The following is a 72,089-nucleotide window of genomic DNA, read 5'->3' as shown; positions in this document are numbered from 1 at the left end:
GTGACATAAAATCTCTTAGCTTCGTCACTCCCAACTTTCATGCTTAGACATACTACAACACTCACACTAAAATCAACACATCTACACAATCTACTCAATTACACTTACGTCACGGTGTGCCAAAAACCGTTATTAACAAATAAAAATGTCCACCCAAATGGCACCCGGCATTCGAAAGATATACTATTCTAGTATCTCCTCTGAAAATTTGAAAATCTTTCATCGGGGGAAACTAAAGTTTTTGTGATTTGAAGATTTTGAGCCATTTCCATTGAATTTTCTTATATGAGTAAATATGCGCAAACGGTGTGCCTGAAATCACTATAAACAAAAAAAAAATATACACCATATTGACACCCGGCATTCGAAAGATATACTATTATAGCATCACCTCCGAAAATTTGAAAATATTTCATCGAGGGAAACGAAAGTTTTGACTGTTTTCCTCTATTTTCATAGAATTATCTCATATAAGGGAATATTGTCATACGGTGCTCTTCATATCATAAACAAATAATGACACTGCTCGACAAAATTTAAAAAAAATCGTGTTATGGGATGAGAAAAAAAGAACAGAGTTTTGAAACCCTAGAATTATCATAGTGAAAGAATTTTCGAAAAATATTGCTACGGGACTTCACAGTTTATGACCGAAGTTTGAATTAAGAACTTGGAACATTAGGGTTTCTAGTGTTCCAGCCCATATTCTTTTTTTTTTATCATCACATAACGCAAACTAGTGTTGAACGGTGTAATCAGTTTTACAAATTCCAAAAGTACAATATTCAAGCAACTTCTCTGAAAATTTAACAACATTTCATTGAGAGGAATGCAAATTACCATGGTTTAAGAATCTAAATTATATTCCATAGTTCTACTTGCTACTCGAATACAAATAAAAATGTGGCACTCGTTGATTTAAGAGTTTTCTAAGAGTTTGGCAGCCTTTTTTTTGTTTTTAAGCACGTGATATATTGGTATCTTGCTGGTAAATTTGAAAACGGTTCATGGTGAAACGAGAGTTAAAGTGAATTCACAGCCCACGGTTTTGGTATTCCTAGTAGGCTTTGTAAATCGTTGGTATAATGCTTAAGATATTGAAGCTCTTGAAGTAAACCTAAATGCTAATCGTTTTCCTATAGCCAGCTTTATACGTCATGTTACCAACGTGTTTTCCGTGAGTTTATAAGTATTTCATTTGAATGATCATCAGTAACAACGATTTTAAGCTTTGATTCTAATTTAATTGGGGATATGCATACTATCGCTTTGTCTATAAACACGTCAAAAACACCTATTGAGTTTTGTAACAGTATCGCAAAACATGTGATAAATAATCAAAATTCTAGATGAAGTACAAAAGATATATTCATTGCGAGGAATGATTAATGTGTGAAATTTAAAGAATATTCTATGAAGGTACTAACATTTTCAATATACTTTATCATATCTTATATTTTCAAACCACTGTAATTTGCGATTGTTTCAATGAAATGTTGTCAAAATTTCAGAGAAGTTGTTTGAATGTTGTATCTTTGAAATAAGGTTTGTGAAACTACAGTCAGTTTCTTTTACGCGGGGGATACGTACCGCGTAAGAAAAACTCAGTTCAAAATACGTAAAACCGCGTAAAAAAAGTCTCACCATTTCTCGACGAATCATGCAAAAATAAGACGATGATTTTTTTTTATATGGAGTTTTCATTTACGCGGCCGCGTAAGTGAAAACCGCGTAAAAAAGACCTGACTGTATATCAGTTGTTTGTGATTTGAAGAGCCAATGAAACACTCTATGACAATATTGTCATATACAGTCCTCCTATTAGACGCTGCCACCCCCTTTACGCCCACCACGTTTTCCAGGCTGTCTTCCAACCAATTTAGTTCATTTTTGTATGTGATGAGTCTATAATAAGCACAAACTGCACCGAAAAAATCAGCTGGATTGGATGCAAGACAGCTGAGAAATTGCGGTGGGCGTCAAGTGGGTGGCAGCGTCTAATAGGAGTCTCGACTGCATGAGCTAATTCTATGAAAATAGAGGAAAATCTTCAAACAGTCAAAACTTTCGCTTCCCTCGATGAAATATTTTCAAATTTTCGGAGGTGATGCTATAATAGTATATCTTTCGAATGCCGGGTGTCAATATGGTGTATATTTTTTTTGTTTATAGTGATTTCAGGCACACCGTTTGCGCATATTTACTCATATAAGAAAATTCAATGGAAATGGCTCAAAATCTTCAAATCACAAAAACTTAAGTTTCCCCCGATGAAAGATTTTCAAATTTTCAGAGGAGATACTAGAATAGTATATCTTTCGAATGCCGGGTGCCATTTGGGTGGACATTTTTATTTGTTAATAACGGTTTTTGGCACACCGTGACGTTATATAAATCTGCTCGCATCCCTCACTTATAGTAAATCCCAAATGAACCCATTTCAAATATCCAACTCCTTGATGTCAATGAGGGCGTCGATATCTCGCTGGCCTCTTTAAGTAGATGTCATCCTATCATGGCATCTTTTCCTAGCTTCATGACTGAAAAGATGGGCGGCATGGCCGGCAAATGAAGTTTTCATGTTTTTTTCTGCATCAGCCTCCATTTTTTATACCTCCAATTGGATAGCTGTTCAATCCCAAATAGCTTTTTATTATTAAGGGTATGCAGTATACCGAATGATTCCGCCAAATACACCTCGAAACGAAGTTCTGCCGAATTCCACGGAATTCACCAAAGCGAAATCTTTGATTTTGAATTTCGTTTCATTTCGCAAAATTCTAAAAATTTCGTCTCCTAAAAATAGATTTTGACGAAATTTAACGGAATTCCACGGAATGTCTAATAAATTTCGAAAACAAATAAATATGTGTAAATGTCCACAACATCTATCAAAGTCCTTGCTAATCTCAAGTTACAGAAAAGTGTTTAAAAAATCATCTCGAAAAGCGAGAGACAAACAACTCCCAGGTTCTATAATAAAGACAGAAAAAATGTCGAATATACTTCTTATCTTGGATCTACCATCAAGATCTTGCTCAATACGTATGCTTTCAACATTTGCGGTATGCGGGACCATACTTAATATTTTGGATAAATGTTCTGCTGAACCAAATGCAAACAACACGAGTTTAGTTTCTGTCTTCAGTTTAGATTCCCAACAGAAATTTTAAGCAGAGTAATGGAGAACATTAGGATAGGAAGATATAGAATTTGGGATACACCAGCAGATGTTTCCAGTGGAACTCTTGAATGAGTTCCACATCAAATCTGTGTGACGACGCGTTATACACGGTTAAACTCTTATTTCTTTCGCTGATAAGAAATCCGTAAAATTTCATGTTCATCTTTTTATTTTTCTTAGAGCTCTACTTAAATGAGAAAGTTTGGAGACACTGAAAAGAGTACTTTGGTGATATATGGATGAATTTAAGTTTAGTGGAAACCTAAATCATGTTTTTTTGAATTGTTAAATTTCTAAAATATCGACATAGATTTTCATAACTGACATTGTGGATTTCTCTCCATCGATCCTCTCTTTGTGTTATTACAGAACGTGTATTGAGTTTTCCAAAGATTTTTTGGTTGAAATACGAAGCAGAAGACTGCATCTTGCTATAGAAACAAGAAGAATAATGATTTTGTCTGTTTTGATCAAGTTATTAGCGAAAGAGAGAGTCGATGAAGAGAAATTGATCAAGTCAGTTAGGCCCTGATGAAAAATCAATGTCGATATGTTCATGTGAAGTCATCGATGTAGGAATTCATAGCGGAATTCTTGAAGTATTTCAAGTGGAAAGTATGTGATCGTAGGGATTCACACCGATATATTTTGACGAATTTCAAAAGTAAATTGAAATTGTCAAAAGGTCAGATGAGCATGACAAACTCTACCTGCGTTGTGTGCGCAGCCAACTTTTATACTATTTCGGTAAAAAGACGTTTGTTAGCTGGATTTTATCAGATTATCCACCAACATACTCTGGGCTGATGATATCAGGTGAGATTTTTTTTAAATACATAATTTCTGAAAAATCTGTTTTATTTTTTTTTTTCAACTGTTGTATCAATATGTTTAGCTCTAGGTTAGTTGGTTTTGGGACCCACAGACTCCAATCGACAGATCCGAAGGCAGAACTCACATTCTACAAATCTTTTGGGAGTGGTATTTGATCCCAGGTCCTCGGGGAAAAGGGCATGCACTTTAACCCTCACTCTAGGTCCGCCATATCTATCTGGTAGAGTTTTTGGCCTAATACCTCGAGATGGTTGTGTTTTATTTTTCGAACTTCAAGTTTGTCTATGCCTTCATATTTAGTGCGCATAAATTTCTTAAGTATTCGTTTCCATTTCCATATGAGTTTTACTGGGCATTTTCTGATACATTCAATCATCTACAATTTTTTTGGTTTAGATTTTAGGCTTTCTTCAGAAAGTACGCTATTCAACAAAGCTTGATTGGTAAACATCTGGCTGATGTTTCCATATCATTGCTTCAGGTTTTAATCGGCATTAGAGCATTTTACAGCATAGTCGCAATTATGTAACGCATTATTGGTTTGCTCTTATTAAGTCATTGGAACAATATTTTTAGGTTATTGGTGTAATTATTCAAATTTTCAATATAGGCCGCGAAATATTGAAAATATATAAATGGCGCTGGTAACAAAAGAAGCTAGGGTATGAGAGTCTTCATGGAAATGTAATTCACGCCACCACAAACACGCAGTATCAATTCGCTGGAGATGAACCAGCCTTGGGCTGAAAATCTCCCTAATAAAGCTAATAATAGTAAATCGGATTTCGTATCGATCTCGCGAAACATTTTTGAATTTCGTTTCGTTTCATACCGCATCAAATCAGAAATTTTATACCGTCAAGGCGCGAGTCACCGTGTGCCTTCGAATATTTTTTCATTATTTCCATCATCCGGGTTGAAAATATGAAACTAACTCAACTCTAAATTCAGTTGGCTTGCGTCGAAATAGGTCCGAACTTTTCTTCTCGAAAACAAAAACAACAAGGGAGTGGAGGCGCAATAAAATAATTCTGATTTTAGAAAAAGAACCTAAAAAGAGATTTATTTTACGAAATCCTGCCATGAATGCCTTTGGAGATTTCTCTTAAAATCCTTCAGGAATTCGTCAAATCATTCCTTTAAAAAATTCACACTTTTTTTGAATTTCTTCCAAAGTTTTCTAGAGATAAACCCGATAATTTATTTAAGAACTTTTTCATAAAACCTTCCTGGATTACTTACGATATTACTGAAGTCCTTCAGAAAATTCAGAAGAATTACTACCGGAAAGTCTTCCACGGTTTTTTTTCTGAAAGTTCTTTCGAAAGTCTTCGTAGACTCATCTACAAAAGATTACATGGGTTTTTTCAAAAAACCCTCCTATTTTTTTTTGGAAACTGTTTGAGAATTTATTTTGGAAATCATCCACGAATTGCTTTAGAAATGGTATCAGTAATTCTTTAAAAAGATCAAATGTTCCTCCATAAATGTCTCCAAGGATGTTAGTTTTTTGATCTTCCACAAACTCCTTTAGAAATTCTTCCAGGGGTTATTTTAAAAATTTCCCTCAGATTCCATCAAAAATTCTTTATGAGATTACTTCATAAATTTATCTAAGGATTCCAAGGAATCTTCTTTGAATTTCTTCCAACATCAATGCATCGATTCCTTCAGAAATAACTCCAGGAATTTGGTCTTAAAGCCTACCAAGGCTTCTTACAGGAACTCCTTTGGCGAAGTTTCCCAGAGTTCTTCCGGAAAGAGTAGAATTAGCTTTTAGTTAAAATACACTGTTCCGGGAGATAGACAAAACACTGATTCCTTTTAGCAGATCGCCATTTTTATTTCTTGCAGCAATACAGCTTGAAGCTGAAATATATTTTAGCCATTAGTATTAATTAACAAATTCAAGTTCTTATGAATTCATCTACTCACATTTTTCAGTGTTATGATTAGAAAAACAGTACAAATATGGTGAAAATAGATAAAAGATAAATATATTAACAGTATGCTTAATGGAGGTTCTTCCTCGGCGCACGACTTTTCCTGTTCTGCCTGTCGAGCGCAGTTTGTAAGGTTGTCAGACCCGACTTCCGCTGTGTGCTTGCGTTCGCTTCGGACTGACAGCGTTTTAACATTGGGCGTTCGTCGGCTCACTTGAAACCGTGTTGCCAGTTGCCGACATTGTCCCCCCGTAACACTGGTCTAAGTGCCAGTTTTACTTTCTTTAGCCACATCCAACACAGCCAATTTAGATACCGGTCTTCTCAGAAGACCCCTCGCAGTTTGAACCAGTGCCTGCCTGACTCGGCCATCCCCACTATGAATTACCTCTAGAACACGACCCCTTTCCCAGCGACCTCTAGTTGAACCATCCAACACGAAAACCAAATCTCCCTCAGTGACAGGCTTAACGTCTTCAAACCATTTTTCGCGTCTTGTCAGTGTTGGCAAATATTCTTTTAGCCAGCGTGCCCAGAAAACTTCTAACTTCCTTTGTATCTCGTTCCAGGACCCTTTCAATACTCCGGCTAGATTTTCCGGTTCTCTTCCAGGCTGTCGACTTCCCGTAGAGCTGCCCAACAAAAAATGGTTGGGGGTTAGAGCCTCACTTTCTTCTGAATCAAGTGGTAGATACGTAAGAGGCCTACGGGCCTACTATTAACTATCCATTCAGCTTCGACCACCATTGTTTGAAGTCCTTCGTCGTCCAACTTTGGGTCAGTGAACGCCGCTTGCATTGCCGATTTAACCGCACGTACCATTCTCTCCCAGGCACCGCCCATATGTGGGGCACCTGGGGGAATGAACAGCCACTTTGTCGCTGTAGAGGTAAAGCTGGCTGCCAAATCATCATTAATTCGCTGAAGTTGTTCTCGGAGCAGCCGCACGGGAAAAAATCCGCTGCTTGAAACCTGCTAAATGAGTCATGATTTAGCGTAAAATGTGTGTTTTCATGGTATAAATATACACCACAAAAAAATGGTCATACTTTCATGACACATGTTGCCGTAACGTCACCTTTGTAAGTTAAGTCATGATATCATGCCCATGAATACCAGAACTATTATCTAGATTCATAAAACCAGAAGCGGTATGCATAGAACTAGTAGTTGTCATTTATGGTTCCAGTTTTATTAGCGAAATTTGGTAAGTCGGTTCATATTATCATGAAGTACGTACTCAAACTATGAACTAAATTTATGAAAGCTTGAGCATTACTCATGGTGCAAGTATTTGTCATTTATGGTACTGGATCGATTTGCGAAAAATGGTAGTACTGGTCATGTTGTCATAAAGCATGTTCTAAATGTATTACCTAATGTTATAAAAACATAAGCAGTATGCATGATTCTAGTATTTGTAATTTATACTATCGGATTAATTGGTGCAAAGTGGCATTTAAGGTCATGTTATCGTGAAGCACGCACTCTGAAATCATGAACAAGGTTCCTGAATATTGAAGTAATTTTTATGATTCTGGTATTTGTCAATAATGATGCCCGTTTTATTAGCAAAATGCCGTACATATAGTCATGATACTATGAAGCATGCATGCTGTAATCATAATTCGCTTTCATGGAATCATAAGAAGTACTCATGATTATAATATTTCACCCTCATTCTTGTTTACAGATGTATCCACTTTCGATCGAATTTGATTAGTTCGTATCTTTCGCTCATTTGATTATGCTGACGTAAACGGCAATACACACGAAATACTTTCGAAAGCGGATTCGAACGTAAACAATACAGGCTCTCTTTCGCACGGCATCACGTTTTCTCTCTTGTCTCACTGCTTGCTCCTTACGAGGTTTGCTCGTTTGGCTGCACTTTTTGAGATTTCTTTTGTCTTGTTTGGCTGCAAAAAAAAACAAAGTCTATTCTTCATTACACCACGAAACCTAACCTCGAAATGTTTGACATTAGTCAGGTCATTTTGACAGATCACACACATGCAAGAAAGAGACGAACAATTTTCTTGCAGTTTGCCGACCTTTTCTTGCTCGTGTGAGATCTGTCAAAATGACCTGGCTCCATACTGTCAAATTTTCATTCATAGAATGAGCGATCAGTTGTTCTGAACCGTCTCGTAAAATGGTCCATAGACATAGGGGGCGTCCATAGATTACGTCATGCATTTAGCCAAAATATTGTGCTGGAATTGTGCGTGAGCTTGATTGTTCTGCTGCTGATGAAGCTGGCCGGAGTTTTGTGCCGGAATATGGAGTTTTTCCACTTTCAACTTCTGGAATGTAGTTCAATAATTATATAGTTTACTACTATTTAAGTAAGAACAATTCACTACACTTTTTCGAAAACCAAAAAAAATCTCACCGGAAAACACTGCCGCTCACAAAAGGCGCCTTGACAGAAGTGACAAAAATGGTGTAGGTGATTCTGCGCGAGGGTTTGCGTAACGCTTACAGTGCCCAAATTCGTTTGTTGTGATTCATGATTTTATGACTCTGCGTTATGTTTATACAACTCAGCGTCTGGTTGAGATGACTCAGCGTCATAGTTTTATGACTCAGAGCCATGCTACCATGACTCAGCTTTATGGTATTTAATTTATGAAAACGAGTTTAATTTTTTCATAACGCTTTTGACGGCCATGGCTTTTGTTGATGGAATCAGTTATTATTATTCATGATAATCGTTGTTAACGTCACGATATCATGACTTGTAGTTACAATATCATGAAGCGACAAGTTTTATGATTTCATAACATTTTAACCATGGATCCGGCAACGAATTTTTTCCCGTGCGTTCTGCTCACTGGAAATTTGTTCCATTGTCTGAGTATATTTCGCACGGAGCACCACGACGACTGATAAACCGGCGTACACACTTGATGCAAGATTCTGTTGACAAATCAAAGGCAACTTCCACATGGACTGCGCGCACCGTCAAACAAGTAAAAAGCGCAATCCAACGCTTGACTGCACTTCGTCCGATTTTAACCAAAATCGGTCCAAAAAAATCAAGTCCAACGTATGTGAACGATGCCAATCGAGCCATTGGGAGTGGAGCCATCCGAGGAACCTGTGGTTTTGATTTCTGCACCTTACACCATTGACAATTTCTCGCAACTTGTCTAGCAACCGTTCGAAGCTGGGAAATGTGGTAACGCTGCCGTAGTTCGTTTACCACAGTTTCTGTATTACCGTGCTGAAAATCGCCATGGCATGCCTCAATCAAAAGCTGAGTGGCTCGATGTTTCTTGTGCATTATCACTGGGAATTTGACATCAGCTGAAACAGAAGGAGCGGTGCCGATTCGTCCATCGATACGAAAAATACCATAATTGTCAAGGAACGGTGAAATGTTATATATCTTGCTATCCTTGGCAATCGGTTGAGGTTGCCGATCGGGATACAACTGGTTCTCCGTAAGAAAGATCATTTCATCGGGATATTCCTTCCATTGCACCATACGAATGATGGAACTTTCACCCCTCTGCAACTCCTGTTGAGGCGCCGCAGTTCCTCAAGCGGGAAGCTCTTGGATTCCTGGCGGGATGGAGTCTCGCAAGACCTGGGGTACCAGAAATCCTCCGTTGATACGGTTCGAAGGACCAAATGTTTGGGGCTCCGCAGTGCCTCAAACGGGGATTTTCTTCCTCGCAAGAAAGAAAAACACACAGAAAGTACTTTACACTAAAGCACTTTATTTCCTTACTAACTTTGCGTTGTCGAAGCCACGCAAACGCTTATACACTTCTACTTCGCGTTGTCGAAGCCACGCGAACGCTTGTACACTTCGATATTACACACTTCACTGTTGACCGTTTGCCGGGTCAATTCAAACTGTTTCGACATTCGGAGTTGCGATGCTGCTTATATAGTCCCTCAGAGTACTTCTGGAATGTTCTATAACTTTCTCGGATAGAACATTCAGGAACTTTCCTCCATTCTGGCTGCACTGCTCGAGCCAAGTCACTCACGGTCACTCACTCGCAGCATGCATGTGTTCGTCCAACTGGGTGCCGCCGCGATGACGCGCGCTCGCTCACAGCTGTCATCATCAACCATCATCGCAATCATCGTCGGTGGTGAGTGGTCCCGCGCTGTCGTCGTGTTTACATTTGTGGGAGCTGGAGTGGCGTTGTTCAGTCTTGTAGGGGAAAACGGGGCACCAAAGCGTTTATGGGAAAGTGGATCACTTTCGCCACCGGAGCGTCCGATGGGCGCGAACAACTCCGACTGACCTAGAGATTGAATGGTATGGCAATTTCCCTTCAATTTCACCAATACAACACTAATAAATTGTTTCCATATCAAAACGCTCATAAGAAACTTTTTAAAGTACCATTTTAACACTAAAGTGTGTTTACATGGGGCGGTTTTCTGCTCGTTCACTGCATTCACAGTGAAAAAACGAAAACTGCGCCAAGGTGATTTAAGCAATAAACTAAATGTAGTAACGTTTTTATTCTAACAAGAAGCAATTAAATTCACATATCAGGTATGTATTTTGCAACAAACAAAAAGGCACGGTAAATGGGTACCCTATAATCAATAGTCTCCATTCACCGTGCCCCATATTGTCTTATATACCTAGAAAAAAAAATGAAAATTTGAACATTCGTTTTTCTAATTAAATCTGGCAAGTTATTACTTGAAATGAATAAAAACGAAGAAAATTCACTTGGTTGGGTTGTTTAGATCATTTTTAAACAAAATAGAATAAAAATTCTGTCACGCGGTGAATGGTGACCTGCCACGAAATCAGGCGACCTTACTACCCTCTACTAATTGTACTGTATCACTAAATTTTGTGAAACATTTTCTGCTTTTGTGGATATTACTTTAATTTTAACCTCTAATGAAAGCAATTAACAGCGGCACCAACAATGTTTATAAGATTGGTGTCAAATGACAGCCCTTATTCGCCCCAAATCCTCTTAGATCCACGGTCACTGGTGACTTGACACTCAAGTATTTCGTTTCGTTTAGTTTCGTTTCGCCTTAAAGAAATCCCATACCGCATACTCTTATTTATTAGTAGAGTAATGCGGGGCAAAAGTTCGCAGTGGGTCTTTTTCTGAGCACGAGTTATGAACCCAAACAAATCTGTATGGGTTCGACACATAATCAGGTCAACTACTCGTCAATGAAAATTGGAGCGATTTCGTTATGGTTTGGCAGAGTTATGCGAAAAAATGAGTTTCTAGATGTTTTAATAAAATGTTTGTACCTTTTGGAATAAGAATTTGTAGTAACAGGAAGAAGAAGAATCTCATAACCTCTTAATGTCGGAGAATCGTTATTCCATAGTAGTTCGCCAGGTGCACTCGAATAAACAATAAACTACCAGTGCTTCTTGCAGAAAGCGACATTGTTAAAACCTCGACAGTGGGGCAAAAGTTCGCACTAGATTTCTGAGTCTAGTACATCAATATAATTACAGAATCTTTGAAGCAATGGTAATTTCATATAGAAACTACTATATATGCATAATATGTGTAGTATGCACCCTGAAATCGTTACGGCAGAGGGTTTGAACTTAGTTTTGTAAGAAGATTGATTGTAAAGCAAACATTATGTCCACCCATTTAAATCAATAAATGAAAAATGGCTAAAAAACATTTTTAAACATTTTCTCCGTCATCCTCGTCGTGTCTTTTCGTATGTTTCTCAAAGTCTTATGTTCATCTACTTTACCGAAGCCTTTCATAGCTTAGTTTGGAAATTCACAGTTATAATTCATCATCATACTGATGGAGATAAGATTCGATTACGGTCCCGTTCAACAGTTTTGCTGCATATTTGATTGTTTTTTCATGTATTTTGTGCAACACGTATCTCTATGATTACCCCATAATGTATTTTGACAACTTCAGTAACGCTGTAAAGGACAGCTCTTAGTTAATAGTTGTGGAAGTCTTCATAAAACACACTCTATACAAAAGCTGAACACCAGGTCGTATTCCAGTTGTGCCGTAATGCTAAGAACAGAAAGAAACAGGTTTCATAGCTAGAGTGAAAAAACGAACATGAATTAAAATACAATAAATGAACATCACACCAAATAAACTACCCTGTACAAGGTGCGAACTTTTGCCCCGCATAATGCGAACTTTTGCCCCCACTATGGGGCAAAAGTTCGCATTGGAGTACTTGTTTGAAAAATTGTATTACTAAAACTACAAAAGGAACACGAAAAAATCTAGTACTACGTTTTGAAGGCAGCATGATAGGCACCCATTTAACGAAGAAAACGGTATTGTTTTCTTTCCGTTCAATAGTTATTTTGTGAAGTCTGTTAGGTGCGAGCTTTTGCCCCGCATTACTCTAATGATATAAGAGTATTAAACGGTTGAAAATGCTTTGACATCCATGTGCACAACAGAAACATGTGCTCGATGAACAAATTGAGAGTTGAATTATGAAAAGAAATCCACGTAATCCGGTGAGACTCGAACTCACGATTCCCAATTCACTAGATGGGCGCTTCTATTCCTTCAAGGTACGGAGTCACTTGACTATCTCTGTCGCCAGTTGGCGTAGAACTGAATTCGATTTCACAGTCGCATATGGTTATGCTTCTTTTCACAATCCAAATCTCCTTCGGATGGGATTAGATGAACATCTAACACATACACTGTTGAGCACATGTATGTCAAAGCGGGAGAGGCTTGGTCAGTCAAAGCAAAATCAAGAAATTTAAAAGAGTATTAAAGTTTAAACATGAAAACTTTCAGTATGAAATCTACGATTTACTCCATCACCACGTAACGCAACGCAACGCAACACACTTTGTCATGTTTTCAACAGTCAAAATGTTTCGAAAATTTTCAAAATATATGCCGGGATTGGGATTGTTTTCTGTATGTCAAATTCTGTTGGGGTTTTTGTCCCGGAAGATCCCGAACAAGACTCTAATTCAGAGGTTCCCAAACTTTTTGCTACCACGGCGCCCTTTGACATTTTCAAAAATGTCGCGGCGCACTAGCAACTTTTTACACAGAACTTGTATCATTTTGATCTTTATTTTACAATACTCGGACGGCGTTAAGTCAGACTGGACTATGCATTTTTCAATGCAAGCACTTGGAATATCAAATCAAGTACGTTGTTTATCAAATATCAAATTCTAATGTAATTCTAATATAATGAATATTCTAATACATATAATGAAACATCTGCATCAGAACAACGCCGAAATGTTCCGAGTTGTTGAATTTTTTGCTTATCTTTGCCTGTCCAAAAAAATCGTCAAGTGTACTCTGATTCAACGCCAACCGAGCAGCTCAAAATTTCAAACAAATAGCATAAAGAACTTAAATATAATGTTCCCTTAGAATAAAAAAAATGGTTCTTAAAATGCATTTCTATTTTGAAATCAAAAATGCTTGAAGATTCACAAAACTTTACCAACAAAAAATAAATTTCGGGACGATTGCAATGCATAACTTCCGAATTTGTTAAATTAATTAGTTTGCCAAATTTGAAACAAAAATAAATATAAATATTGATTTTTTTCGAACCTTTGGTCATTGTCATTGGTCATTTTTACAATTTTCGTGCAAGAAGGGTAAAACTCAAAATAAAAGTTTTCAGAATCAAGCACGAAATTGACATACAATTTAACGCACACATGTTTTACGATAGTGTATCAGTAAGTGTCGTCACGAAGCGTTTGTGACAGGATGAAGACGGGAGATTTAAATAATAATTACAAATGGTCCTTGAAATATTTACTTTGTATTGCAAGCTATTGATAGAATCGAAACCAAAGCTGAATCATCAAAAGACAAAAAAAAAATAAACGAAGATATACAGAACCTCGGAAATATGAAAGTTCGATAAAGATTTCGGAGTTTCATATGGATATCAGAAATTACATTCGTGGAACATCCGAAGATTTTGAAATATTTTTATATAAAATTTTGACAGAGGAAAACCCTTTTTAGTGACTTTTTTAGAAGTCTTCATAAAGAAGAAAGATTTTGAAATAGAATTTAAAAAGGCTGTGAGGCGACATTAGTGTTACTAAACAAAAACAGGATAAAAGATGATTCGTGATTTGAATAGTAAAATTTGTTCTTTCTGTTTGGCTAAAAATCCTGCAGCGCACCTGAGAAATGTTCACGGCGCACCAGGGCGCCGTGGCGCACAGTTTGGGAAGCACTGCTCTAATTGAAAGGTACCTAGAAATTTGATGACAGAAAAAAAAAACAATAAAAAAGGCGTTGCTCCATGATAGGTTGTTCAAACTAGGCATGGGTAATTCACTCGCGAATCGACTCAAAGAATCGATTCGCGAAACCGAGTGAGTGAATCATGATTCTTTTCAAAAGAGTGACGGTTCACTTATGTTCATTATGATTCCAACGAGTTGCCGAAAAGAGTTAGCTTGACAGCGCTTTTAATGATGGTTCGACGCAGAACACCGCAATGTTTGCCAATTGATCATTTGTTCATTCTTATAATGTGTGGCCGGCTCGCATGAGGAATTCGATTCTTTGATTGAATGGAGGAAAATCTGTATATCCTGCATTTTACTAACGTCATGCTCAGGCGTATGTGTATACCGTCAGCCATGAAACCAGATTTTCTTGGAAACTAAGCAAGAATGTACGAAAAGTAGTCGGCTCACATTAAAAATCAACATTTTGTCCAAGTCTTGGGAATAAGTTACTGAATCGATCAAAAGAGTCGACTCTTTTTTGAGAGTGAATCGGAGGCGATTCACTCTCAAGATTGAATCAATTTTCCCATCTCTAGTTCAAACAATAAGAAATCCAGTCGCAGCTTTTAAATTTATTCACAATAAAACGGAGTCAAAGTCAAATAAAAGTAAATTAAATTCATAAGTTTCCCGAAGCTTTATATGTCATGAATACTGGTTGAACTTCACGCCTTAGTATTGACAGGTGTGTCGGTATCACATTTCACCCAGCAAGGGAATTAATTTGTATACATGCCTGGTGGAAAATAAATTTACTGGCACTGGTAGCATTCCCACAAACGACTGCACCAGCCACTCTCCAAACGAATCGTGCAGCAATTGCAATAATTGTAATATGCTGCTCGCTCCCATACATACGTTGGGTATCAGGTATCAGAAGGCCGGCTCCAGAGGCACGTTATCCTCTATTTGGGACATTTGTGCCATCGCCAAAATAATAGCCTATTTCATCATCTACCTGAGGGAAAAGGAAGGAAATAAGGATATGGATGGGGATAATGACAGGTAGGGAAGTAGGAAAAGTACCCTGGAAGAGGATACTAACGCATAAGCGTACCACAATGGGTTCAAACAGCGCCTTGAAAAGGGCACTGTAATAACGCATAAAGCGAAAGAGAGCCTATAGCTCTTTACCACAGCGGGTTAAGAACAACAGAATATCCTGAAGATTCAGGTTTCTGAAGTCAGTTTCACTTAATAAGTGTTTACCGAATACTCTGAAACGCAGTTGCGCGAAAATTGGACAGTTACATATCAAATGATACGAAGTTCCATAATCGGATTCACAGCTATCACATGCAAATGAATCAGCTTGCTGAATATTCGCCATGTGATAGCTGAGTCGGCAGTGGCCAGTCAATGCTTTGACCAGAATGCTGCAATTCTGCTTTGGCAGATTTGTTAGATACTTCGCCACCCTTGGAGATGGCTCAGTACAATACAATTTGGTTTGACGACATGACTCCAAACTATTCCAGTATTGTCTGTGTTGAGTGGCAGCCCAGGTGTGAATCTGAAGCTTTACCCAACACTTCGATTTCGGAATAGCTGGCTCAGGGCCAATGAGGTCATGTGATGCTCCAGTGCGAGCTAACTCATCAGCCAATTCATTTCCAGCGATGGAAGAATGGCCAGGTACCCATACAAGGTGAACAGCGTTTGCTGAATTCAGCTCTTCGATTTGAGTTCGACAAGCGATAACTACCTTCGAACTAGAGTTGGCCGAAGCAAGTGCTTTAATAGCAGCCTGGCTATCTGAACAGAAGTATATTACTTTACCCATTACGTGCTGCTGAAATGCTGATTGCACTCCGCACATAAGAGCAAAGATTTCGGCCTGAAAAACAGTGCAGTGTCTACCAAGTGAGTAAGACTGATACAGCCTTAGCTCATGAGAATAAACACCAGCACCTGCTCGACCTTCGAGAAGGGAGCCATCAGTGTAACATACGATGCCGTCTGAAATACTTCTTTCCAGATATCCAGATGTCCACTCTTCCCGAGAAGAGAATTTCATGGAAAATGTTCTATATGGAAAATTACAAGCAATTGTAAGATCACTTGGGGCAAGGACAATTTTGTCCCAATTCACCAAAATTGTAAACAACGAGGTGTGTGTTGATGTACGGTTAACAGGAGTTTCCTCTAGTAGACCGAGTACCCGTAGATGGTAAGTGCAAGAAAGTGCTTCTTGTTTGAGATGAATGTGTAGTGGAGCAACGTCAAAGAGAGCCTCAAGCGCTGCCGTGGGAGTTGAAGAGAACGCTCCAGACATCGCCATTAAGCACATCCTTTGGAGATGGCCTAATTTTGATTGAATCGTTCTCACTTCGCTCTTTTGCCACTACACAAGACATCCATAGGCCAATATTGGCCGAACAACAGTTGTGTAGATCCATTTGATATACTTAGGTTTCAGACCCCAAGTTGTACCAAAGGTTCGCCGGCATTGCCCGAAGGCCATACAAGCTTTCTCGATTCTGAACTCAATGTGAGGTGTCCAGGAAAGCTTGGAATCAAGAATGACTCCAACGTACTTTACCTGTTCAGTCACATCGATTTCAGAATCAAAGAGACGCAAAGGTCGAACGCCATTACGGTTTCGCCTTTCCGTAAAAAGAACAATAGATGTTTTACACGAATTAACCGAAAGGCCATATTGGCTAGGTAGTCGTCGGCAAAACCATAAGTAGGAAAACCGCTATTATTCCCGGGCAGAAGAAAATAACTAACGAAGATCAAATTTTGCTATTGAAAATGAATAGCAGAATGGCAAAATTTGTTATTGGTTTGTTGGGAATAAGAGCTAAAAGAACAAAATTAATAACTGACTTTGTTCCGGAAAATAACTCAATAATAACTAAAGTTATCTTTATAAGAACAAACCAAGGACAAAATATTTCAAAATGGAAAATAACTGAATAAGTTATTATCGAGTTATTAAGAACAAAGTAAGTACAAAATAAGTTATTTCAAAAGAGATCATCATAATTGTAAATTTTGATCTTATGAATGGAAAAAAATGTAGTGTAAGTTCAGAAATGTTTTGTCCTTGGTTTGATCTTATTATAACAATATTAGTTATTATTTACTTTTTTCTGGAACAAAGTGAGTAATTATTTTTTGTTCTTTTAACCCTTATTCCCAACAAACCAATAACAAGATTTGCTCTTCATCAAAATTCTATTTAAACTAAAATAAATACAAAATATCTCATCAATAACAAAACAAGTTATGATTGCGAAATATGCCTTTGGGATGATATTTTACTTAGGATGTTCAAAAGAACTTATTTTGTTATGATTGCATATTTTGTTATTTTTTAGTTATTTATTGTTATTCAATAATAACTCATAAATAACAAATTTTGCAATGATAACGTTTTTTGTTCTTTGCGAGTTATTTAGTGTTATTCATTAATAACATAAGAATGATAAAATGAGATATGATGGCAAAATTTGTTAATTTTATGTCCTTGGTTTGTTCTTTGCCTCTACCCGGGTTGAGTTGCCTCAATAGCGTATCTGCTACGAGATTCCACAAAAGCGGTGACAAGACTCCCCCTTGGGGACATCCACAAACACTCAATTTCTTAATCCCTGCTAGACGCAATGTCGAGAAGAGATATCGGTATTTGAGCATTTGATGAATCCAATTGGAAATCATTGGAGATATACCATGACTCTGTGCGGCTTCCAGTATGGCATCGAAAGGCACATTGCCAAAGGCACCCTCGATATCTAAGAAAACACCCAAACAAGATTGCTTTTGAGCGAATGCTTTCTCGATATCGTAAACAACCTTGTTTAAAAGAGTCACAGTGGACTTACCAGATTGGTAGGCATGTAGGTTCACATGAAGAGGCACGTTGGCCAGATGAACATCACGGATGTGATGATCCACAATGTGTTCTAAGCATTTCAGAAGAAAAAAGGTCAAACTGATAGGTCTGGAACTCTTTGCTTCTTCATACCGCGCACGACCCACTTTCGGAATAAACTTCACAGTAATATGCCGCCAGGATTTGGGAATATACCCTGTAGCAAAACTGCAAACAAGTAGTTGTTTCAAAACATGTTTGAAATGATCAAATCCCTTCTGAAGCAAAATAAGATAAATCCCATCTGCCCCAGGAGATTTGAAAGGAGCAAAGCTATTAAGTGCCAATTCAATCGATTCTATAGTAACAATACTCCGAGCCGAAGCCAGGGAATCGTAACTACAAGAAAGACATCAGGTTCATCCGAAGATGTAATATCCACACATCTAGGGAAGTGTATGCTGAATAAGCATCGCAGAACTTCCTCATCAGAGGAAGTCAGATCGCCATTTGGCAAACGAAGTTCGTTCACTCGGAAATCTTTAGATTTCGCAAGGATTTTATTTAACCGACTGACTTCACTCAAACTGGAAACATTTGTACAAAGGTGTTTCCAGCCGGATCGTTCAGCAGACCGGAGAGCTTTCCTGTAGACCTTGCGAGCCGACTTGAAAGCCTCCGAACCAGCCGAACGTCGTCTGTTCCAGCTCTTTCTACATTGTTTCCTGAGTTTCGCCAGATCAGAGTTCCACCAAGGGGTTCCTCTTGTGATCTTCACAGACCGTAGAGGGCATGCTTCTTCAAAAGCTTCCATGATGAAGGTCGTTGCAGTATCAACGGCATCATCTAAATCACTTGGAGTGTCAATGGATGGTGAGTATCCATGAAATTTGGCCGCAACCAAATCAGTAAAAAGATTCCAGTTTGTTGACCGGGGATTCCTGAAACGCAATGTTTGCGAAGTAACATTTAAATGTTCAGAAAAGATGTAGCGATGGTCAGATAAAGATTCTTCATCTGACACATGCCAAATGGTCAACTCGTGACTAATTCTACTAGAGCAAAGCGTTATGTCTAACACTTCCTCTCTAGCAGATACCGTGAAGGTTGGGCGGTTGCCTATGTTGAGTAATGCAAGATCTGTACTACTTAAGAACTCCATCAAACTGGAGCCTCTCAAGTTAATGTCTGAGCTGCCCCAGATGATATGGTAAGCATTAGCATCACTGCCAACAATTAGCGGAAGGCCTTTTGAAGTACATTATGCGATGACTTGTTTGAAAGCATCCGTAGGGGATGGTTGATCATGCGGTAAATAAACCGAACAATAGACGTATTTCCTGTTGAGGTTTCCAACAGATACAGCAATTGTGATAGCACATACATCTCTGGTGGTTAGTTCAGAGATGAGTGTAGCAACTATTGCGTTGTTGACAAGCACACAGGCTCGAGGCATGACACGCGAGTTTGCCATTTCATGTTTACTGAAAGTAGCAAACACCGGATTCACAAGGTTTCCTAGATAGAAATTCCCCTTACGGAAATAAGGTTCTTGGACTAACGCCACTTGGGCTGTACCATTTTGCATAAGTCTACAAAGATTGATTGTTGCTGTTCTTTTATGCTGAAGATTGATCTGAGCTATCCTAACCGTAGCCACTACCCAAACTAGGCAAGATTAAACTCTTCGCAATAACAGCACAACAAAGAACAGCAGCAACAAAACCAGATTGGTATCGATTGAAAACGCCAAAGGGTACACAGAATACACTGTGTAAATTGCATAATGCGAAACCATATAGGTGAAAATTTAAACTAATTAACAACGTCTTCATAAACCCGCCCTTATGCAGCCTCAAGTATGAGATTGAAAAAGGGCAGCCGATTGTCTCGGAGAAACACAAGGTCCACTGCACCATTGCTTTGGTTAGCGCAGTAAGGGCAACATACTGTGGAGGGCGCCCTGGTACTCCACAGGCTCCGTTTGCGGTTAGGTTTTTATTAGACCCCCCTAGCCATTCATTCCTAGGCTTGGTAAGCATGAAGCCGCATCACACCATGAATTAGGGGTCACCTGTTGGTGGACTCTTACCACCGGAACAGGCGGTCCGTAGTGTTATTCTTAGCCAATTGAGACAATCGCTACCGACACTACACAGCTATCTAGGCTGATCGAGAAAAGAAGTTAATATTGATGATCAACTTCATACGGGCCCGAACAGCCACCAACGGAGTTAAAGTCAAATAAAAATAAATTAAATTCATAAGTTTCCCGAAGCTTTATGTCATGAATACTGGTTGAACTTCACGCCTTAGTATTGACAGGTGTACCGGTACCACATTTCACCCAGCAAGGGAATTAATTTGTATACATGCCTGATGGAAAATAAATTTACTGGCACTGGTAGCATTCCCACGAACGCCTGCACCAGTCACTCTCCAAACGAATCGTGTAGCGATTGCAATAATTGAAATATGCTGCTCGCTCCCATACATACGTTGCCAAATGAGCGAAAATGGGACTTTTAGCCCTTTTAGCCCTGCTATGGTGTCGATCATATCGCGTGTTTCGTGCAAGCCCGTGGCACACGTGCCCTAGGAAGGTCTACGAACGCGCCAGAAAGTGAATTAAAACTCACAAATGAATATTCATTTGCATTAACCCGCAGAACGGCAGCTCATTTTTTTCTCGCTGTATATTTTCATGCTGGGTTGTTTGTCGCTAGTTCTGCAAAATGGTCCGGGCTCGAACAGAAATTATATTCAGTGGAATGAAGCAACTGCATTCAGGGTAGATTTACCATCGTTTTTCGTTACCCAGAATTGGATTTGCATGACTGAAGAGATGGAGGAGAGAGGGCGTAGCATTCATCAGTTTTTGGGACGGAAACGGGAAATCGGCTCTTCCATTAAGAGAGATCTGCCATGCAAATGGGGAAGTCATTTATGCAAATAAGTTTTTGCGTTTGCATTTCGAGGATAAATCTACGTACAACCAACCGCAAGCTACCATGGAAGATGAATTATTAAACGGACGACTTGCACCCAAACACCTTCAAGCCGGATAAGCTGACTGGAATCGTCTAATTTTCCTCGAATTCAACACACAAACTTCTTGCCTTATCCTCTTACGGTGGAGATCCTCGGTAGTGGCCACAAAGTATTAACAAAATTTAATTGAACGATTTTCGAAACAAGCTTAATGAAATATGCCGGCAGTCGACCGCTCATTCGAAAGCTCTTTCTCTGATGCTCTCAGGAAACTATCGTTTTAATTATAACCACAAAGAAAGGCGGCACCCCCACATGCATATATCCATGTCCAGTCCACGTCTGCATCTGGGACATAGGAATCAGACAACTAAGTTCGCGCGTTCGTTTAACTAAAAGTTGTGTGTTTTCATTGAATGTAGATTCCAACCATTACATTTTCAAATAAACTCAGCTGGGTAAAAACTTTAAACAAAATTTGTAGTGAAACTCCAGATTCGGAGGTCTGTTGCCTCTATCTGTAGTGTTTCGCTCCAACTGGAGGACTCAAACCCGATGCGCAAGGTTGCATACTGCCTGCATCCCTTGCATCTCCATGGATCAGCAGGATGAAAACTACTCTAAACGGTAGGTAGAGAGCGACCGAGCGGTGTGTGGCCAGCAGGATTCTTCGGAAATTTAACTTTCGATTTATGCACTCTCGCCCGACGACGACGCCACCATGCGCCGTCAGTCCGTCCGTCCGTGTCCGTTCCATCGCTCTTTTTCCAGAACTTAATTGAAAACTTTCACGAAAACCAGCTGCAACCCAACCAAGGCCAGGGCACCAGGATCCAAGGAATTGGATTTCCGCACAAAGTTTCAGACTGGACCGTGTGGTGGCTTTGTGCATTGAGATGGAAATAAACCTTAGGTACCTACCGACTGCGTACTAGTCTCCAGTGTGAGATATGGGTGGTTTGTGCGACGACCGAGGTGATCAATTATTTTTCGAACTTGATGGCTAACTTTTGAGATTTCTGTTGAATTATGAAAGTTGGAACTTTTTCTTGGGCGGTATTGAAAACCGACAGTCCCGGTACGTTGTACTAGCGTAGGTCATGATGGTCGTTTTTTTCAGATCAAGGTTTTTTGGTTCCATGTCTTGTCCTGAATGACTATGCCAAATTTGAACGCGATCCGTCATGCCTACACTTTGTGCATCACGATTGAAACTTGTATGTGATTTTATATGGGAAAATTTCCTTCTTTACATTGTTTCTTATCACCTGCAGATTTTTGTTTTTGAGGATTTTAAACATAATAACACACATTCGCATGGAGAAAATACCTTGTATTGGCAAAATTCTATGTTCAGGGGTTGTATATAGCAATTTTTTTTATACAAAACTGCAACTAGAAAATCGCTTTCATATAACGCTTCTGCTGGAGTTGGATGTCTTTGAGATTGATATGTATTGTAAGTTGATCCTCAGGTGGTAATGCCGTACTGATACCGACAATGGATAAATGCGAAGTACACCTTCAGTAGCACATGTTGAGGTACGAACTAAGAAAGTTTTCGTAACATTCCGCACAATGATGCACAATTGGCAATGATCTCTTTTATATGGTAGTCCCAGCGTAAGTTGTTGTCGATATGAATTCCTAGGAATTTGAGCTTAGACACCTTCGCATGGGACCTGGTATTCACGGCATTTCTGGAGGATTTGCCGTACGGTAAAGATCTGGTCCGTTGTCGACCGGCCGTCGATGAAGCCGGCTTGATAACTTCCCACGAACTCATTTGTTTTAGGTGACAGACGACGGAAGATGATCTGGGATAGCACTTTGTAGGCAGCATTCAAAATAGTGATCGCCCTGAAGTTCTCACATTCCCATAAGGAGTCCCATAAGCAATTTCTGGAAAAATATCTAAATAGACTTCTGCAGGAAAGCCTGTAGAAATTACTGAGCAATTGCCTGGCGTAATTCCTGGAGGAATTCTTGGATTAAACCCAGCAGGAATTCCTGGACAAATTCCTTGAGAAATTTCCTGGATGAATTCTTGGAGCAAGCCCTGGAAGAATTCTAGGAGGAATTCCGAAGGAATCTCCAGAGGAGTTCTGAGAGGAATTGCTCTGGAAATTTCCGAAAAAAAAATCCAGGAGAATTTCCTGAAAGAACTCTTGGAGGAATTTCTGGAGGGTTCCCTGGTGGAATCTTTGAGAATATCCCTGTAAAAAATCGTGGAGAAATCCCTGAAGCAATTCCTGGAGGAATCTCTGGAAGAATTTCTGGAGGCATGTCTAGAGGAATCCCTGAAAAATTCCTGAATGTATTCCTGGAGAATTTTCTGGAAGAATCTCTTAAGAAAGTCTAGCGGATTTCCAGAAGGAATTTCTGGACGAATTGCTGGCAAAATTTGTGATGGATGCCAGTAGCAATTCCTGGAGAAATTCCTGGGGTATTTCCTGGAGGTTTTCATGGGGAAACTCCTGCATAAAATCCCGGAGTAATAAATGGAGGATTTCCTAGAGGTATTCCTGTGGAAATTGCTGTTGAAAGAATTACTGGATGTTGAGTAATTTCCAGTGAAATTCTGAGAGATTTCTGTTATTTTTCATTTTATGAAAAAAAAAACCCTTGAGAAATTCCAGGAGGAATTTCCAGCGGAATCGCTGATGGGATTCCTAGAGAAATTCTTGGAGGAATTCCTGAAGGAAACCCTGGGGCATCCTTCACAATTGTGAAGAAACCCCTGGAGGCATCTCGGGAGGAATTCCTGATGGAATACATGGAGGAATCCCTGAAAAGTTTCTTCTGGAAGAATTTCCGAAAAAATCCCTAATGAATTTCCTGGAAGAATTCTTTACTTCCGGAGGATTTCCTGGAGGAATCTTCGAACAATTTCCTGAAAAGATTTCATGGAGAAATCTCTGATAGAATCTCGGAAGAAATTCCTGGAAAAATGCCTGGAGCAATCCCAAGAGAAATTGCTGACATAATTTCTGAAGGATGTCCGGGAGCAACTCCTGAAGAAATTCCTGGGGTAATTCCTGTAAAAATTCTTGGAAGAATCTCTAGAGGAATTCTTTAAGAATAACTGAATAAATATCTAGAGGAATTCTGGAAGATTTCATTTTCCATTCTATTATTTTTCTATTTCTGAAAAAAAAAAACACTTGAGAAAATCCCGAAGGGATTTCTAGCGGAATTTCTCGCGGAATTTCTGGAGGAATTCCTGGATAAAAGCTCGAAGGAATTCCTGAAAGAATTCCTGGAGTATCCTAGAAGAAGTTTGTAAAGAATTTCCTGGGGGGACTCCCTGAAAAATTCCTCCAGGAATTTCATGGAAGAATTTTTGAAGAAATTCCTAGAGGATTTCCAGGAAGAATCCTCAAAGGGACTTCTGAAGGATTTCTTGGAGGAATTTTCGTAGGATTTCCTGAATGAATCCCCGGGAAAATCCTGGAGAAATCTCAGAAAAATTCCTGAGAGTATTCCTGGAAGGGTTTCTGAATAAATCCACAGGAGATTTCCTGGAAAAATTCCTGGAGAAATGGTTGACATAATTTCTGAAGGATGTTCAGGAGCAATTTCTGGAACAAATCCTAGAGAAATTGCTGAAAAAATCTTGGGATTATTCCTGGTGAATTTCCTGGAGGACTTCTTGAAGAAATTCCTGAATATAATCCTGGAGGAATTCCTGGAGATTCTCCTTTGGGAATTGCTGGAGGAATCCTTGAAGGAATTCCAGGTGGAATCACTGGACGAATTTCTTCAACAATTTCTTGGTGAATTTCTGGGGGAATCTCTAGAGGAGCTCTGGGAGAAATCCCTGAAAAAATCCCTGGAGAAATTCCCGGAGGGATTTCTACAGAAATCTCTGGAGGAAGTCCTGAAGAAATTGTCGAACGAATTTCTGTAGAAATCCCTGGAAAATCTCTGAAAAAGTTCCTGGAGGAGTTTTTAGCGGAATTCCTGGAGGAATACATGTAGCCATTCCTGGAGGAAAAATTGGAAAAATTCTTGGCGGCATTCCTGGAAAAAATCCAGAAGATATTCAAAGAGAAAATCCTGGAAGAATTTCTGAATGAATCTCTTCCTGGATCAACTCCTGGATGAATTGCTGACATAATTTATGATGGAATTCCTTGATTAATTCCTGGAGGAATCCATGAAAAAAAAATCCTTGAGAAATCTCTGCAAGAATCCAAGGAGGAATCCGTGGAAATATGCCTGTAAATTTCCTGGACAATGCCTAGGAGAATTCCTGGTGAAATTCTTGGAAGATCCCCTGAAGTAATTCCTGCAGAAATCTATGGAGTGTATTCCTGTAGGAGTCTCTGGGAAAAATCCTTGGATGAATCTCTTGAAGAATTTCTGGATAAATTTCTGCAGGAATTCTTGGAAGAATCCCTGAAGCAGTTACTGGAGGAATCTCTGCATGAATGCCTGAAGGAAGTCCTGAAGGAATGCATTGAGAAAACCCTGGAGAATTTCTTGGAGGAATCTCTGAAAAAAAACTTGTAGGAATTCTTGGAGGAATCCCTGGAGGATATTCTAGAGTAATGCCTGTAAGAATTTCTAAAGGAATCGCCAGTAGATGTTCTGGTGAAATCTCCACAGGAATTTCTAGCGGAATTTCAGGAGGAATCTCTTAAGGAATTCATAGAGGAATACAAGAAATAATTCCTGAAGAAACCGCAGATGGAATTCTTGGACAAATTCGGAATTAAGAAAAGGCTCAACTGTTTACTGACGGATAGAAATCCCGACGCTTTGACTACTGTGCTTGCCGGGATGGAATCGTTTGTTAACTCTCGCCAACAGATGTATTTGCCCCTGGAAAGCGAAGAGCACGAAGCCTTGACGCCAAGCTCCTTAATTCCAGTGGGGAGGTTCAACCTGCTGTGTGACCGACAAATGAAGCAGCAGTTCTGCGTTCCATTTGGAATGCTATCTAACGCTGGACAACTTCTGGAAGCGTTGGCACAAGGAATTTTTCTCGGGATGATATATCCTCAGTCAAAATTGTTTGGAGAGACACGCGAGGTTAAAGTCGGCGATTTGGTGTTGATTGCCGGCGATAAGGAGCGAAACAGCTGGGCGCGGGGAAGAATACTCCGAGTTTATCCAGGGGAAGACCAGCAAGTTTGGCGAGTCGACGTGCAAACTACGATGGGGGCTCAGCAACGTCCGGTATTAAAGTTGGCTATACTGAACGTCGCTGTAGATCTAGATATAGCTGAAGGTTCTGGCAGCAATACGGGTGGGGGTATGTATGGGACCGAACCCATGGCGTTCAGTACCACCCAGTATCAAGTGGATGCACTCCCAACTATCCCAACTATGAAATACTGACGATCAAAACGTGATATTGGTTTTATTGATATAAGAGATAAAAGATATGAAAATAATAATTAAAAAATGTTCCTGGAACATCTGAACAATATCAAAATTTGATATTTCAATATCAAACGAATAGCTCGCTGCTATTGGTTAGATCTTATAAAATCTAAATATGATATGATGATGATGTTCCAGGAGTAAATTTGTGATATTATTTTTAGATCTTTTATCTCTTATATCAATCAATCCAATATCACTTTTTGATCTTCATATCAAAATATGCTATTATTTAGATCTTTTCCTTTACACGGGTACCTACCTAATCCTTTGACACAAAACAACAGATTAGCCGCGGCCCGTGGCGCAATTGGTTACACGTTTGCTTCATAAGCAGATGGTCATGGGTTCGATCCCAGCCCCGGAACTTTCGTCAGTTGCTCTTTTCCCCTGAGAGCAGCTGACACTGACCCTCTTCTGAGCCCATGGCTCAAATGGACCCGGACACTTGGACATCGGGGAACGGCAACCCATGGTCCACTGCACGAATTTTAGCTGGCCTGCTTACTCTCACGGAAAATTTGACATTTGAGCGGTGCCGACATTTCTCTCATTCTGGTTGGATAGGGCTTTCTGCTTGGAGGGTTCGAAAAGTCGATGCAAGAAGCTCGTGTCCTCAAAAACAAAGATGCGACAATTATGCGTAGAATGGTAGTACAAATCTACCAATTCAGTACAAAAATGTCTTACAAGCAGATCCTCTAATACTCATATATCCATTTGTTACTACAAGTCGATATCCTAACATAATGAGCAGATAAAAATGAGATTGCCTAATGGTGCGGCCTGGCGGATCATACCCCCATGCTTCTTATAACTTTATGCCATGTTAATCCCCCAGCATCGGGGAAAAAACTTTCATCCCCTAAATTAGTTTCTCTGCTCGGACGCTACACTTATCGGTTTGCATCGGGTCGACCGACCATATTATACGTTCTATGTCGGTACATGTGTGTAGTGTATAGTCAACCCACAGCGCAAAACCATTCGACTGCAAAGCGACCATCGCATCGTCGTAATTGCGTTTGATAATGCTCGATAACGAACACGGAATTTCCGTCTGCAGCTGTGTGTGCGAAAGGTCAGCTACTACTAGCCTCCCCCGCCTCACCGGCTTGATTTAGAACCGAAATCAATTAAGGAAAAGCCGAAAGCTTGTCGAAATTTCCAATTGAAATATCGACCGGAAACCACACTCGGACTCGGTCGTCGGTCGGGCAAGCCGACTTTTGGGGGGTTATTGCGGTGTATAGGTAGATTGTTGGTAGCACCTCAAACAGAAGCGTCAGTTGACCAGTACTGGAATCTGGCAACTAAGACTGAATGAGCTGGTCGAGCAAATCGGAAGGAAAAGTATAGATAAATTTTATCACTAGATATGTAGGTAGTACTGCTGGGACTGGGATTACCCAATGAATGATTGTATAGGAATTTTTACCCTTCAACGCCCGAATTATATAACAAAATATGCAGATTTTTTTTGTTTTCTGGAAATTTAATTTAAAGGAAATGACCCGAAGGGAATTCCACAAAATTTCTGAAGGGAATTCCACAGAATTCCTGAAGGGAATTCTACAGAATTTCTGAAGGGAATTCTACAGAATTCCTGAAGGGAATTCTACAGAATTCCTGAAGGGAATTCCACAGAATTTCTGAAGGGAATTCCACAGAATTCCTGAAGGGGATTCCACAGAATTCCTGATGGGAATTCCACAGAATTCCTGAAGGGAATTCCACAGAATTCCTGAAGCGAATTCCACAGAATTCCTGAAGGCAATTCCACAGAATTTCTGAAGGGAATTCCACAGAATTCTTGTGGGGAATTCCACAGAATTCCTTGAGGAAAAATCCACAGAATTCCTGAAGGGAAGTCCACAGAATTCCTGAAGGGAATTCCACAGAATTCCTGAAGGAAATTCCACAGAATTCCTGAAGGGAATTCCACAGAATTTTTGAAGGGAATTCCACAGATTTCCTGAATTCCTATATTTAAGATTCCAAAAACGATTGTTGGGCACTAATAGGTTAATGATGGCCTGCGTGTGAGAAGTCGACGCAATGAGGACACTACTATGGGTCGTTTTATTAGAATTCGGTGTTGTTCATTTTGGTAACCTCTGTGCTTTGAACCGCTGAAAGTGTGTTATCATGCACTAGATATTATAAAAGGATATTTAGAATTTTATCGGACACCCAAACTATTTGAAATTACCATTGGTCCGATCTACATTATAATATGAATTGTTTCAACAGCGTTATCATCACACCTGAATTTAGACAACTTCGTTTGTTGAAACTCAGATTACGAACTGCACAGTCAATCAGGCTAAGCATAGTTCAGCTTATTTATTCAACTGAAAGTGCTTCATATTCTGCGCAAATTCACACGTCCCGCCCGAAACACGAGGGAAAATTTTTTAAATAAAAGTATTATACCCCAGCTTGTTAGGAATCATCTCCGACGAATTCCCAATCAGCTGCCAGTCAACATCAATTTCCCATCAACCGGCGGGCAATAGGAGTTTCTCCGTCCCGTGTGCAGCTCAGCTCATCCACACTATACTAGCGCACGTACCACTATCTGAAGCCACCCATCGCGCCAGTTGGTCCGCTCATAGAGGAGCAAGTTTTCTCAACTGAACAAGCTTTTCATAATCGCACACAATTTGTAACATGACCCCTTTTTTGCTTCCATCCATGGAGATGGAGATGGAAGAGAAGCGTCCGTGCAAATCCACGTCCGGGCGGAGACGCAATATGGGGCCGTCGAGGAGGAACAGGGTGGCACTCGAAACATGCGCTGGGACACCTTGCCATGCTTCACATCTCAACTACAAAACTCTACTTCGATGGGCGGCCCCAGGGTCCGGGGGCGCTCTTTGCACTCATCCATTCGGGTGAGCTCCTCCCCGGGTCGACTCTCGAGAACATGTTATAACAAAATTTATCAACTTTCCAACATCACCTCGAAAAATAAGCTGCTGCTGTTGCTGTTGGTGCTGCTGCTATGAACGACTAACGAAACACATGTACTGTATTGAGTGGTTGAGGACCCACATGCACGCCAGAGCTTGCGAGCCGAAAAGTTGACCAAAATTTTCATTGTATCTATTGTTAATAAGAACACAGTGACCGAAATTGAACCCAAAACGTTAAGGCATTTAGAAGCTTATATCTAAATGCGTCGGAAACACATGTCAGAAAAAGTCGACCGAAGAGAAACAATATAAGACACAAAAGAAAATCAAATGACAGTTGATACAGATAGAAAGATGAAAATAAAATGTTGAAAAGAAAATCGAACAATAATGAAATAAAGACAAAAGAGAAAGAAACAAAATAAGGAAGACAACAAAGATGTAAAAATTAAAAGAAGAAAAAATAGGAAAACATACAATTGACAGAGGAGACAGAAGAGACAGAAGAGACAGAAGAGACAGAAGAGACAGAAGAGACAGAAGAGACAGAAGAGACAGAAGAGACAGAAGAGACAGAAGAGACAGAAGAGACAGAAGACACAGAAGAGCCAGAAGAGACAGAAGAGACAGAAGAGACAGAAGAGACAGAAGAGACAGAAGAGACAGAAGAGACAGAAGAGACAGAAGAGACAGAAGAGACAGAAGAGACAGAGGAGACAGAAGAGACAGAAGAGACAGAAGAGACAGAAGAGACAGAAGAGACAGAAGAGACAGAAGAGACAGAAGAGACAGAAGAGACAGAAGAGACAGAAGAGACAGAAGAGACAGAAGAGACAGAAGAGACAGAAGAGACAGAAGAGACAGAAGAGACAGAAGAGACAGAAGAGACAGAAGAGACAGAAGAGACAGAAGAGACAGAAGAGACAGAAGAGACAGAAGAGACAGAAGAGACAGAAGAGACAGAAGAGACAGAAGAGACAGAAGAGACAGAAGAGACAGAAGAGACAGAAGAGACAGAAGAGACAGAGGAGACAGAAGAGACAAAAGAGACAGAAGAGACAAATGAGACAGAAGCACACAAAAACACTGAGAACACGGAGAACACAGAGAACACAGAGAACACAGAGAACACAGAGAACACAGAGAACACAGAGAACACAGAGAACACAGAGAACACAGAGAACACAGAGAACACAGAGAACACAGAGAACACAGAGAACACAGAGAACACAGAGAACACAGAGAACACAGAGAACACAGAGAACACAGAGAACACAGAGAACACAGAGAACACAGAGAACACAGAGAACACAGAGAACACAGAGAACACAGAGAACACAGAGAACACAGAGAACACAGAGAACACAGAGAACACAGAGAACACAGAGAACACAGAGAACACAGAGAACACAGAGAACACAGAGAACACAGAGAACACAGAGAACACAGAGAACACAGAGAACACAGAGAACACAGAGAACACAGAGAACACAGAGAACACAGAGAACACAGAGAACACAGAGAACACAGAGAACACAGAGAACACAGAGAACACAGAGAACACAGAGAACACAGAGAACACAGAGAACATAAAAAATACAGGGAACACAGAAAACACTTGGAGCTTAATGAAAAATGAATCTAGATTAATGCTGAAAGCTCAGAGCAGGCAGCTTAATGATAGAAGCTTAGAGCTAGAAGCTTAAAGCTAAAAGCCTAAAGCTGGAAGCTTAAAGCTAGAAGCTTAAAGCTAGAAGCTTAAAGCTAGAAGCTTAAAGCTAGAAGCTTAAAGCTAGAAGCTTAAAGCTAGAAGCTTAAAGCTAGAAGCTTAAAGCTAGAAGCTTAAAGCTAGAAGCTTAAAGCTAGAAGCTTAAAGCTAGAAGCTTAAAGCTAGAAGCTTAAAGCTAGAAGCTTAAAGCTAGAAGCTTAAAGCTAGAAGCTTAAAGCTAGAAGCTTAAAGCTAGAAGCTTAAAGCTAGAAGCTTAAAGCTAGAAGCTTAAAGCTAGAGCTTAAAGCTAGAAGCTTAAAGCTAGAAGCTTAAAGCTAGAAGCTTAAAGCTAGAAGCTTAAAGCTAGAAGCTTAAAGCTAGAAGCTTAAAGCTAGAAGCTTAAAGCTAGAAGCTTAAAGCTAGAAGCTTAAAGCTAGAAGCTTAAAGCTAGAAGCTTAAAGCTAGAAGCTTAAAGCTAGAAGCTTAAAGCTAGAAGCTTAAAGCTAGAAGCTTAAAGTTAGAAGCTTAAAGCTAGAAGCTTAAAGCTAGAAGCTTAAAGCTAGAAGCTTAAAGCTAGAAGCTTAAAGCTAGAAGCTTAAAGCTAGAAGCTTAAAGCTAGAAGCTTAAAGCTAGAAGCTTAAAGCTAGAAGCTTAAAGCTAGAAGCTTAAAGCTAGAAGCTTAAGGCTAGAAGCTTAAAGCTAGAAGCTTAAAGCTAGAAGCTTAAAGCTAGAAGCTTAAAGCTAGAAGCTTAAAGCTAGAAGCTTAAAGCTAGAAGCTTAAAGCTAGAAGCTTAAAGCTAGAAGCTTAAAGCTAGAAGCTTAAAGCTAGAAGCTTAAAGCTAGAAGCTTAAAGCTAGAAGCTTAAAGCTAGAAGCTTAAAGCTAGAAGCTTAAAGCTAGAAGCTTAAAGCTAGAAGCTTAAAGCTAGAAGCTTAAAGCTAGAAGCTTAAAGCTAGAAGCTTAAAGCTAGAAGCTTAAAGCTAGAAGCTTAAAGCTAGAAGCTTAAAGCTAGAAGCTTAAAGCTAGAAGCTTAAAGCTAGAAGCTTAAAGCTAGAAGCTTAAAGCTAGAAGCTTAAAGCTAGAAGCTTAAAGCTAGAAGCTTAAAGCTAGAAGCTTAAAGCTAGAAGCTTAAAGCTAGAAGCTTAAAGCTAGAAGCGTAATGCTTGAAGCTAGAAATTAAATCTAGTAGCTAAAAAACCAAACCTAAAGCTTAAACCTACAACCTCAAAGCAAATAGCTTTAAACTTAAAGCTAGTTAGCAGCTTAAAGTTAGAAGCAAAAAAAACTAGCAGCCAATATTTAAAATCACAAAAGCTAAAAACTAGAGACTTGTATCTAAATGCATGCAGCTAAAGCTAGAAGCTAGAAGCTAAAAGCGAAAAGCTTAAAGCTTGACACCAAGATGATAGAAAGAAGAGCCTAAAAGCTAGAAACTAAAACATGAACTGAATTACAGCTCAAAGCTTTCTAAAGGCTAAACTAGAAGCTCGATGCCAGAAGTTGGAAACCTGGATGCTAATGATCGACAATTTTCAGTTAGAACGATTCTGACCACTTATTGGCCCTTGTTTCTTCTTCTGTGTATCGGTTGGGAGATTTTGGGTCGGGTAGGTGTAGAGCGAGGTGGGCCAATGTGTAACTTTGAAAGCATGGCCCGATAAAATTCATCCCGGCGCAACATTTCGGTACCCTTCTTCTCCGTCCGCTCCACACTCCCAGCAAGTAGGTTCCGAGAGAATCGGAACGTTTCTTTGGGTTCGCCTTCTAGCCCCAGAGGGGGTTTTTATGGAAGACAGCTTTAGCTAGTACAAATATGAACTTTGACTTATTTTCCAATACAGTCCCATCCGAACGCACAGTAGTGCTACAGGAGTGTCCGTTTATAGCTTAGCCCTCCTTTTCTACCTTGTCATCGTTGTCTTCCCCTCCGCCGTCCTGCATGGACGCAGGATAATATTTGTAAAGATGAAAACTTTTGAAGCTGTGACGCCGGTTTTACCGATATGGCGTATGGAACTTTGCAAAAGTAATACCGTACGAAGAAGCTACGAATAACGGCATTGATAGTGTACAGAGAGGATGGAGGAATCCTTCGGTAGCATGTTCAGCAGAGCTTTCTCTGGTGGGATCCGATTGAGGGAAAGACTTTCACCCCCACATCGTACGTGTGTAGGGGAAGTCGGCGTGAACTACATAAATGATAAAAAAAAAACATGTTTAAAAGGACCCATTTAAGGCCCCTTAGCGTGTCATCGCAAAATGGCTTCTTCAAAATCATTGACCGAAATCAACTTTACACAACATTGCACCAATACATATTTGTAAAAAATCGACACTTATCTTATTCTATAAAATAATCAATTTTACGCGAGATAGTCGGCATAAAAATGTATTCACACTACTTCAAATACAAGCCTCTTTCCAAGTAATCACGATTTCTAAGCATTAGTTCACTCGAAAGTAGCAATTTTTAACGATTTGTTTCGAGCGCACCAAAACTGTGGTTGGCGGTATTTACCACCCACCGCAGTACCAACGACGACGACGGCAGCGCGGTGGTGTCTTTTGGCGCGCACAATCATCGATCATTGCACGCAGTGATGTCGATCCTGCTGGCCAAAGCATCAATGAAATTGATCGAAATCAATTAAAAAATCCAGTCAAACACATTGGTTATGCGTCATAAAATCAAAAATAATTTGTGGGGTGATTATTTTTTAACTTTTTTACCACAACTGTTAGTGAAATAAGCAAAGCATTATAATTTACGAAATCTTCACCAAGCGGTCCGCCAGCACTGCTGTTGCAGCAAACATAAACAGTGGGAGAGCGTACTAAAATAATTCGATCATTTCTAGCTTGTTGTATAAAAAATTTAACATTTTTCGTGGCATTTGGATATGTTTCCTTGTTATTCATTGAAGTAGAGTAGTTTACTGCCTGAGTTGCTTTCAAACGATTCATATTCTCGAAATGTTTACATTGGAGGTACCGAGACAAAGAGGTGATATTTTTGTTTGTTTATGGAAATGGTATAGAAAGGCTTCACAACTACTATCGTGCTTGATGATTGTTTGGAATAAGAATCAAATAAGAAGAGTAAAATTTGAGCTGACACGCTAAGGGGCCTTAAATCCGAATGGTTTAAAATAGAATACCAGATGAAAGTACGACAAAAACAATGACAACATTTAAAATTGAAACTTTTTCGAATAGAAATGTTCCATGAACAATGGCACATTTGAAACATTTCAATGTACACATTGTTGCATACATGTTGGCGTATAGGTTATCAATCAACTGAGTTGATTTACGGCAAATGGTGCGTCTCACACCAATTTTCCTGCTGCTGTTTCAGAATTCCGGCCAGAGGCTAAGGGTGCCGGTGTTTGGATTTGTGGCAAGAGTCGAGGGATCCGAGAGGGTTTCTCGAAAGTTTGTCTTATCCTCGGTGCAACCTCTGGTTCAGTACGCGGAGGACTCAGTAGTAGTGCGCCAGCTTAGTAATACACGAAGCAGTAGTGTATAGTAGCAGTAATAGAAGTCAGCTTTTGGTTGCGAAAACTTATCACACTGACTGAGAGCCTCGTGAGTGGCATTGGTTACATCGAGTTGTAACGTTCCAGCTGGTCAGAATATGTAGTAGGTATTCGTTTAACTGTCAATATGTACGACTTGGACGTTCGAATAAAAAAAAACGCATCTCATTACCTCACTTTTTCTTTGTAGGTATATGAGGAAGTAAAACATAATAATAATTATGAAAATAAGGACATTCATATGTATTTAGTGGTACCCCACTCCTATCAACCCCATCGGTACTCCCACCACCACACTGAACTGAACTGCCCACTTCAGCCACTTTAAACCAACGAAATCCAGCCGCTTAACGTTAATTACGCCTCTTCCCACACTTAGCTGCAATTTCCCCATAACTAATTTATCGGTTTTCATTAAAAATTTCCCCGGTTATTCTTCGGTGGTCGGCCACGTGCACATGTCGCGCATATTGACTCACCGCAGGTTGCTGCTGCAGTTGCTGCTCATTTTTTTCACCTTCGCCCCAGTAGGGTTCGTCGGCCGATCGCCTCCACCACCGTGTAATTGGTCGACAGACGAGAGAAAAGGACAAAATGCACCGGCTTTGGTCGGTCACCACACCGACGCCGCCGCTCCCGACTAGGTCCGGGCACTTCGGTGCGGTCATTATTGCCACACGTAAATCAGATTCGTGTGACCCTGTGTACCCGGGTCACAGAGCCTTCCGTACGACCAGGCAAATGCGGTGAGGGTTCGAGGACGGCGGTATGGCAACGTGAAAGCTTAATTACTTAATTAGCATTTATTTGCGTTTTTCCACAGTTTGGTTTTTCTCGGCAGTCATCGAATAGGATGCGGAGGGCTTCTTGTTACAAGGTTTTTCTGCATACTCTAGCTAGGACCAATATAGACGAAGCGGTATACGCGCAGGTTTAAGCAAGACCATGCTGAGGGTGACGGGTGTAATTTCCGATTGGTTTAGGATCTTTCAAAATGGGCACATCTTTGTGTCTGTCACTCGATATAGGGGTAGTCGGGATAATTTGGCAAATGGAGTATTTTGAGCACCACTGATAACCTAAAATCTAGTATATTTTGCAAATTCACCTTACAGCTCTAACACTGGTCTGATATTGGAGTGATTGTGATGGAAACATTTGAATAAACTAATTTAATCCCATAGTAAATTAGAAAAATAAAATTTAAAATTGTTGGCCAAATTACCCCAACGAAAGCTGACCAAAAACACTACATAAGACTTCTCTTGTTTAAATATCTTAGAAGACCTTCAAATTAGTTTATTTTCTATGTACTTCAAGTTGATTCAATATCAAGCGAAGTTATTTAATTTTGTATTACGTTAGGTGATTTTAATGCTTCATTGGAAATTGGGTGCTCATATTACCCCGACGGTGGTGAAAAATCGACGCAAAAACAATACATTTCACGGGCGTATCTACAATGATCGATTTATTTTCATCGATATTCTCTTTGGATTATTCCGGAAAATAAGAAATATATTCGGATAGTCTCTTGATGTGTTTCGATGAAGGACGACTAGGACTAGCAATTAAAACTACAAAAATAACCAAAAATGATTTGCCAGCCAAGATATTAACGAAAGAGAAAATTGATGAAGAGAAATCGATCATTGTAGATACGCCTGTATGATACTAAACGCGAGATTTTTCAAAAATCATTTTTTGGCATATGAACACGATTGAACTATGATATTTTTATACAACTAGTGTAGTATTATCAAAATCATTCTGTCCATACGATGTGCGAGAGATCCAACGTCGTTTTTTGCATCTTCAATCGACTTTTGCTTAGGATGGCCAAATTACAAAGCAAAGCTAAGCAAAACACATCGTAGTTGCTACTCCGTGATTGTCCAGAACAATCGAAGTTGCACAGAGAACTAATGAATGGCGCTTGGGACTAGCTACATACTCTCAATCACAATTCGAGAGTTCAATATTTGAAAGTCAATAACGGCGCCGGCCACGTCCTTACGGTCATCGGGATAGGGGAAAGAATGTTAGTTCGACAACCGTTGTTATTTACTTGAAACCGTGGAAACCACAGCATGAGTGGATCTTGGAGCCACTTTTCGTAGATCCCCTAGTTATTTGTTTATTTATTTATTATTACTATGTCTTCGATAAAAAAAATCGTACAGACTGGTTCTTAATCTAATTTATTAACCTATTCCTAAAGTTCTCCTTCGTCATGCCAAAATCGAACATGTTGCTAACTTCATCAAACACTCGTATGCAGAAACTCAAAGGATTGTTGTGGCCGTAGTTTGTTCTATGCCCAGGAACAATAAGGAAGTCGTTTTGTCGAAGTTGACGCGTCGGTACATTCAATGACAGCTGCCGTAGGAGATCCGGACTGTCAATATTGTTCTGCAATAAATCGAACACGACTAGCTGCTGTGACTTTTTACGCCTATCAGAGAGCAGTTCCAGATCGATTAGGCGGCAGCGTGCAGGGTAGTCCGGGAGATGCTCAGGATCGTTCCATGGTAGATTGCGAAGCGCAAAACGTATGAAGCGCCTCTGGACGCGTTCGATGCGGATTATCTGCGAAGCATGATACGGATTCCAAATCGGAGCTGCATATTCCAAGATGCTACACACCAGGGCACAGAACAAGCGTGTACGGGTCGGTGAAGTGCGTTGCGTTGCGGCGGATAAATCCAAGAACGGAGAATGCTTTCGCAGTTGTTACGGACACGTGCTCGTTCAAACGAAGTTGGCTGTCAATGGTCACACCCAGATCGCGAATTGACTGCACACGTTCTAACTGGATGGAACCCATCTGGTACTGGTGGATTACCGAGCTGCATTTGCGACTAAACGTTATAACCTTACATTTATTGATATTCACGTTCATTCCATTTTCGTGGCACCAGCACAACAGCTCGTTAATATCCGTCTGAAGTGCAAGGCAGTCTAGAACCGTGGCAATGACTCTAAACATTTTCATATCGTCAGCGAACAACAGCTTTCCTGAGGAGATCCGAGGGCACAAATCGTTGATACATACATTTATTTGTTCCACATCATTAAGACAAGACATAATCAACAATAGTACGCCACAATACTCGGTTTGTGGCTGCCGCTCTCCATCCTCGGTCACGCCCAATGCTCGCTCGGTCACGCTCCACCTGGTCCGCCCATCGTGCTCTCTGCGCTCCACGCCTTCTTGTGCCAACCGGATCCGTTGCAAACACTAGCTTTGCAGGGTTGTTGTCCGGCATTCTTGCAACATGCCCTGCCTACCGTATCCTTCCGGCTTTGGCCACCTTCTGGATGCTGGGTTCGCCGTAAAGTGCAGCGAGCTCGTGGTTCATCCTTCTCCGCCACACACCGTTCTCCTGCACACCGCCGAAGATCGTTCTTAGCACGCGTTGCGCGAGGATTGCCGGTCTTATTAACGTTTTGTACATGGTGCATTTGGTGCGTGGGTGAATCTTTTTCGACCGCAGTTTCTTCTGGAGCCCGTAGTAGGCCCGACTTCCGCTGATGATGCGCCTCCGAATTTCACGGCTCACGTTGTTGTCAGCCGTCAGTAAGGATCCGAGGTAGACGAATTCCTCCACCACCTCGAAAGTATCCCCGTCTATCGTAACATTACTACCCAGACGGATCCGGTCGTGTTCGGTTCCGCCTACCAGCATGTACTTTGTTTTTGAGGCATTCACCACCAGTCCGACCTTTGCTGCTTCGCGTTTCAGGCGGGTGTACAGTTCTGCCACCGTTCCAAATGTTCTAGCGATAATGTCCATGTCGTCCGCAAAGCACACAAATTGACCGGATTTTGTGAAAATCGTTCCCCGGCTGTTGAGCCCGGCTCGTCGCATCACACCTTCCAGCGCGATGTTGAAGAGTAGACATGAGAGTCCGTCACCTTGTCGCAGTCCTCGGCGAGATACGAATGAACTGGATAGTTCACCCGAAACCCTTACGCAGTTCTGCACACCGTCCATCGTTGCTTTAATCAGTCTAGTCAGCTTCCCAGGAAAGCCGTTTTCGTCCATGATTCTCCATAGCTCTGCGCGGTCGATACTATCGTATGCCGCTTTGAAGTCGATGAACAGGTGGTGCGTTGGGACCTGGTATTCACAGCATTTCTGGAGGATTTGCCGTACGGTAAAGATCAGGTCCGTTGTCGACCGGCCGTCGATGAAGCCTGCCTGATAACTTCCCACGAACTCATTTGTTTTAGGTGACAGACGACGGAAGATGATCTGGGATAGCACTTTGTAGGCAGCATTCAAAATAGTGATCGCCCTGAAGTTCTCACATTCCAAATGGTCGCCTTTCTTGTGAATGGGGCAGATTACCCCTTCCTTCCACTCCTCCGGTAGCTGTTCGGTTTCCCAGATCCTGACTATCAGCCGATGCAGACAGGTGGCCAACTTTTCTGGGCCCATCTTGATGAGTTCAGCTGCGATACCATCCTTACCAGCTGCTTTGTTGGTTTTGAGCTGGTGAATGGCATCCTTAACTTCCCTCAGCGTGGGAGTTGGTTCATTTCCGTCCTCCGCTGCACTGGCGTCGTCGTTTCCTCCGTTGCCGTGGGCTCCCGTGCCTACGCTCTCCACGCCGTTCAGGTGCTGATCGAAGTGCTGCTTCCACCTTTCGATCACCTCACGTCCGTCCGTCAAGAGGCCTCCGTCTTTATCCCTGCATATTTCGGCTCGCGGCACGAAGCCGTTGCGGGATGCGTTGAGTTTCTGATAGAACTTCCGTGTTTCTTGGGAACGGCACATATCGTTGATGTACAGCACGAAGATTAAGGGGCCTAGGACACTCCCTTGCGGAACGCCAGATGGTATGCCAAAGGAATTCGAGCACGCAGAATTCACTTTAACAAATGCTTTACGATCAGAAAGATACGACATCAGCCATTCAGTAAACCAATCAGGAAAACCAACATGTTTGAATTTTTCAACGGCGTACCTGTGAGGAACAGTGTCGAACGCTTTCGAGAAGTCTATGTAGATCGAGTCAACTTGCATTCGGCGTTCCATTTCTTTGAATAGTACGGAAGTGTAGCATAACAAATTTGTCGTGGTAGAGCGATGAGGTAGAAAGCCATGTTGGTACTCCGAGATTAGCGGTTTAGCAGCGTTGATCACAATCTCGTGTACTAGAGTTTCGAAAACCTTACCCAGACAACAAAGAATCGAAATACCACGGTAGTTTTCCACATGACTCAATGTTCCGGTTTTATGAATGGGTATCATGAAGGTGATTTTCCATAAACTTGGGAAAGTTTTCTCCTCTAAGGAACGGTTGAACAGCAGCATTACAGGCACCACCAATGATCTGGCACAGTTTTTCAATAGTAACGGCGGCAGATCGTCGACGCCAGCACCTTTTGAAGCATCCAACATTGTCAGTGCTCGTAATACATCGTCGTAGGAGAAATTGCAAAGCGGTAGATCAACGTTATAGGAAGGCACTTGACTAAAGCACCCTGGCCGAAGTTGCGGGGCCGTCGCCCTGTACACGCTTTGGAAAAAACTGGAAAACAGATTTGCGGCTTCCTCGGGGGTGTGTTATCCGTAACATCGCCGTATGTCACATTTAACGGAACTCGATTACCTGATCGTTGGGACTTGACGTACTTCCAAAACATCGTAGGGTTCCGCTTAAGGTTGGATTCTAATCTACTTACGTATCCTTGGTAGGTCGATGTGAGCAGTTCGTTGTACGCCGACTCATCCGAGCGGAGCATCTCTCTATTTTCGTTAGATTTATCAGAAAAGAAGCGATGACGCACCTTTCTGAGTCTGTTTCGTAGATTACGCAGTTCAGTCGTCCACCAAGGATGTTTTTTTAATGCATCCAAAGACCGTCGACGAGGCACATGCGAAGCTAGAATCTCAGAAAGCTTGTCGTAAAACATGAACACGTTTGCGTCGACTGAACAACCATTTAGGTAGTGCTGCCAGTCAACAGATGCCAGTATGGTGTTGAGATGCTCATAATTACAGCGCTTGAAGTCAAGTTCGGGAGTGCTGGATTCCGAAACAACCTGGGCAAGCTAGAGTTGACAAAAGGAATTTAGTTGCACCAGACCACACGACGACAAGGAATCTACAAGAATCAGTTCCGGCTCACTGGAAGCGTTCAAGGACAGGTATCCATTGATGTCATCATCGAAGCACCACTTCAGGCGGGGAAGATTGTAGTCTCCCAGTATCAATATAACGTCGATATCTGCAGCTTGATCGGCAATCCTCTGTGCAGCCATAGCATGCGCTGAATAAAGTGCTGCTTCAGAACAGGGGCGCAAATAAACGTTGCAAACGTATAAGGATCGATTGGGCAATCTCACACGAACAGCAACTTGCTCTAGGTGCTCACAATCGACCAGAGACACAGCCGAGCATTGTAGTCCACATTTGACCGCGACGAGAACTCCCCCACCTCTCGACAGGTCGCTTGTAGCTGCACTACGATCACAGCGAAAAATCGAGTAGTCAGACGTGAGTTCCGAATCGTTAATGTCAGGTCGGAGCCATGTTTCCGTGAAAATGATAACGTCGTAATCGGAGGAAGACAAGCGCAGCTTCAAATCTGTTGTCTTGGTGCGTAATCCACGAACGTTTTGATAGTAGATGGAAAGGAAAGCGTTGTCATGTTGGGAGGAATCGTTGTCCATACGTTCGACCAGCGGAAAGTTCGAGGTTGCAATAGAACTGGCATCGTAGCATTCAGGTACCTCGCTGCGTGGCGGTTGAAATCCGCAGAAATATCGGCTGAAACCGGAAGGTGGATCAGATGCTGAACTGTTCGTTGCGACATTGTACTTGCCGTGAGTAGATGGTTGGAAGACCCCTCCTCCATTCCCACACACAGGACCAGGACGGCTGTTGAACGCTGGCGGGATAGGCTCGACTGTGGCAGGGGGAGTTGGGGCTTCCATGAAGCTGTCATTGTTGCGTCCCGGTTTCCAGTCGTTGTCAAGATTACTAGATTACGTTATATGAAAATACATGACACGATTATGATTTATTTGGTTACGATAGTAAGGGTAATGTACATATGTACGTCAACGATCGCTCAATATTATCCGCGTCCCCTCATTGACCGTATACTTAATCATGAAAACCGACTTTTTCACATGATCAACGGCCGTTGAAGTAATTTAGCCAATTATTTTTAATTTGCTCAATGAGCTGCAATTACTTTCTTCTAACATTTTCATCGCTTCAATATTGGGTCAGCACAAGATAAATTTGCAGATTTTACCAGACTACAGGAGTCCACATGAGGGCCCATATAGCCGAGGCGGTAAACGCACGGGTATTCAGCATGACCATGCTGAGGGTGACGGGTTCGATTCCCGGTCGGTCCAGGATCTTTTCGTAAAGGAAATTTCCTTGACATCCTTGGGCATAGAGTATCTTCGTGCCTGCCACACGATATACACATGCAAAATGGTCATTGGCAGGGGAAGCTCTCAATTAAAAACTGTGGAAGTGCTCATTGAACACTAAGCTGAGAAGCAGGCTTTGTCCCAGTGAGGACGTTACGCCAAGAAGAGGAGAGGAGTCCACATGAAAACGCATTGGCGAAAAAAACCCAACTCCTTCTAGGATGTAAAGAAAAAAATCGGAATGATCTCACCCAGTTCCATGTCGTCGAATAACCACAACCACTGCTTCAATTTTCTGCAATACTGCTGGCTACCAAGTGTGCAATGCACACTGTGCATCCATATCACTTTACAAAGATGGACAATGTGAACCTACCCCAAACACGTGTCATTTTTTCCTGCGAACAATGCAACGCGACCGAGATCCCCATCGCAACTGCCCCAAACACGTGTCACTTTTCGTTTTCTTCCGCCGTACAATGCCACCCAATCGAGACCCCCATCGCAATCAATTCATCCATATCAACCATCCATCAATTTGGGGTTGATATGGATGGAAAATGAAGTGGAAGAAACAATCGAAAATATCTTCAACAGATAGAATTGATCGGAAGGGAAGTTGGTACTGTGGCAAAGCGCAAGGTCTCAGAGAATGTAATCTGGAAGCGGCTTTTATTTACACAGTACGGAAAAAGATCAGTGAAGACTGAAAACGGAAAATGGCTGTTTCAAGCAGCGCTAAGGACTAAGGAGGCTGAAAAGGTAATAAATAATAGAAGAAAAAAAATTGAAATATGAGAACACCATGTTTTAGTAGGAAAACCGTATCGCAGCTTATCAAACGCTTACTGAAAGCACAGACAAACAGACGTCTCACTCTACCCACTTCCCATCGTTTCCCTTTTAAACGAATTATTCAAATATTCCGTAGTTCGCAAACCGCTCGCTCATGGCGCTCGCATCGCTTTTGCTCCTGTTTGAAGTTTGCTCACTACCGCCAACTACTCAGTGGGTTTGCTTGCCACAGTGTAATTAGCATTGGGCGATTATGTTTGCGTGACAATGATTTTAATCGCATTCTGTTCCAAGTGATACGTCTGTTTGTCTGCGCTGAAAGCCTGACTGGACGTCAAAAAAGCCTGCTCGGGGCTATGCCTACGAGAGGACAATGTAAATATATGAACTAGGGATATACAAGTGAAGAGATATTTGATCGGAATGTTTTTTTTTCTAGTTGGCTAATCAGCCATGGATAGGTTCGATATTCCAGCTTTCAAGTTCAAACGGTTCAAACAGATTCCACCCAACGAAGTTCGCGATGTTCGCAAGTGTTCATCATCGCATGTATTTGTTATGAACTGATAGAATCGTCTCTGCCAATAGGTAGTTCATTATCACTTTCCGATCCGATTGCGCCTTCCATGTTTTGTGTCTTGATCGAATCAATTTCTATCGCAGTCTGATAATTTTCGGAAGCTTAGTTTGCAGTTATTTGTCGACCGATTTTCAAAATAATCACATTAATCAACTGGAAATACACACTGTATCTCATAGTTGATCAGACAAACCCCGTTTTTCAATCAAAATTGTCATATTTCAGATAATATAACTATGGTTTGCATTTGATGAATTCAATTCAAATTTTGACACGATACAGTACCATGTTACTACGAATATGCTGAATTTGCTGAAGGAACAAAATGTTTTATTATTTTTAGCGGTACCCCTTAGTATTGCATAAAGTTAGTATTGCAGTTAGTCATTTGAACAGTAACCGACAAATCTTTTCACTTATGATTGCTTCTGGTCATCTTAAAACGATTTCAGTCAACCAGAGCAACTATTTAACAGGAAGCGATTCCTTGCCATTTGAAAAAAAAAAAATGTCACTTAAATGACTACACAGATCGAAAAAAGAGTGTAAAATTCTGTGACATATGATGCACATAATTGGAGCGTGGGATATCACTGAAGTTTACATGACATATCATGTAAAAGTCATGAAATATCATGTAAACTTCCATTATATGTCATGTAATTCATCATGACTCTGAGTATTTACCAGGGAAAAAACCGAACCGGTGCGCAAATGTGACGGTTTGGTACACCAGTTCTGCACACGTGTTTATAGGCGATGAACACCGGTACAGGTTTGGATTTCGTGAACACGGTGCACGAAACCTAAACCAAAACCGAGTATCGGTTTCGAAAACACAACCGCGGCTTGGTTTACCATTAACCCGTGTGCACGAGTTTTGGTTCTGGTTTATGAAATCTTAACCGCGGTTTTGGTTGACATTTATGGAACCGGACAAAGATTTCTGTGCACACAAGTTCTGGTTAAATAAGTTAGTCAAATATTGTCGGGCAGTGGTGCCGGAACAAGCCATTACATAGGGCCTTTTTTGGCCTAGCATCATCTTCCTTGCACCAAAAATTATCATTTTGGAATACCTATTCCAAAATGATAATTTTTGGTGCAAGGAAGATGATGCTAGGCCAAAAAAGGCCTATTGTAAATCCAAGATGGCGACTAGTTTTAGTCTTCGAAACCATCAAATATGGGTATTTTTAGTATGGGGAAGATGTCTGGAGGCCAAAAATAACAATTTCCAAATCCAAGATGGCGGCCAAAAATTCAAGATGGCGGCGTTTTCATGGAGTTTAGTCTTTGAAACCATGAAATATGGGTATTTTTAGTATGAGAAAGATGTCAGGAGGCCAAAAATGACCATTTCAAAATCCAAGATGGCAGCCAAACATTCAAGATGGCGGCGTTTTCATGGAGTTTTAGTCTTTGAAACCATGAAATATGGGTATTTTTAGTATGGGAAAGATGTCAGGAGGCCAAAAATGACCATTTCAAAATCCAAGATGGCGGCCAAAAATTCAAGATGGCGGCGTTTTCATGGAGTTTTAGTCTTTGAAACTGTGAAATATGGGTATTTTTAGTATACGAAATATGTCAGGAGGCCAAAAATGACCATTTCAAAATCCAAGATGGCGGCCAAAAATTCAAAATGGCGGCGTTTTCATGGAGTTTTAGTCTTTGAAACTATGAAATATGGGTATTTTTAGTATACGAAATATGTCAGGAGGCCAAAAATGACCATTTCAAAATCCAAGATGGCGGCCAAAAATTCAAAATGGCGGCGTTTTCATGCAGTTTAAGTCTTTGAAACTATTAAATATGGGTATTTTTAGTATGGGAAAGATGTCTGGAGGCCAAAAATGACAGTTTCCAAATCCAAGATGGCGGCCAAAAATTCAAGATGGTGGGCTTTTCATGGAGTTTAGCCTTTGAAACCATGAAATATGGGTATTTTTAGTATGAGAAAGATGTCAAGAGGCCAAAAATGACCATTTCAAAATCCAAGATGGCGGCCAAAAATTCAAGATGGCGGAGTTTTCATGGAGTTTTAGTCTTTGAAACTATGAAATATGGGTATTTTTAGTATACGAAATATGTCAGGAGGCCAAAAATGACCATTTCAAAATCCAAGATGGCGGCCAAAAATTCAAAATGGCGGCGTTTTCATGCAGTTTAAGTCTTTGAAACTATTAAATATGGGTATTTTTAGTATGGGAAAGATGTCTGGAGGCCAAAAATGACAGTTTCCAAATCCAAGATGGCGGCCAAAAATTCAAGATGGTGGGCTTTTCATGGAGTTTAGCCTTTGAAACCATGAAATATGGGTATTTTTAGTATGAGAAAGATGTCAGGAGGCCAAAAATGACCATTTCAAAATCCAAGATGGCGGCCAAAAATTCAAGATGGCGGCGTTTTCATGTAGTTTAGTCTTTGAAACCATGAAATATGGGTATTTTTAGTATGGGAAAGATGTCAGGAGGCCAAAAATGACCATTTCAAAATCCAAGATGGCAGCCAAAAATTCAAGATGGCGGCGTTTTCATGGAGTTTTAGTCTTTGAAACCATGAAATATGGGTATTTTTAGTATGGGAAAGATGTCAGGAGGCCAAAAATGACCATTTCAAAATCCAAGATGGCGGCCAAAAATTCAAGATGGCGGCGTTTTCATGGAGTTTTAGTCTTTGAAACTGTGAAATATGGGTATTTTTAGTATGTATACGAAATATGTCAGGAGGCCAAAAATGACCATTTCAAAATCCAAGATGGCGGCCAAAAATTCAAAATGGCGGCGTTTTCATGGAGTTTTAGTCTTTGAAACTATGAAATATGGGTATTTTTAGTATACGAAATATGTCAGGAGGCCAAAAATGACCATTTCAAAATCCAAGATGGCGGCCAAAAATTCAAAATGGCGGCGTTTTCATGCAGTTTAAGTCTTTGAAACTATTAAATATGGGTATTTTTAGTATGGGAAAGATGTCTGGAGGCCAAAAATGACAGTTTCCAAATCCAAGATGGCGGCCAAAAATTCAAGATGGTGGGCTTTTCATGGAGTTTAGCCTTTGAAACCATGAAATATGGGTATTTTTAGTATGAGAAAGATGTCAGGAGGCCAAAAATGACCATTTCAAAATCCAAGATGGCGGCCAAAAATTCAAGATGGCGGAGTTTTCATGGAGTTTTAGTCTTTGAAACTATGAAATATGGGTATTTTTAGTATACGAAATATGTCAGGAGGCCAAAAATGACCATTTCAAAATCCAAGATGGCGGCCAAAAATTCAAGATGGCGGCGTTTTCATGGAGTTTTAGTCTTTGAAACTATGAAATATGGGTATTTTTAGTATACGAAATATGTCAGGAGGCCAAAAATGACCATTTCAAAATCCAAGATGGCGGCCAAAAATTCAAGATGGCGGCGTTTTCATGGAGTTTAGTCTTTGAAACCATGAAATATGGGTATTTTTAGTATGGGAAAGATGTCAGGAGGCCAAAAATGACCATTTCAAAATCCAAGATGGCGGCCAAAAATTCAAGATGGCGGAGTTTTCATGGAGTTTTAGTCTTTGAAACTATGAAATATGGGTATTTTTAGTATACGAAATATGTCAGGAGGCCAAAAATGACCATTTCAAAATCCAAGATGGCGGCGTTTTCATGGAGTTTTAGTCTTTGAAACTATGAAATATGGGTATTTTTAGTATACGAAATATGTCAGGAGGCCAAAAATGACCATTTCAAAATCCAAGATGGCGGCCAAAAATTCAAGATGGCGGCGTTTTCATGGAGTTTAGTCTTTGAAACCATGAAATATGGGTATTTTTAGTATGGGAAAGATGTCAGGAGGCCAAAAATGACCATTTCAAAATCCAAGATGGCGGCCAAAAATTCAAGATGGCGGCGTTTTCATGGAGTTTTAGTCTTTGAAACTATGAAATATGGGTATTTTTAGTATGGGAAAGATGTCAGGAGGCCAAAAATGACCATTTCAAAATCCAAGATGGCAGCCAAAAATTCAAGATGGCGGCGTTTTCATGGAGTTTAGTCTTTGAAACCATGAAATATGGGTATTTTTAGTATGGGAAAGATGTCAGGAGGCCAAAAATGACCATTTCAAAATCCAAGATGGCGGCCAAAAATTCAAGATGGCGGCGTTTTCATGGAGTTTTAGTCTTTGAAACTGTGAAATATGGGTATTTTTAGTATGGGAAAGATGTCAGGAGGCCAAAAATGACCATTTCAAAATCCAAGATGGCGGCCAAAAATTCAAGATGGCGGCGTTTTCATGGAGTTTTAGTCTTTGAAACTATGAAATATGGGTATTTTTAGTATACGAAATATGTCAGGAGGCCAAAAATGACCATTTCAAAATCCAAGATGGCGGCCAAAAATTCAAGATGGCGGCGTTTTCATGGAGTTTAGTCTTTGAAACCATGAAATATGGGTATTTTTAGTATGGGAAAGATGTCAGGAGGCCAAAAATGACCATTTCAAAATCCAAGATGGCGGCCAAAAATTCAAAATGGCGGCGTTTTCATGGAGTTTAAGTCTTTGAAACTATTAAATATGGGTATTTTTAGTATGGGAAAGATGTCTGGAGGCCAAAAATGACAGTTTCCAAATCCAAGATGGCGGCCAAAAATTCAAGATGGTGGGCTTTTCATGGAGTTTAGCCTTTGAAACCATGAAATATGGGTATTTTTAGTATGAGAAAGATGTCAGGAGGCCAAAAATGACCATTTCGAAATCCAAGATGGCGGCCAAAAATTCAAGATGGCGGAGTTTTCATGGAGTTTTAGTCTTTGAAACTATGAAATATGGGTATTTTTAGTATGGGAGAGATGTCAGGAGGCCAAAAATGACCATTTCAAAATCCAAGATGGCGGCCAAAAATTCAAGATGGCGGCGTTTTCATGGAGTTTTAGTCTTTGAAACTGTGAAATATGGGTATTTTTAGTATACGAAATATGTCAGGAGGCCAAAAATGACCATTTCAAAATCCAAGATGGCGGCCAAAAATTCAAGATGGCGGCGTTTTCATGGAGTTTAGTCTTTGAAACCATGAAATATGGGTATTTTTAGTATGGGAAACATGTCAGGAGGCCAAAAATGACCATTTCAAAATCCAAGATGGCGGCCAAAAATTCAAAATGGCGGCGTTTTCATGGAGTTTTGGTCTTTGAAACCATGAAATGTGGGTATTTTTAGTATGGAGAAGATGTCTGGAGGCCAAATATGACAATTTCCAAATCCAAGATGGCGGCCAAAAATTCAAGATGGTGGGGTTTCATGGAATTTAGTCTTTGAAACCATGAAATATGGGTATTTTTAGTATGGGAAAGATGTCAGGAGGCCAAAAATGACCATTTGAAAATCCAAGATGGCGGCCAAAAATTCAAGATGGCAGCGTTTTCATGGAATTTAGTCTTTGAAACCATGAAATATGGGTATTTCTAGTATGGGAGAGATGTCAGGAGGCCAAAAATGACCATTTCAAATTCCAAGATGGCGGCCAAAAATTCAAGATGGCGGCGTTTTCATGGAGATTAGTCTTTGAAACCATGAAATATGGGTATTTTTAGTATGGGAAAGATGTCAGGAGGCCAAAAATGACCATTTCAAAATCCAAGATGGCGGCCAAAAATTCAAGATGGCGGCGTTTTCATGGAGTTTAGTCTTTGAAACCATGAAATATGGGTATTTTTAGTATGAGAAAGAGATCAGGAGGCCAAAAATGATCATTTCAAAATCCAAGATGGCGGCCAAAATTTCAAGATGGCGGCGTTTTCATGGAGTTTAGTCTTTGAAACCATGAAATATGGATATTTCTAGTATGGGTAAGATGTCTGGAGCCCAAAAATGACAATTTTCAAAACCAAGATGGCGGCCAAAAATTCAAGATGGTGGGGTTTTAATGGAGTTTTGGTCTTTGAAACCATGAAATATGGGTATTTTTAGTATGGGAAAGATGTCCGGAGTAGACGTGTGCGCCGCACCGCCGTCACCGACGTTTTTTTCCATGCCGCCACCGCCACTCGAATTGACCCGGCGCGCTGCTGTTTAAATTTTTCCACGCCGCCGAACAAAATTTCCCACGCCGATCAGAAACGACTTGGGTATTTTGTTTTTCTAGTCAGCACATTAAACAGTACTGTTCTTACCTGTAGAGCCATTACTAGTTCAATATTTAATTTTTGTGCATGAAAATTTGTATGTGGGCGTTTTTGGAGCCGGGAAGGGTCTTAGCTAAGTTAAAGTCCCTTAAAACAGCAGCCATCATGAATTTTGGATTTCCAGATCACCATTTTCGAGCTCCAGACAACTTCCCTATATCAAAAAACCCATATTGCATGGTTTTACAGGTTAAAATCTCTTAAAACAGCAGCCATCAAGATGTTTATAAGGAAAGTGCTAGCGTATAAGCAGTATGTGGATGCGGGCCCAAGTAACACACTTGTCACCTAAGGGTCACAGCGGCGCAGGTTTTTGTTGCGCTGAAGTCGCTGTGACTTACTTCTAACAAATAAACACTTACTTGCTAGAAGTAAGTCACAATGACTTCTGCACAACAAAAACCTGCGCCGCCGTGACTCTTCGGTGACAAGTGTGTTACTTGGTGGGGAGTGCGGCACACTGCGGGGGGATGGAGGTGACAGCCGGCCAGTTTGTTCATGCTGCAGAACGCTACAGAAGCGTTGCTGCGCCGCATCGGAAACAACACGGATAACCAATGTTGACATATTTCCATGGCACTCATAAAATGAGTAATATTCCCCCAGGTTTAAAATTTGCTCGTGCACCCGCATTTTTGTTAATTATGAATACAATGATAATTTCTTAACCAAAAGAGATTGCTTTGCCGAAAATATTGCAAAATATTTGCTAAGGTGGGTGTACGAGCTAATTTGCAATCCGATTAAGTAGGAAACACTCGATGAGTGTCATGGAGTTTGTCCGATTTTAGTGCTGAGAAAGTTAAGCGTGAATGGTTTCTGTGGGGTTGCTACGTTGCTAGGGCTGAAAGTTTTTGTTTGTCATCTCACTAGTGAAAAAAATTAAATACAAACTTGCCAGCTGTCGTTAGATTTTACTTACCTTGGCAGCCATCTTGAATTTTGGACCGCCATCTTGGATTTCCAGATCACCATTTTCGAGCTCCAGACATCTTTCCCATATCATTAATTCTCATATTGCATGGTTTTGTAGGTTAAAATCTCTTAAAGCAGCAGTCATCTTGAATTTTAGTCCGCCATCTTGGATTTTCAGATCACCATTTTTGAGCTCCAGACATCTTCCCCATATCAAAAATACCCATATTGCATGGTTTTGTAGGTTAAAATCTCTTAAACCAGCAGCCATCTTGAATTTTGGTCCGCCATCTTGGATTTTCAGATCACCATTTTTGAGCTCCAGACATCTTGCCCATATCAAAAATACCCATATTGCATGGTTTTGTAGGTTAAAATCACCTAAAGCAGCAGCCATCTTGAATGTTGGTCCGCCATCTTGGATTTTCAGATCACCATTTTCGAGCTCCAGACATCTTCCCCATATCAAAAATACCTATATTGCATGGTTTTACGGGTTAAAATCCCTTAAAACAGCAGCCATCTTGAATTTTGGTCCGCCATCTTGGATTTTCAGATCACCATTTTCGAGCTTCAGACATCTTCCCCATATCAAAAATACCTATATTGTATGGTTTTACGGGTTAAAATCCCTTAAAACAGCAGCCATCTTGAATTTTGGTCCGCCATCTTGGATTTTCAGATCACCATTTTCGAGCTCCAGACATCTTTCCCATATCAAAAATACCCATATTACATGGTTTTACGGGTTAAAATTCCTTAATACAGCAGCCATCTTGAATTTTGGTCCGCCATCTTGGATTTTCAGATCACCATTTTCGAGCTCCAGACATCTTCCCCATATAAAAAAACCCATATTGCATGGTTTTACGGGTTAAAATCCCTGGAAACAGCAGCCATCTTGAATTTTGGTCCGCCATCTTGGATTTTCAGATCACCATTTTCGAGCTCCAGACATCTTCCCCATATCAAAAATACCCATATTGCATGGTTTTACGGGTTAAAATCCCTTGAAACAGCAGCCATCTTGAATTTTGGTCCGCCATCTTGGATTTTCAGATCACCATTTTCGAGCTCCAGACATCTTCCCCATATCAAAAATACCCATATTGCATGGTTTTATTGGTTAAAATTCCTTAAAACAGCAGCCATCTTGAATTTTGGTCCGCCATCTTGGATTTTCAGATCACCATTTTCGAGCTCCAGACATCTTCCCCATATCAAAAATACCCATATTGCATGGTTTTACGGGTTAAAATCCCTTGAAACAGCAGCCATCTTGAATTTTGGTCCGCCATATTGGATTTTCAGATCATACCAGCCGCCATATTGGTTTGTACAGATTCCAGTTATAGACTAAGATAACATATGCATAATTTTGGTACCACTGGCTGATCCTGGCCCATCCTATACATGTGATCCCGAAACCACAACCGCGACACAACCGTGGTTGGTGCACCAGAAGTCTCGGTTTGGTTTTGGTTTTCATGTACCGGTTCACGAAAATCGAAACTGAACCGTGTGCTGTGTAAACGAAACGCCGTTTAGGTTCAGATGCACGAAAAATACACAACCAATACCGATACCAAACACGGTGTGCAAAAGTTCAGAACACGTGTTGAGATTTAGTGAACCGCACCGGTACTGCACCGGTATTTTCCCATGTCTGGTATTTACATGACATATAACGCAAATTTACATGATATTTCATGTGAACCATCATAACAATAAGTTTACATGACTAAAATGAAATTTACATGACGTGCAAATCTCATTATTTTTATCTGTGTATCTTAGCACGGAGCACCAACATTCCGCCACACTGAAAAAATATCGGAAGTCAGGTCAATTTTTACCGAATGCTGGGCTACTGCTGGAACCACATCGGATAACGGTTGGGTCCAAGGGGCCTGCAACTCTAAACTTTACAATAAGTTTACTATTCATCCCACGATAGTATTGCGTAGTATTTCTAGTATCACCAAGGATGGAAGAAAATCACTTCAAGTGATAAATGATACAGGATACGAACAATCCAAGATAGCCTTGTTCTTGCAGTAGCATGTAGCATGATGCCAACGCCTCACACCGTGCTCGTATCACAGAGCAATCAAAGCATCTGATGCATGCTTTATCGCGTGATGACCCGTTATCGGATCATGTTACAAGTCGTGATAAATTTTATTCATCACAATTTGGGCCTCTTATGTACCCGTAAACCGCATTCATTGTTAGAAACAATGCATTCATGAGCATATCTGGAAGTTAAAGAAGTAAAAATGCTCAAAAAGTGGATGAAATCGCGAATTTATCATTTCGACTTCATGATAGCGATCGCATCGCGCCCGCACACGCCGAGCGAATCATTCTTCTCGGATCGTAGTTTGTTATGGTGCTTGACGACAAAGTGTTATCGTTGTTGCTATGATAGCGCGATGCCTTTCAACCGCGACACATTCGAAATCTGATCATGATCACTAGTGCCGTTTTTCTTTTTTAACCTGGGTTGGAACTGGATTGGCGGAAAATGTGTAAACAAACAACGTCGAACAAACTTTAGTACAAGTGAAACCGAAGTCGGGTTGGGGTTGAAACTGTGATCTGATCCAGTTCCAACCCAGGTTGGAACTGGATAATAAAGAAAAACGGCATAGATTTCCATCCTTGAGTATCACCGATGGTTTTAGATCCAAGCAGCGGTTGCTATCGGGGTTGTTATGGACATCCTAATAGCTTTGCTTCCCACAACCAAATGTCAGCATCTTAGTTCAGACTCGGTTGGCATAATTAGTTCAGCGTGAATTGTTATATTTTTCTGGTAAAATTCAAAATCAAATGAATTTTTTTTTTATTCTAGTCGCTGTTCTGGTGTACGGGCATCCAAAAAGATACATTTGGAAACAGGATTCCATATTGCTATGTGCTCAAACGGGACGAACAATCCGAAAACAGTTCAAGTAAACCACCACCTCCGAAGGAAGTAGATACGCAGAAGCCGTTTTAATAATTGTGGTGGAGACTCAACTACGGAACTGCTTGATTGAGAGTAGAAATGAGTATTTTGATTTACGCTCTCATATCAATGAAAGCAAAAAATAAACGAAGGAAATTTTGCTGTGTATGTGTTTACGAAACAAGCTTAGATTTTACTTGAAAATCCTAACTGATTTACGTTTAGTACAGCTAGCATCACGGTGAATATTTTGCACAGCTCAACAAAAAACCTGGGCGATAGACAAATAGGAAAGAGACGTAGGCAACTGTTCGTAAAAAAGTCACGCTTATGGAAGCAATGAAAATTGTTAATATACTCCGCAAATTCCTTAGGCTTAGGTGGTGATCATCGTGACTGAGGACCAGGAAGCATATTCGAGCATTCACTGCTTCTCACTGCTAAATTTCGAATTAAGAACTGCAACGGACAGGAGGAAAAATCTCGGTAATAATTGGTAGCCTACGCTGAATTTTAGTTGATCCTGATTAAAATATGCAACGCACATATCGATGTCAAGATGTCAATTGTATGAAATGAAAGGGGATTTTGGAGTCCTCCAGGATCTCCAGGATGACTCATCGCAGGTACTACTGTCCCGTAAACAAAATTCAAGTCAATTTTTGTGTTCAAAACACGGTGACGTTTATTTCTATTTGAAATTTTATCGCAGCAAGCTGCTTGCTTTAATGCTGATTTTTAGATAGTATTTTCTAGTATTTCCCAAGTATTTCCTAGTATTTAACGAAACCAGAATAAGTTTAGAGTTGCAGGCCCCTTGGTTGGGTCTATGTTGGGTTTGACGTCATGAATGATGAACAAAGCTTTAAACCTACGAAACCAGAACATATGCTTGCTAGCTGCACAGATAAAAATAATGAGATTTACACGTCATGTAAATTGATGTAAACCATCATGAAATATCATGTAAATTTGCGTTATATGTCATGTAAATACTCAGAGTCATGCTGAATTACATGACATATAATGGAAGTTTACATGATATTTCATGACTTTTACATGATATGTCATGTAAACTTCAGTGATATCCCACGCTCCAATTATGTGCATCATATTTCACAGAATTTTACACTCTTTTTTCGATCTGTGTGGGGAAATTGAATGGTATGTGCCGGTCGTCAGTCGTCGGAGAACCCTGACTGATACTTGGGTTGGTGTAAATTTAATGATCAGAGGCCAGTCAATTATTCTGATTGTAAATGGAAAACGCTTGATTCGTTCGTGTGGAAATGTGTACTAATTTATGATTTAGTATTTGACTTCTGGGACGCATTCGGGATTCGAGGGGTTTCCAGGGACGTTTGGGGATGGAAATGCTGCTGATATATTAGAGGACAATTAGAGGACAAATGGTGGACTTATATGAATATGCAGTGAAAATCTCTTATTTAACCCGGGAGCGGTCGCATCGTGTACTGAGTACACGCACCATGAAAAATGCACGCTTGTGCATTGGCGTATCTAGGTTTTTTTCCTAGGGGGTGCCTGGGGGGTGCCAGTTTCAGTGGCTTCCAGGTTGTTTTGCTTTTTTTTTTTGTAAAAAGAAATACCGATCCACCCTCAATTTCTTAGTACTGCGTCGCGGGACAAATTAGTCAGAAAATTTAAACGCGCTATAATTTAAAGAACAGTTTTTTTTAAATCCGAACCGTTGTACTGACTTAACACTCTCCCCGCCATGTGAGGTTTGAGAACTTGATAACTTGATTACGTAAAAAACATGGAATTTATATTTTCAGTTTGAACTTCACAATCATCACAACCCCTTTGTTTTGTGAATTGAATACATTGATTAAGAACACATTTCCAGAGCAATTGTTAGAAGTGTAAATCTCCTAAACTATAAAATATCCACAAATTTGCGTGTAACTTGTATTCATCGTGACATCCTCTTTGTTTATTGCATGATAACAACCCTTATAAAATAATTTTCAAGAACAATTGTAAGAGTCTTTTTTTCCTCCTCTGTTGTGAAAATTAAGCTACTGCGTCCAATAAGCTGAACTTTTGTGGCATTGTAAGAATTAATAATACTTGAAAATGCAAAATCAGGATTCATATTTGCATTTTTGGTTTGGCCACAACATTTGATTTTTCTCTTCGGGATTCTGATTCTATGCTATAATTTAATACAAGAAATTGGTGTTTTCGGCAAAACATTGTTTCGGTAATTCCTCAGGGAATATTCCCGGCAATTTATTTGGAAATTGTTTTGCAATTTATTTTAATTAGGACACCTTTTGGAAATCTCTCAGTAATTGCTTTGAATGTGGCAAATTTCTTCTGCAATAAGAATTTATTTGGTAATATGTCTGGAATTTGATATTAAACCCCTTTTACGCATCCTTTGAATATTTCATCGGAAATTGCTTTGGAAATTTCTTCGGCAATTCCACTAGCAGTTTATTTGACTTTTTTTTATTTCATTGGCAAATCTTTTGACATGTTTTCTCGGGAGTTGCTTCACCAATTTTTAGTAGTCTTTCAAGGGGTGTTCAAGCAATTATATTGATATTTGCTTTTTAAAATTCTCCAATTACTCTTCAGGTAATTTCTTTAGGAATTCTTTTAGTGAAGCCTTTGTTAATTCATTCGAAATTGACTCTGGGAACTTCCTCACATTTTTTTTTTGGAAATATCTACGACAAGTCATTTCAATTTTTTTCGGATTTTCGTCGATTTTTTAGACTTCCATTATCTATGCTATTAGGTATTTCTTCACCAATTTCTTCGGAAACTCCTTCGGAAGTTCTTTTAAAAATCGCTTCTATAATTTAAATAAAAATTCTTTAGACAACTTCTTCTAGATTTCTTCAGTAATTATGTAAGGAATGCCTGCAGCAGATGATTTCGGAATCCTTCGGTATTTCCGATGTTACTTGCATTGAACGTCTATTTGGGAATTTTATCAGCAAATCCTTTGGAAATCTTGGAAACTTTACTTTAGGAATTTCTTCGGTAACTCTTTTGGAAATTCATTGGGCAATTTTCTTAAAGTTTCCATACGGGAATTTCTTTTAAAAAAAACCTTGGTGGTTCTTTAAAAATTCTATTACTACAACTACTTTTGGAATTCTTTCTTAATTCTCTTCAGGAATTTTTTTGTGGATTTTTTTATAAAATATGTTTTGGCAATTTTTTGGTTTGATTCGGCCAATTTCTTTAAAAAGCCTTACTATTTTTATCAGGAGTTCCTCTGGTAGTTCTTATATGAATTCTTTTAGTAACTACTTTGAAAGCTCTAAGGTAATTTTGCTGGATTTTCTCGGCAATTTCTCTGGGAATTTGTCCGGAATTTTTTCGTGAATTTAATAGGATTTTCTTTAAGCAAGTCCATTTAAGAATTTCTAAATTTCCAGTTCAGCAATTTTCGGAAGCAATAAATTTAAATACAATTAAATTACAAAAGTAATCACGATAAAATTACCAAAATAACTGAAAAAGAAATTACTGAAATAATTACGAATAGCCATTGAAATATGAAAAAAATCAAAGAAATTGTTGATTACATTCCCAAGAAACGTAACTAGCTGAATATTAGTTTCTTAAACTAAAGTTTGCTTAAGAGTGGTTTGTTCCTTTCATATAAAGCTAAAATGTTTGTTCGGTTCCAATGAAACTACCGTAGAAATTAAAAAAAAAAACAACTATGCCTAAGGAACCCTCAAATAAATGGCCATACTGCGGTTTAGCAAATTCCGAGCCATGTGCTCGAATTCCAACAGAACGCTATTTTTTCCACAAATTCATTTCTCATTTTATCAATTAGCAACATACTGTGCCTTCTAATTGATTACAAGTTTTTCCCGTACATTCCTACAGGATTTCCCTAGAGATTTCTCTACAAATTCCAACTATTTTCGAAATTCGTTTAGGGATTCCTCTAGAGATTTCTATTGGGATTCCTTCAGCTAGAATTCCTTGAAGAAGGCCAAGGGGAGTTCCAGGTGTTCCAGGAGATATCTCTAGAGGGATTCCTGCAGATATCACAGTAATATTTTGTGGAGGAGACCTAGGAGGTATTCCTGAAACATGAGATGCAGCCGGAATCGCTTGATCCTAGGAGGAGTTCCTGGATTAAAGTCATGAGGAATTCAAGTCAAGTCCAACAAGAAATATTTGGAGAAATCCCAGATTTTTTAAGGATTTCTGGGAGAGCACTCCGAAGGTACTTCTGCAAGCCTCCTAGGAGATCCCAGCAAGTTTTTGAAGGAATCTCTGGAGAAATTAGAAGAATCCATAGAAGAATTCTGGGAAGTATTACAGTAAGAATAACAAGAGGAGTCCTAGGAGGAATTGCTAGAAGAACCACAGAAGGAATAGCTTGAAAAATCCAGCTGAAATTCCTGGATAAAGGCCAAGAGGACTTCCTGTTGAGAGAATCCGTGAACAAAATAGCTTGTATAAAAATTCCTAGAGGAATCATCGGAGAGTTTCTGAAGAAATCACAAAAATAATCTCAGGGGGTATTCCTAGATAGATTCAGAGATGTATTACAGTAGAAGTTCTTGGGGAAATCCCCTGTGGAATTTCTGGAAGAGCCTCTGTAGAAAGTCCTGGATATATCCTTGAAGAAATGTATGGAAGAATCAATGAAGGAATTTTATAGAAAAATTTCAGGGAGACCTTCCGGAAGAACTTTCTTAGTAGAATTCCAGAAGAGAGAATTGCTGGAGAAATTGCTGGAAGAATCGCAGCAGGAGATGCTTGAGAAATCCTAGCTACAATTTCCGGATGAAGGCCAATATAAGCGCCTGGAGGAATTCTAAGAGAAATTTCTGGAAGAATCTCTGAATGAAATCTCTGAAGGAATTCCTGGAAGAATTACCGGAGGTACTTCTGAGGAACTTCTGAAAGGATCCCAGGAAGGTTGTTTGAATAATTCCACCAGAAATTCCTGAAGAAACCCTAAAAGAATTTTTTGAGGATTCCTTAGGAAAATTCTGAGAAGAATCATAGTAAGAATTTCCAAAGAAATCCTAGCCGAATTTGCTGGATTAACCTTCACGTACCTGACCCCCAACATCTCATATTCAAAATGTTGGCATTTCGTCAATTTTCATCCAACTTTTTTGAAGTCGTCCTCAATCGATCATAAATTGGTGCAAGTTTATTACACCCAAGTGGCCTATTCCATTCCATTCCGGAGATATTCCGGATTGTACTGGGGTCAGGGAGGGTGCCGAAATGACTAAAAATGATTATTTCGTATGTTATTGTGTTTGAACCATCGATATTCAGCGGAATTTTCATTGCGAACAATAAAACACAAGTGCGATAAGCAGATTTGAATAAGTTGACCCATCAGGATCACCGTGACAGGTTCCGCGGGGCCCTCATTGGGGTCACTTCTGGTTTTCATCCAAAACATGTCGTGCGACATATCAAACTTCACCCTGAATATACCCTGAAGTATGTATCAACTAATATGGCCACCCCGAAAAATCTAACATAGGCTCCACGGGGGTGACATCGGGGACATTTCTGGTTTGCAACTAAAACTTGCTGTGCGACTTATTAAACTTCATGATTTCAAAAGAATGGGGCTGAACAAATTGGCTGAAGTATGAAGTAACTGATATGGCCGCTCCGGAGCACCTAAAACAGGTTTCGCGAGGGCCTCTCAAACACAAGAACACATGAAATAACCACTTTTGGTCATTTGGCAAAACAGACAACTCCCCCACCCCCTGACCCCAGTACAATCCAGAATATCTCCGGAATGGTTGCGGTTATTTCATGACCACTTGAGTGTAATAAACTTGCACCAATTTATGATCGATTAAGGGCGACTCCAAAAAAATCGGATGAAAATTGACGAAATGCCAGCATTTTGAAAATGAGTTGTCGGGGGTCGGGTATGTGAAGGTTAACCTCTGCAGAAATTTCTAGTATGTACAACCCCATCAGGACTGCCTGGAGTATCCTAAGGGAAGTTTATTGAAGAAATATCGTGAGGAATCCATAAATGAAGTCTAGAGAAATAACTGTACGAATAGATAGAGGTATTTCTGAAGGAATCTATTCAGAAAACTGATGATTGTTCTTCCAAAACGCCAAGACGTACAACAGCTATATAAGTAATTCCGGATGTGCTTAAGTTTTGTTCAAATGTTTGAATTATTGTGAGAAGTTTTAAATTTTAGGTGACTGTCAAGGAAAAAATCTAGGGGGTGCCAAATTTATTCTAGGGGGTGCCAGGCACCCCTGGAACCCCCCCTAGCTACGCCAATGCGCTTGTGGTATACAACGTGAGCGTGGCGTCGCTGCAGGTAGTCGAAACCGCGACTGCTCGAGGGTTAAACAAACATTTTTCACGCCTTTTATTACATTATTGGAAATCCAACTGGTTACACCTACACTAATGCAGAAATAGAGTGCTTTGGGTGCAACAGGAAGAAACGTGAAAAAATGCCTGTCGATTGTTGCCCAATGCCACATGAACAAGATCTTTTGGAAGAAACTGATTCGATCAAAATGAACGCATTCAGAAATCTTCTGCGAAAATTATCGCCAAGTGATTGAGCGCCGCAATGTTTACAACCGACTTCGATCAATGCGTGAGAGAATCACGGCCTTGCTGCCCGACTGTCCATTCGGTTGGTGCGGCTGAATGAACTTAGCCATTAAACGTGTAAACTTGTTCATTTCCCGAGTGGCAGTGTATGTAGGCTGTACCTGGCTGTACCAACACACCGATCGAAACGGTTGTTTCAAACTGAGAGAAAATATCAGTTTCTCTCACTGATTCTCTCGGAGCTCAACAACATTGGATCTAAGGCTATTTTCTTGCTAACCGTTCATTAGGTTATCAAAAAACCTGCGATCTGATGTGTCGTATGTATGCACAGTTTAAAATGTTACATCATATCACCTGTAACAAAGGACCCCGTCATATCTCACACATTTTAGCATACAAGAAATTGTTTAATGTAAAACTCAGTGATATTGAATAGAGATTTATTAGTTAAATTTGTTTACGGCGGGTATGATTTTCAGAAAGTTTTGCTGTGTGGGTTTGGTTTATTTTTATAGTTGGTAACTTCCGGTGGGATACCCGGAACTGATTCCATGACACTACCGGTTGTCCCAATTATGATCTGAGATTTTTTTATTGCTAATTCTTTACCTTTGCCTAAACACCGCGATTTGCTATATCGCATGTATGGGTTTGATTTTCTTTTACTTTCAACCACTTTCGAAGCAACAGCCGAGCAATAGGTCTGACCTTATTTTTCCATCAGGTTGTCGAAAAGTCGTGATTTGATTCACCGCATCCATGGGTTTGATTAAATTTTACATTTTACTACCCGGATCTGATTCCGGGTAACTACCGGCTGAACCAAATATGGTCTGACACTATTTTGTTGTAACTGTTCATCGGTTAACCAAAAACGCTGTAAATTGAAGGTGTCACATGCAGGGTTTGACAATTTCGACGGGACTCACGGAACCGATTCCGGAACACTACCAGTTGTCTCTAGTGTGATCTAAGGCTATTTTCTTTCTAACTGTTCATCAGGTTATCGCAAAAGCCACGATTTGATGTGTCACATGCCTGGATTTGGTTCACTTTTACATTTGGTATTTTCCGGCCACTCAAAACCGATTCCGAAACACTTGCTGGCCGTTTATTAAGTAATCGAAAAAGCCGCTATTTGATGTGACGCATTTACGGGTTTGTTTCTCTTTCAGATTTGACCACTTCGGCGGGATACCTGGAACCGATTCCGGAACACTACCGGTTCAGACATGGTCTGAGACTAATTTCCTGCTCATTGTTCATCAGGTCATCGAAAATGCCGTGGTTTGATGTGTCGCATGCATGGGTTTGATTCAATTGTATGTTTGGCCATTTCCAGAGGGATGCCTAGACCGGTTCCGGAACCCTACCGGTTCGGACATGGTCTGAGATTATTTTCCTGCTCATTGTCCATCAGGTCATCGAAAACGCCGTGGTTTGCTGTGACGCATGCATGGGTTTGATTCAATTGTATGTTCGGCCACTTGCAGCGGGACGCCTATAACCGGTTCCGGAACACTACCGGTACAGACATGGTCTGAGACTATTTTTCTGCTCATTGTTCATCAGGTCATCGAAAATGCCGTGGTTTGATGTGTCGCATGCATGGGGTTGGTTCAATTGTATATTTGGCCACTTCCAGCGGGACGCCTAGAACCGGTTCCGGAACACTACCAGTACAGATATGGTCTGAGATTATTTTTTTTGTTTACCGCTCATCAGGTTATCTAAAATTCTGTGGTTTGATGTGTGGCATGCATGGGTTTAGTTCACTTTGATATTTGGCCACTTCCGGCGGGACACCCGGAACCGGTTCCAGAACATTACCGGTTCAGAAATGGTCTAAGACTATTTTGCTGATCATCGCTCATCATGTTATCTCGAAAATGCCGTGGTTTAATGTGTCGCATGTATAGGTTTGTTGCATTTTCATATCTGGCCCCTTCCTGGGATACCGTTCCGGAACACCTAAATGGCCATATCTCCGGGACGGCTGGACCGATCCAAACCATTTTCAATAGGAAACAATGGGACCAGATTCCGCGTCGAATGAACCGTCGGTCATTGAAATCGGTTGAGGTTTACTGCCAAAAAGTGATGTGAGTTTTTTTGTACACACTCACATACACGGAAAAAAATCCATTCCCCTAATCATGAATAAAAAATCATGTTCTTATGATGTCTGCCAACTCATAATATCATAATTGAAATTCATAATATCATGAATGAGTTGACCAGAAATATGAATAGAAACAAGCATTTTCATAAATTATATTCATGGTCGCTTCCTAGCGTTACACTTGTCTGCCATATGCAATTATATAAATCGCGCGGTCGTCCAGCACAGACATGTGGAAAAAGTTGAACCTGCTATTTTTGCAAAGTTTTTATTTGGTTAGAGTAATAAATGTGCATATATGAGGAAATGGAACATCGAAACAGTGTATCCGTAAGATTCGGCAGGTTGTTGGGAGTTGATTGACTAAAAAATAAACGCGCAAAAAGTAAACAGTGCCCAGTTCGCGTTTTCGTTGTGCCATCCGTCGTAGTTCCGAGTTTATGTACGGAGGGTGAAGCAAAGTGAGAATCGTGCGTTAATTTTCGGTAATTCTCTCTATTTTTCCGGTTTATCCATCGTTCGACGACTTCGGAGACTCAGCAAGTGATGTGAACTAGTGAACAATTGATGTGGTTTGGAGGGCATCCTTAGCCTGTTGGATGTAGGTGCCAAAGACAAAAATAATAAACCAGCTAAATATGATTATCCGGTGAGTTCGATCATTGTTATTTTTTTTTATATTTGAACATTACATATCTTCACTAACAAGAGGCCAACTAAAAAGTGCTGCTTGCTCATAGAAAAACCCATATTAATCCACCTAGTGGTGATAGTGCCTTTCTGTCGAATATGTACTCAAGATTTTTCCGTCGCCATAAGGCGAAGTGTTCCTGAATCCTGAGAATTGAACTCTAGAACGGAAGTCGATCTCATCTAATTTCTTCTTTGGTCACAGTGCTCGTTGACTCGTCAATGAGGGGGAGGAGGGTAGAGTTGATAAATAATAAATGTAATTGATGAAACAATACCCAAACAATTAAGCAAAACCGCGTAACACATAGGATTTGGTAAGAAATTTTCTGGAGGACTCTTATTTCACATTAAAATTTGAAAATTTATTGGGCTATTTATTTGTGTCCATCCTCAAAATGTTGAATTCTGTCTAAAATTTTCCAAGGGGGGACCCCTCTTGACTTAAGAAAAAATCGAAATTTGTGTCAGCCTTATTCAGAAAAGCAAGAATTTATCAAAGCCATAATCGAATTTGGAAACTTAAGGTCTGAGGTCACGCTTCTCACGAGAGAGAGGATTTCATGGGTTTTTGGTATATTCTGCGTAATTTGTCGAATATGAGGTCGAATATCGCAATTTCCTCATGTGCAATTATTCTTCAGGTATCCCAGAGTCTTCTGTAAAAATTTCATGATTTTAGGATATCCCAAATTTGAATACCGTGGTCAAGAGCGATCAAATCTACAGACAAAAAGTAGATGGTTGTGCACTTTACTTGCAAATTTGATACACAAAAAAGTCATGTATCCTCAAAAGCCCATGTGCAAATACTATTATAAGTTCATAGATGCTGTAAACGTAAAAAAAAGTACATGTTACAGCATAAAACTTTGTAAACCGTGCTTTTTTAGAAAATGTAATTTTGGTAAAATCATTCAAATTTACTCAAATTTGAGAGGAGCCAATCTCCCATTTTCTCTCATCCAGAGAAAGAGCAAGAGCATAGCGGGTAGCGCAAGGATTCAGGGTTACCAAAAATGTCTTGTGGTGGTAGGATACATTACCAACTAATTGAAATTATGTCACATACTGAAAACGCTTTTGTTTATAGTATAAAAATGGTTCATATCACAAGTGCAAGTAGCAGTGAAATAAAATGAAAATATAGCAAAAGACGTATGCACACATTTATCATTTTATTTCAATCATTCACCCTGTGAGGAAATTAGAAGAGTCGAGGCATTGTTGGCAACCCTACGCGGTTTACTTTCGCTCTCCATCGTTGGCTCTGTATTTACGACTGCGGTGCGTTTAGTTGTTCACCTCTAAGGTGCTCGAATCCAAACAGATAATTTTTTTTTTCATTTATTATCAAATTTGTAACAAAAAACTTTAACCGTTTTTCAATTTTTCTTTTTTATTCCTGTTTTGCTTATAAACCAAATGAAAAACAATAACATCAATGCAATGGTAGAAACAGCAGAGCGAAAAAAAAACGATTATGAACACAATCATTTATATCAAATTCATTGTTGGATAATTTAGTAAACTTATAGATATTCTCAAAAGTTGAGTATTTCTGGGAAACAAGTATCATTTGATAGTGCATGGTTACTCTGCTAAAATATTGATGAGATGTTTTATATCTTCTTCTTCTTCTTTTTGAGTATTGTTCTTCTTCTTTTTTGAGTATTGTTCTCACTAAGACGAAGCCTGCTGCTCAGCCTGCTGTTCTGTGAATCAAGGCACGTGTTCCCACGTTTGATTTTTGTGCTATGCCATTGAAAAGAGTTAATTTTCTGTAAATGCGGCACTACTCAAACGTCATTTTAGTGGGCTTTTGCATCCATGAGCTCTTCCATAGTTATAAATTTTGACTTTTCTCTTCCAATAACCATTCTGTACTTTTATATCGTGTTGTAGGCCCGACGATAACACTAATCACATGAAAGTAGAGGCAATTCCCATTATAAATAGTTTATGAATCGTTAGGAGATCATACCCGCCATTTTCGACATTTAGAATTACTAGGAATTCCATGTCCAAATCTGGGTGCGCTTTGGTAATTTGAGGATTTTCGAATAGTATAAATTATTATTCTTCATTCTTAGGAATATAAGGAACTTTTTTGCCCATGAGAAAGAATTTTTCAATTGATATTTTCTTACTGAAAAATAAAAATACAAATCTCCATTATTTTATGGAAAATTCGCTCAAATTTAAGCTGATTGGCCAATATAATCAACAATATCTCGAATCCCACTAATTTGATTCAAAAATTATGTTCAGATGATTGAAACATATTGTATTCAGCTTTCTATTTATGGAAAAGGATTGAAAATTGGTTGATCGCAACGATAGATATTTATATATTAGTAAATTTCATATTTTTGAAAACTGTAGAGCTCGATTTTCAGGAAAAACTTAAAAACTGTTCTACTTAAATTTTTTTGCTGCACGATCTTGATATCAGCACATAGTTATGCATCAAAAATTTTGGTCGTTGATAGAAGCTCACGACTTTCGATTTATTTTGTAAGCTAGTGTTATTTGTACACATCTCGGTCCGCTAGAGAAGTTCAAGGATTTTTGAAGAATCTGTGTAAAATTCTTGACTTTTGGAATTTCTTGTTCATACCTGGATCCTCTGAGGGACCGTCCATAAATCACGTAGCAATTTTGGGATAGAATGGAGTTCCTCAAATTGCTACGCACCATGTAATAGGTATGGGAAAAGCTACGTCATTTGTGAATGCTCTATAAGTTTATTTGAATATTTTAAAAATGTAGAATTTCTTATTCTACATTCGTAAAAATATTAGGAATTATTTGTCCGCAAAGATAGTTTGAGTATTTTTGAAGAATCTATAAAAAATTAACGACTTTGAGAAATATTTAGATTTTTTTTTGTTCTTATCTTGGTTCGCTAAGGTAATTCGAGGATTTCGAAAAAAAACTATGTAAACTTAATCAATTTTAGGATTACTTGAAATTCTTGACCATATTTTATCTATAAGGTAGTTCAAGGATTTTTGAAGAAACTACGCGAACCTTATATAATTTTTTGTCCATATCTTTAATTCTTTGTCCATACATTGGTCCACTAAAGGATTTCAAGGATTTTTGAAGAATCTATGTATAATTCTTGACTATTGGATACATACTTAGAATTCCTCCCGGAATTCCTTCTCTGATTCTTACAGGATTTTCTTCAGAAATTCCTCCTGGAATTCCACCAGGAATTCCTCCTGGGATTTCTAAAGGAATTCAAACTGGGATACCTCTACGAATTCCTCCTAAGATTCCTCCTGGAAATCTTTTTTTTTTAATCTAGTTAATTTATTGAAGGCAATAACTACTTAATTTTAGTGATTAGTTCTGAATAGAGGCCAATGTACTCTAAATTAGGGCAACTCGAGGTTAGGAGGTCACATTTTTCAAGGATGGGTAAGGTGATGATTGGGTAACGAGTTTCTCTGGAAATCATCCGGGAGTACTGCGCTTGTGTGCTCGGCGTCTGCTGGTGTTGGAATCAACTGTTGCGTGGGTTGTTCTTCCGGATGGCCAGGATTTAGTTCAGCAAATCCTCCTGGTATGCAGGAACTCTTCCTATGATTATTACATGTTATTCTTCGGGTATTCCATCAATAATTCTTTCTGGGATTTCTCCAGGCATTTCTCCAAGGAATCCTCTGGGAATTCTTCCAATAATATCTCCAGGAACTCCTCCTAGGAATCTCACAGAATCTCATTTTTCTTGAGATTTCTTTAGCAATTCACCTGGGATTCCTCCAGGAATTTATCCTAGGATTCCTCCAGGAAATTTTTCTAGGATTCCTCCAGGAATTAGGATTTCTCCAGAAATGTTTACTAGGATTCCCCCAGGAAATCCTCCCGGGATTCCTTCAGGAATTCCTATTCGGATTTCTTAAGAAATTTCTTCTGGGATTCCTTTTCGAAGGCTTCATGAGCTTCCTATGGGAACTCCTCCAGGAACTTCTTTAGGAATTCCTCCTGAGGACTCTCCAAAAATGTCTTCAAGAATTTCTCCTGGAATTCCTCCAGACCATTCCTCTTGGGAATCCTCCAGGAATATTTTCGGAAATCCTTCAAGAATTCCAACACAAATGTCCCCTCCAGGAATTCCTCCTAGGTTTCCTCCGGGAAATGCTCCTGGGATTACTCCAGGAACTCTCCCTAGTAATAATACGGGAATTTCTTCTTGGATTCTCCACAAATTGCTCTTTGAATTCCTCTAGGAATTCTGAAAGGATTCCTCCAGGAATTAATAGGTACAGGAATTGCTCCACAGATTCTTACAGAAGTTTCTTCTGGGATTCCTTCTGCAATTCCTGCTGGAATTTCTCTAGGCATTTATCTTAGGAATCCGCTTGGAAATCCTCTAGGAATTCATGCTAGGATTCCACCTAGAATTCTTTCATGGATTACTCCAGAAATACTTCCTGGCATTCTTTTAGGGGTTCTCCCAGGAATTCTTCCTGACATTCCTCCAGGAATTGCTCTTGGCATTCCTCTAGAAATTCCTCCTGGGATTCTTCCAGGAATTCTTGCGAGGATTCCTCCAGGAATTCCTCTTGTAATTCCTCATGGGATTCTTCCAGGAGTTCCTCCTGGGATTCATTCGTGAATTCTTCCTTGAGTTCCTCCATGAAATCTTCCTTGGATTCCTCCTGGAAATCCTCCAAGGATTCCTCCAGAACTTTCTCCCAGGACTCCTTCAGGAAATCCTCCTCGGGATTCCTAGAGGAACTCTTCTTAGGATTATTGCATGGTTTTCTTTTGGTATTCCTCCAATGATCCTTCCTGGGATTTTTCCAGGATTTTCTCTTCGGATTACTTCAGAAATTACTCTTGGAATTTCATCAAGAAATCACCAGGAACTCCTTGTAGGATACTCACAGGTTTTTTTTACTGAGATTTCACCGACAGTTTCTCCTGGGATTTCCTCCTGGGATTTCTCCAAGAATTCCTTTTGGAATTTCTCCAGAAAATTCTCCTAGGATTCCCCCAGAAAATCCTCCTGGGATTCTTTCAGGAATTCCTCTTCGGATTTCTCCTGGGATTCCTTTTAGAAGTCTTCCTGAGTTTCCCATGGGCATTTCTTCTGGTATTTCTCCAGGAATTCCTTCTGAGGTTTCTCCAAAAATGCCTTCAAGAATTTTTACAGGCATTTCTCCTGGGATTCATCCAAGCCATTCCTCTTGGGAATCCTCCAACAATATCTTCGGAAATCCTTCAGGAATTTCACAAAAATATCACCTTAAAATCCTCCTCTGGGATTCATTCGTGAAATGTTTCTGTGGATCCTCCAGGAATTCTTCCTAGTATCCATACCGGAATTTATTCTTGGATTCCTTCAGCCATTTTCCCAGTGGTTGATCCAGCAATTCCTGCAGTAATTATTCTTTGGATTCCTTTAGGAATTTTCTAAGCCTTCCTCCACGAATTTCTACAGGAATTGCTCCAAGAATTCTTACATGAGTTTCTTCTGGGGTTTCTTCTGCAATTCGCCCTAGAATTCCTCCTAGGATTCCTAGGATTCATCCTAGGATTCCACTTGGAAATCCTCTAGGAATTCAGCTAGGATTCGACTTGGAATTCCTTCATAGATTGCTCCAAAAAGACCTCCCAGTATTCCATCAGGAATTCCTTCAGAGGATCGTCCTGGAATTTCTCTTGACATTCCTCCAGGAATCCTTCTGGGAGTACCTCGTGGGATTGTTCCAGGCATTCCCGCTGGGATTCTTCCAGAAATTCCAGGTATTTCTATTGACATGCCTCCAGGTATTCCTCTTGGCATTCCTCCTGGGTTTCATCTGTGAATCCCTCTTTGGATTCCTCCAGCATATCCTCCTAGGATTCCTCCAGGAAGTCCTTCTAAGATTCTTCCATGAAACCCTGCAGGATTTTCTAGAAATTTCTCCTAGGATTCCTCTAAATTTGGTCGCGGGGCTTCCTATAGGAATTTCTCCTATTATTTCTCTAGGAATTCCTCCTCAGGCTTCTTTAGGTATTCCTCCAAAGTTTTCTCCAGGAATTTCTTTTGCGAATTCTCTAAGCATAACGCAAATTCTTCAGGAATTCTTCCAGAAATTTCACCTTGACTCCTGTAATCTTTCTGGAATTCCTCCTGGAACTCTTCCTTGAATTATAACTGAAATTTATTCTGGGATTTCCGAATCAATTTTTTCAGGGATTTGTTCAGCAATTCCTTCAAAAATTTCTTTTTTGGTTCCACTAGGAATTCCTCCAGTAGCTATTCTTAGGAGAAATCTCAGTAGGAATTCCTGAAGGAAGCTCAAGAGGAATTCCTGAAGGAATCCCAAGAGGAATTTTAGGAGGACTTAAAAATTGGAAGAAATGCCTGGTGGAATCCAAGGAAAAATTCCTAGAAGAATTCTAGAATGATTTTCTGGAAGAATCTTACGAAGAATTTCTGGAAGATCACCAGAAGGCATTCCTGGAGGAACCCCAAGGAAAATCCCTGCAGGAACTCCAGGATGAATTCCTGGAGATATCCCGGGGGGAATTTCTGCAAGAATCCAAGAAGTAATTCCTGGAAAAATCCCAGAAGGAACTCCTGGAGGAATCGCAAGAAAAAAATCATAAAAAAAATCCCAGGAAAAATGCATGGAAGAATCCTATGTAGAATTTCTGAGAGAATCCCAGGAGAAATTTCTGGATGAGTCCTTGAAGAAAATCCTGTAGGAATCCGAGGAATAATTCCTAGAGGAATCCCGGGAGGAAACCCTGGAGGAATCCCAGAAGAAATTCGTGGAGGAATTTGTCAATGAACCACGGATGAAACTGTTGTGGGAATCCGAGGAGGAATTCCTCGAAACATCCCGGAAAGAATTCCTTGAGAATGCTCAGGAGGAATTCCTTGAGAAATTCCAAGAGGAATTCCTGGAGGAACCCCAAGATAAATTCCTGGAGAATCCCCAAGAGAAATTCCTGCAGCAGAAACCCCGGGAGGAATTCCTCGAAAATTACAACTAGAAATTCATGGAAAAACCCTGGAAGGAATTCCTGGAGAATTTGTTGAAGGAATTCCTGGAGGAATCCTAGAAGGAATTTCTGAAAGAAATCTAGTAGAAACCTCCAGTGGAATTTCCACATGAATGCCTGAGAAAATCCCGGGAAGAATTCCTGGTTGTATCGTGGGAGGAATCGAAGGAGTAATTCCTGAAGGGATCCCAGGAAAAATCTTGCGGAAATCCCAGGAGGAATTCCTGGAGCAATCCCAGGAAGAACACATGGAGGAATTTTATGAGGGATTTATCAAGAAAATCCTGGGAGAAATTCCTGGAAGAATCCCAGGCGAAATCTCTCGCGAAATCTCGAGAGAATTTACTTGAGAAATCTCAGGAGTTTCACCGGGAATCCCTGAAAGAGTTTATACTCCCAGGATTTTCTCGATAAGTTTCTCTGGGAATTCCTGTAGTTTTGCCGGGATTTCTACTAGGATTTCCTCCAATAATTCCTCTAGAAGTTCCTCCGAGAATTCCACAAGAAGTTCCTCCAGAAATTCTTCCAGGAATTTCTCTAGAAGTTCTCCCGGGAATTCTTCTAGGAGTGTCTCCGGGAATTCTTCTTGGTGGTCAACCAGCAATTTCTCTAGACGTTCCTCAAAAAAATCCTTAAGAAATATCTCCTGGAATTCCTCTAGGAGTATCTCTCCCGGGAATTCCTCTACAAATTCCTCCAGATTTTTTTTCTAAGAGGTCCTCCTGAAATTCTTCTAGGAGTTCCTACGGGATTTTTTCTTTTAGTTCGTTCGAGAATTCCACGAGTGGATCCTTCGGGAATTCCTCTTGAAGTTCCTTCAGAAACTCATCTTGAAATTCCTTCAGAAATTCCTCTATGAGTAACTCCAGGAATTTCTCCAGGAGTTTCTCCTGGAATACCTTTCAGAAGTCTCTCTGGGAATTCTTCTAGGACTTCCAAGAATTTCACTAAGAGTCCCCCTGGGAGTTTCATTGGGGGTTCCTCTAGGAGGTTCTCCCAGAATTTCTATAAGACTTTCTCCTTGTTCCTCAAGGAGTTTCTTCAGCAATTTCTCTACAGGTGTTTCAAAAACTATTCTATGAGTTTCTTTTTATAGTTCCTGCGGGAATTCCTCTATGCTGTCCTTCGAGACTTCTTCTAGGAGTTACAATTTATTTTTTTTCTTGGAGTTCCTCCGGAAATTGCTCTACGTAGAATTAGCGATACCAGTAGAATTCGTCCAAAATTACCTCCGAAAATTCCTATGGTAGTTCCTTCGGGAATTCCTCAAGGGATTCCCACCGCAAATTCTTCTAATTGTTTCCTTCAGTAATTTATCTTACAATTTCTTCGGAAATTCCTCTGAGAGTTGCTCCAGGGGTTCCTCCAAAAATACCTCTTGGAGTTCCCTTCAGAATTTATCTAGGTGGTCTTCTGGGAATTCCTCTCTAGGAGTTTCATAGGATTTTTTTTCCTAAATTCTCACCGGGAATTCCTCTGGGAGTTCCTTCGGGTATTATTACTTGAATTTCTCAAAAAGTGTCGTAAGCAATTTTCTTCAAATGTCATTTCCTCTTGAAGTTCCTCTAAACATCCTGCAAGAAATTCCGTCGGGAATTTTTATAGTAGTACCTTCAGAAATTTCTCCATAAGTTCCTCCTAGAGTTCCTCTTGAAATTTTTCTTGGAGTTCCTCTGAGAATTCCTTTAGGCTGCCCTCCATGTTTTTCTTTAGGAGTTCTAATTGATTTTTTGTATGTTTCTCCGGGAATTAAACTAAAGTTTCTCTAAGAAATCCTGTCGGAGTATTTTCAAGGAGTTTTCAAAAGTTCCTCCGAAATTGCTCTACCAGTTCTCAAGGAATTTCTTTCTAGCAGATCCTCTGGTGATTCTTCGGGGAGATACCCCGAGAATTTCTGCAGGCGATCCTGATATTCCTCTAGAAGTTTCAATGGAATCTTTTTCTTGGAGATTCTCCATAAATTCCTCGAGTGATTCTTCCGGAGTTTCCCCGGGAGTTGCTCTGGGAGTTTCATTTCTCTTAGAGAAATGGCTGAAAAAACTCCATGAGGAATTTAAGGAGAAACCCCTGGAAGAATTCCGGGAGGAACTCCCAGAGAAATTCCCGGAGGAAGTCCTAGAGGTATACCTGGAGGAACTTCTAGAGCAATTCCCAGAGGAATTCCTAGAGGAGTTTTTGAAGGAACTCCTAAAAGAAACCCCGAAGAGAATTTTAGAAAAAAAAAATCTCTTGGAACTCCTGAAGGAATGCACCTAAAGAATTTACCAAAGGATCTCCAAGAGGCATACCT

The sequence above is a fragment of the Aedes albopictus genome, chromosome 3 (assembly GCF_035046485.1).
Source record: "Aedes albopictus strain Foshan chromosome 3, AalbF5, whole genome shotgun sequence".
In the NCBI taxonomy this organism is placed as follows: domain Eukaryota; kingdom Metazoa; phylum Arthropoda; class Insecta; order Diptera; family Culicidae; genus Aedes; species Aedes albopictus.
Note: the sequence above shows the minus strand (reverse complement) of the source record.